General features: G+C 32.2%; 4 protein-coding genes and 1 long non-coding RNA gene across 6 annotated transcripts; 4 read left to right on the top strand and 1 right to left on the bottom strand.

Annotated features, from left to right (window-relative positions):
• The first annotated feature begins 576 nt into the window (after window positions 1-576).
• CIPK9 (CBL-interacting protein kinase 9) lies at window positions 577-6,773 on the top strand. The gene is made up of 15 exons (XM_086587595.1): window positions 577-1,045; window positions 1,114-1,176; window positions 1,302-1,373; window positions 1,515-1,622; window positions 1,741-1,821; window positions 3,302-3,355; window positions 3,453-3,578; window positions 3,667-3,756; window positions 3,921-4,043; window positions 4,891-4,998; window positions 5,462-5,578; window positions 5,692-5,748; window positions 6,181-6,255; window positions 6,361-6,428; window positions 6,506-6,773. The coding sequence occupies exons 1-15, from the start codon at window positions 854-856 to the stop codon at window positions 6,510-6,512; spliced, it is 1,341 nt and encodes a 446-aa protein (XP_086443721.1). The 5' UTR covers window positions 577-853; the 3' UTR covers window positions 6,513-6,773.
• Window positions 6,774-7,492: 719 nt separating this feature from the next.
• LOC147473304 (beta-carotene isomerase D27) lies at window positions 7,493-10,368 on the top strand. The gene is made up of 6 exons (XM_086587596.1): window positions 7,493-8,029; window positions 8,145-8,237; window positions 9,095-9,156; window positions 9,478-9,584; window positions 9,832-9,927; window positions 10,000-10,368. The coding sequence occupies exons 1-6, from the start codon at window positions 7,580-7,582 to the stop codon at window positions 10,047-10,049; spliced, it is 858 nt and encodes a 285-aa protein (XP_086443722.1). The 5' UTR covers window positions 7,493-7,579; the 3' UTR covers window positions 10,050-10,368.
• Window positions 10,369-11,348: 980 nt separating this feature from the next.
• On the top strand, window positions 11,349-13,373 carry LOC147473303 (uncharacterized). Of its 2 annotated transcripts, XR_015210493.1 has the most exons (3): window positions 11,349-12,017; window positions 12,113-12,223; window positions 12,329-13,373. It is a non-coding gene; the product is annotated as an uncharacterized LOC147473303 (long non-coding RNA). The 2 variants fall into 2 exon arrangements; XR_015210492.1 differs by having other exon boundaries at window positions 12,113-13,373.
• Window positions 13,374-17,018: 3,645 nt separating this feature from the next.
• On the top strand, window positions 17,019-18,968 carry BLT (branchless trichome). The gene has a single exon (XM_086587600.1). The coding sequence runs from the start codon at window positions 17,836-17,838 to the stop codon at window positions 18,784-18,786; it is 951 nt and encodes a 316-aa protein (XP_086443726.1). The 5' UTR covers window positions 17,019-17,835; the 3' UTR covers window positions 18,787-18,968.
• Window positions 18,969-20,488: 1,520 nt separating this feature from the next.
• Window positions 20,489-22,976, bottom strand: IQD17 (IQ-domain 17). Its single transcript, XM_086587601.1, has 5 exons — window positions 22,678-22,976; window positions 22,250-22,588; window positions 21,884-22,132; window positions 21,638-21,781; window positions 20,489-21,560 (listed from the first exon to the last, which is right to left on the bottom strand). The coding sequence occupies exons 1-5, from the start codon at window positions 22,813-22,815 to the stop codon at window positions 20,697-20,699; spliced, it is 1,734 nt and encodes a 577-aa protein (XP_086443727.1). The 5' UTR covers window positions 22,816-22,976; the 3' UTR covers window positions 20,489-20,696.
• Between the last annotated feature and the right edge of the window lie 36,406 nt (window positions 22,977-59,382).

The following is a 59,382-nucleotide window of genomic DNA, read 5'->3' as shown; positions in this document are numbered from 1 at the left end:
GATGGGCTTAAATCTCTAAACAAAATTAACAAAAAAGGAAAAATGGACTTGGTATTGAAGATCGAGTATTTGAAGAGTTTAAAGGGATAAATTAGTCATATTCTATAGCAATGTAATCCCAACATCCAAAATGAGAGACATGAGTTGGAGATGAAGACTCAAGTTTTGTATGCGATTGTTGTTTTCTATGAGTCACCTTGATTAACGAAGCTAAACTATATTTTGTATACGTAGTCCAAGTTTAATCTCTGTCGATGAAACGTGCATTTTCAATAACGTTGTTTGGTTAGGAGACAAATTTCACGTCGTGGGATCTAATTATGCTAAGTGAGGCGTAGTTCTACAGGCGTAGTTCTTGAAAATGGCAACTTTAATTATTTTAAATTTTATTATTTATTTATTAATTAGTTTATATTATTTAAAAAATAAAATTTCCTAATATTTTTATATTATTTTTTAGATTTAAAATTTAAAAAATTATTAGGTTAGACAAAATCATACTACTATCTGAGAAATATAGTTTATATACGGCCTGTTATTATAGTATAAGAGGGAAGGATAATTTGTTACGAGACTAGTCAGAGAGGGAGAGTGACGTGAAGGGTAAAAACAGGAAAAAGGAAGTTTCGTGTGTTTGGGTAAGAAGAAGTGAAGAAGAAAATTGGGGTCCCACAAGTTTATCTATATCTATCTATGATCTATCCATCCATCCATAATAATAATAATTGATGAGAATGAATGAGAAAATATTTCATTAATTAATATAAATAATAATAATAAAGAAATAGAGAAGATCCGACTCTTATTTTATCTATCTATAACTAAGGAAGACGCGCGGTGGTGGTTGTCGAGAATGAGTTCTAGTAGTGGTGCTGCTGCTGGTGGGACGACGCGGACTCGGGTAGGGAAATACGAGATGGGGAAAACGTTGGGGGAAGGCAGCTTCGCAAAGGTTAAATACGCAAAGAATTTGGAAACCAATGACTCCGTTGCCCTTAAGATTCTTGACAAGAACCAGGTCCTCCGTCACAAGATGGTCGAACAGGTTTGCTTTCTTCTAATCTCGATACTTTATCTCGTAATCCCATATTTTAATCATTTCTTTTGAGACAGATCAAAAGAGAAATTTCTACCATGAAGCTCATCAAGCATCCTAATGTTGTCCAGCTCTTTGAGGTATAACTATCATTTTATTATTATTATTATTATTATTATTCCAGAATATTTTTCTTTTGCTATTATTATATCCAAGTTTGGTTGCTGTATCAATTTACTCCGTACCTTATGTTTGGTCTGTATAGGTCCTGGCAAGCAAGACAAAGATATACATTGTGCTTGAGTTTGTTGATGGAGGCGAGCTTTTTGACAAAATAGTAAGACATCGCTTATATGGGACTTGTGTTAATGCATTTTGAGAAATTCTTCACAAGTTGATAATTTTTATATATACTGCTTATCGTGTTTTTATAAATGTGTTTTAGTGACATTGCCTCATAATATCTTTTCTTCTTAAGGTCAACAATGGGAGACTCAAAGAGGATGATGCTAGGAGATATTTCCAGCAGCTTATTAATGCTGTTGATTACTGCCACAGTAGAGGCGTGTTCCACAGAGATTTGAAGGTTGAACCAACTCAGTTTTGAGTTGTTTATTTACATATGCTATAGCAAATTTATTTTTTATGCTAATTATGATGCTGTTATTTACTATTTTTCTACTGCATTACCACCTTCTCTGCAGCCTGAAAATTTACTTTTAGACTCATATGGTGTCCTTAAAGTTTCAGATTTTGGATTGAGTGCGCTCTCCCAGCAAGTTCGGGTAGGTCTTACGTCCCTCTCTTAAATTCTGTTATTCTGTTTGTCATTGCTGCTTTTGTTGTCGTTGTTGTTGATGACGATGATGATGTAGATCATGTGACGTAGTGGTTGTTGTTAACGGAGATGAAGTTTGGGGAGAAAAGAGAAAAAGAGGATACAACCTTATTAGTTTCGGCCTTGTATCAATTCAATATATATATATATATATATATATATATATATATATATATGAAAATAAGAGTTTACAATAATTGAAACTTCCCAAAATTTTCCCTTGAACTCCCAAGTCCCAATGGACCACCCGCTCTTTGCCCCACGGAAGATGTCCCTTAGAACTCTAACAATAGTCGGAGATTTTTTTAAAGAATATGCAGTCTAGTATACTAATGATTATATATTTGTATTTAGGGCTCCAACCAATGGTTCCATTACCTAGAAAAGGTCATATAAATAATCAATCATACTACTTCTAGGGATTTTGTGTCTGGATTAGGTATATGCTAGGTTACATGGACACGACACTTTTGAAAAAAAATGTGTGTCGATACTATGTCGACACAGATACGCGTGTCGACACACCTAAAAACGGCAGACCTAGAAGAGAAGAAGAAAAAATTGAAAACAATAGAAAAATAAATAAAGAAATAAAGAAAGAAAAGAAGAAGTAGAAGAAGATTGGAAGAAGAAGAAGAAGATTGGAAGAAGACTTAGTGGGTTACCTGTTTTAACTTCGTCTCATTTCTTCCTCTTGATTCTTGTGGTGGTTTCGGCTGAGTTCTTGTTGCAGATCTAGGGTTTGTGTTTGAGGTGGGTATTGGGTAATGACAAAAAGTCTAACTAAACATTGGACCTGTTCAAAACTTGGGCTTGCATACAAAACAATTTACTGGGCTTCTCTTACTTGGGGCGTGTTTTATATGTCTAACTAAACATTGCAAATAGGCTTAATTTTTATTGGGCTTCTCTTACATGGGCTGTGTTTTATGTCTAACTAAACATTGCAAATAGGCTTAATTTTTATTGGGCTTTTCTTACATGGGCTGTGTCCCCGTGTCGATCTCCAACATCTCGCAGTATCCGACACCCCGTATCCGTGTCGGACACCGACACACGTGCCCGTGTCAATGTAATCTAGGGTATATGCTGTTAGTTGCTTCAAGATGGGAGGCTCGGAGCTTTATGGTTTTGTCATAAGGAATTGTGACTAACGTATTAAAGTTGCAATATGTTTCTTTCATTTTTTTTTTGGGGTCAAACTATCAGTTTCCCATTTTTCATTTATTTAATTTTTCTCTTATCACGAAAATTTCTAATATTCCATAGCATAACAATATCTGGGTTTGGGTTTTTTTCTGTGTTACACTTGTCTGCTCACATGATCACATCACATTCAAAGGTGCCCTGTTAGAAAAAGCCTTTCAATTTTCAATCTATTGGTAGATAATGATAAACTAAGAGCAAACCTCTTTAATTTACTGTAGGCAGACGGCCTACTTCACACTGCTTGTGGGACACCAAATTATGTTGCTCCAGAGGTATTTTTCTGGTTCTATGCGGTTTAATCATGAATTGGTTTTCACTATTGCATCTTATGACAGTTTGTATTTTTCCTGGGTATTTTTCTTATATTAGGTTCTTAATGATAAAGGTTATGATGGAACAACAGCAGATATATGGTCCTGTGGAGTGATTCTTTTTGTTCTTATGGCTGGCTACTTGCCTTTTGATGAGTCAAATCTAATATCTCTGTACAGAAAGGTGACTACTTAAATATGCTTTCCTTCCCATCTCAATATGAATATTTGATCAGAGAAGTGATGCATGATCTAGTTCACTGAAACTGCAGATCAACAAGGCTGATTTTACGTGTCCTTCATGGTTTTCGTCTAGCGCAAAGAACCTAATTAAGCGCATCCTTGACCCCAATCCTCGTACTGTAAGTTGTCCCCACTCTTGAGAAAGCTTCTTCTGTGCTAGTGGTTTTATAGTTAAATTTCTGACCCCAATCCCAATCTTTGAGCTCGTTTTGTATTGAAATCAGCATCCTAGATTTGATGTGCTTGGCTTTTCTATAATGTTATACCTTTTTATGTTCCCCAGAGAATTACAATCCTGGACATACTAGAAAATGAATGGTTTAAGAAAGGGTACAAGCCACCAGACTTTGAACAAGGAGAAGACGTAAGCCTCGATGATGTTGTTGCTGTATTTAACGACTCAAAGGTATGATCCCTAATTCATATCTTCAACATTCCAAATTTCTGATTAATTGAGCTCTTATGCTTTTTTTTTTTTTGTGGAAATTTTATTGATACTCTGATAACGAATTTTACAAATAATTAGGACAAACGTGTAACAACCTGCGCTGCAAGTCCTTTCTGAATAGCAAATCCTATTATTCTAAAAACAAACTTGTTAGAACCAGCTGTCATAATGTTACTGTCCATAACTTTCTGAAGTCTCGAGGAATTCAACAGACTATTGTTTTAAAAGCCAAAATTATCGAAACTAAACAGAATGAAACAATGCTAGTTGGCCCTGCAAGGTTCCTCATGCTTCTCCATCTTTTCCGTCGTTGCTCTCTGTTGTTTCGCCCATCTCAAAGTCACCATTCCCCAACTCTTAAAGTTTCTTAGTTGTGTTTTTTTTTAAGTGAAAATTTTATTGATACTGATAATGAATTTTACAAATAATTAGGACAAGCGTGCAACAAGCTACGCCGCAAATCCTGTCATTCTAAAAACAAACTCGTTAGAACCAGCTGTTATCACGTTACTGTCCATAACTTTCTGAAGTATCTTGAGGAGCTCAACAGACTGTTTTTTTTTATTCCCTGTGCTCAGTGGTGTTATTGTAACTGTAAGATTCTGTTCACCAGCCACTGGTCAAAACAACAAGCAACATGACCATGACTGTTCCCCTTTGCAATTTATTGAGTTTGTGCTGGTGAACAAAGAAAAACTTGTAATGTATCTCGTCCTTTCTTTTCGAAGACGGAACCTTTAAAAATGGTTGAAGAGTGAACTTGTTATTGGGATCTTTAATTTTAGTGTGACACTCCATTTTGCAGGAATATCTTGTAACAGAGAAGAAAGAAAAACCTGTATCAATGAATGCATTTGAGTTTATTTCTAGATCACAATGCTTCAATCTTGGAAGCTTATTTGAGAAACAAGAGGTATTTATCATTAGGTTACAAAAGATTCCCTGTTATGTGAATTTATTCATTTTTAGTTGCAACGTCGGAGTGTTGAACCTGATTTCTAGTTAGTATACCTTGTCTTTCGCTTACCAAACTTGTCAGTACTTGGGGTTAATCTTAGAAGCCATTGATACCCTAAATTACTTCATGTGATTTGAAATTGTTGTTCAGTTCAGCACTTCAGCATTATTTCCTTCTAGGAACTTGATGTAGCAGGTCTGTCCTGCTTACTACCTCCCCTTTATTCTAACAGAATAGAGAAACAATACTTTCCCTTTGATTTGTATATTTGTGACCTGCAACTGCAAGGTCTCTTATTTTATTATGAAACTTGCAAATTAGGGTGAGTGGGAAAGGACTTATCTCCTAAAATTTTCATTTTTCAGACTGACTAATGAATGCACCTTTGTAATCGTTTGTTTGCACCTTCGAACTATAGGGTCTTGTCAGCCGAGAAACACGTTTTACTTCTCAGCGCCCTGCAAATGAAATAATGTCTAAAATAGAGGAAGCTGCCAAGCCTCTTGGTTTTAATGTGCACAAGAATAATTACAAGGTAAAGCGCTGCATCTTAATATGGTATATTGATAAGGACGCTTCACAAGTTATATGATTAAGCATTTTTAGCAAACTCATTTGATTAACTTGGCAATGCCAACCATATTGCAGATGAAGTTGAAAGGTGACAAGACTGGAAGAAAGGGCCATCTTTCTGTCGCCACAGAGGTACAAAATGATTCCTTGAGCAATAAGAACTCTGTTCTTATCTGTGGGCTGTTTCGTTATTTATTTCGTCTGCTCAGTTGAGTACTAGATGAGTAGAGGCAAAAACAGATCAGAAGTCTACCTAATATAGAAGATTTATTGTTAGAAATGTAGAATTGAGCCTTTTTAAGTTATTGATAGGTGATGCGTTTTTTGTTCAAACTTCAAACCATCATATCGAAGATGCCTTCGTAAGTGAGTATTGCTAGTACGTGACTGCGTACATTGTCTATTTGCTAGTTTCATGAGGCTAGTAAGCTATGATGAATCAGGCTAGTATTGCTAGTAAGCTATGGTGAATTAGACTCTCAGGTTAACTAGAAGAAATTTTCTCTATTTGCTAGTTTCATCAGGCTAAGAAGAACTGTAGGATTTGATATATTTCCACTTTAGGTGTTCGAGGTAGCTCCTTCTCTGCACATGGTTGAACTACGGAAGACTGGAGGCGACACATTGGAATTCCACAAGGCATGTCAATGAAAAATCTATGTTTATACGAGAAAAAGTTCTTTGTTGGAAAATTTTGAGGATTAGGTGTGCTAATTGCTTACTTATTTGTTTGATGAATGACAGTTCTACAGAAACTTCTCATCAGGGTTAAAAGATATTGTCTGGAAAGCTGATGCAATACCCGAGGAGAGGTAAATTTTAGATGCTCATTGAACCGGCTAACAAATTTAAGACAAAAACTCTTTTTCTGATGGTGTTTCTTGTGCAGGTCATAACCAACAGTTCTTCCGAGGGAAAGCCTCTTAGCTATCCCATTTATGTGTCATTTACGTGTAATTTATTTTTGAGATACACATGATACCATGGTGGTCCATGTAAGACATGGATCCAGATAGTGAACCATTCCGAGTGTGAAGGCTCTTTTTTTTTTGATTGGCAATGTGTAAAGGCACTTGAGAGGGCAGAAACACCGTTCTGTTGTTGTTTATTCTTTTGAAAAAGGTGCCACCTAAAAACTGGTGTCTAAGATTGCCTAACAGTGAATAGCAACACGTGAATTTGTAATCTCAGGGAGCCGGCTCCTTTTTTAGGGCCAACTCCCTTTTGCTCAAAAAAAAAAAAAAACACGTGAATTTGTTGGCGTAGTTTCAACTTTTAAGGGGTATGAGAAGTAGCAGGGGAAGATGAAAACAAAAATATGTGTGCTCTCATTGGGTTACATGTCTCATTCCTCATCATTCATTGATTAATGATCCTCTACTTTAGTTTAGAAAAGGAGTGCACCACAATTTTTCGTAATTTTCTCCAAATGTTGTTCCACTTCCACACAAATAATTGCTAAGCAATGCAAGGATGACAATAACGTCCGTCTGTTTTTTGGTAAAGAAAGCCCTCCCACAAGCTTCTGTTATTGAATTTCTCTACCCAATTGTCAAATCCTAGTCTCTATATAATTGATTTGTTAAGCATATTAGTAAGGATGAATTTTTGGCGGGAGTAGTAGTATGTTATTCCTTATTTTTGGGGATATTTAATAGGCAGTGGCAAAACATTTGGAGTAAAGTTGGTTCTCTTAATAAACAAGAAATTTTGTGAGGGTTATTCGGGGAAATTGAAAACTATATATCCTCTACAGAAGTATGGACGTGTATGGTCATGGTTTGTTATGGGCTGAATGAAGTGAGCTCGTGTTATTCAGGTCCACAACAACTTGGCGCCTCTGGCCACTTGTCCTCTTCAATCTTCATTCACAACTACTGATGCCTCTAGAATCTGGATCCCTTGGACCACCAAGTTACACGGCTGGCTTAAAAAGACAGATATAATATAAGTGGTAAAGAAGATGTACATACTTCTCTTGGTTGCCATTTGGTGCTCACGTTGCGCACTTCATCCACCATTCATGGAAGTCCTTAGCTTAAGGACCGTAAGATTGCGGTCCCCCCCTCTTGAATTGACCCGGAGACAGATGGGCTACCGATGTTTCAGTGTTCGTTGTGGAATTGCGGAACCATCAGGAGAACCTGCGCCACTAGGACAGAAAACACTATACAAAGATGGTGTGTTTGAGAAGGTGTTTATGGCTTTATTCGCCCGAAAGATGGATAAATTTGCTTCATCAAGTACTGGTAAAGTTGCAGATGAGAGTAAAAACCTTGGTTTGTTAGACTACGATTACGAGAGCTTCGTAAATGTCTCTAAGAAGGTAATGCAAGGGCGGTCAAGGAAACAACAGCAGCAAGTTGTGCGAGAGGTTCTCTTGTCTATGCTCCCTCCTGGTGCTCCTGCTCAGGTACTACCTCATTTTGTTATTATTTCGTACAAAGTTTCTTATAATTTGGCACGACAGCCTTTTATCATTGTCAACGACTTCATTATCAATGTACCTGATCTAAACGACATTGCAGTTCCGTAAATTGTTTCCACCAACGAAGTGGGCGGCAGAGTTCAATGCGGCACTAACAGTACCATTCTTTCACTGGTTGGTTGGGCCTTCTGAGGTAAATGTCACAAACTTTATGCACCAATTTGTAACAGTTTCTATATTGTGCGCACAAAATGTTTGATTTACGCAGAGTCTGTGGAGTAACAGTTATTTCGTATTAATCCTGGATTACGGATTCAAATGCTTAATTATGTTGCCATCCTTTTATTCCCACTTTAACTGTTTTCCTTAATTGTTTGTGCACTAAATTGTCTACTTCTCGTAAGTAACTTCTGCGGCTCTTGAGCGATTACTCGTGCAGACAAAATAGAGAGAAACCACTCATGGATGGTATAATACTTTATTTCTACGGCACTATTTTGTTATTAGAAGAAATAATAAATTTTGGATCCTATTACTAGATAACTGCAAGTAGTGGGGGCATGAGCGGAGGTGGAGAAGAGAGAGAGAGATGGGTTTGTGGTGGGGAGAGAGAGAGTTAGGTTTGGTTGAGAATGAAAGAGGGAGAGGGAGAGGGAGAGGGAGAGGAAAGGATGGAAATTGAGGACAGACATAAACCTACCAAACTACCTTTTACCCCCCCCACCCTCTAAGCCTAGATCGTTCGATCCGTTTACTTGATTAGTAGTTTCAATCTTCTTAAAGGTTGCATCATCTTGTATGGTTTTGGTAGTGGAACATTCTGCCAAGATCCTATGAACATTTTTCCATCACCAAATTCCCTATCTCATGTTTAATAGCAAGCATGCTATTAACACTATTAGGCAAACAACCACATTTTTGTTCAAAAAACGCTTGATGGTTGAGGAAGACAAATTATACAAGTGTACATCCTAGATAACCAAGTACTACTTGATATCAATTGGTTTTCACATTACTGCATATATGTACTCATAATGAGATATCTCTCAGGTCATAGAAGTGGAGGTGGATGGGATGAAGCAGAAAAGTGGAGTCCACATAAAGAAGTGCAGGTAGGTTATTCTCTCGTGCTTGGTATCTCCACAAAAAATCAGTTCAATTGGATGTGTCTAGTCTTGTCAAAAGAGTGTTAAAATTTTGGACCGTTAGATAAATTTCAAACTTGATTGAACTCAACATTTGGCAGGGGTTAGACGTGTTCAAAGGAGCTGATTTTTTTTTGGAGATGATCTCCATATTGTAGAGATCACATCTCCAGAAAATTAGCTCTTAGTTTATTGTGTAGGTAGGTAAGATTGCATGTCATTTTTGTATGTCATATATATACATGACGTGCAAGCTGTTTTGAAGCTTTCCAAATATATCTAAATTAGGTATTTGGAGAATAGTGGATGTGTTGGACAGTGTGTCAATATGTGCAAGATTCCCACTCAAGATTTCTTCACAAATGAATTTGGACTTCCCCTAACCATGATCCCCAGTAAGTTTCTCTGTTCAGTTCGTTTCTCATACTTAAACCCGGAAATATTTAATTCGTGTGCCCTCTCAAATTGTCATCAAACTTAGAGTATATGTTAGTAGCTTGTTTAAAAATTGAAAGCATCCCAAATGCAGCTCGACAAGCACCAAGTTTAATTAACTACTTGATTTGTTTGCCACGGGCAGCAGACTCTATCCTACCTCATGGCAGAAATTTCTGTTTAGTCATTTGATTACTTTCGCTGCAGATTTTGAAGATATGAGTTGTGATATGGTGTATGGCCAAGTACCTCCCACATTTGAGGAAGATCCCGTGTCCAACCAACCCTGCTATGCAAGCATATGTAAGCCATATATGCATTAAGAAAATATGATATAAAGTTTTTATTTATCTAACTACGGCTTTTTTGTTATAGGCCCTGTCGCCAACCCTGATTCTAGTGTTTGTCCTAAATTACAAGCATGAGAAACATATATGTTTGCATCAGGGAGTGTCAGTAGAAGTGAAGGCGCTGCAAACACTCCGGTCTGTTTACTCTTAACAAGTAAACAAAGACATCTCCTGCCGCACAATAGTGAGAACACACACTTGAGGTTTCTTTCTGATTAACTTGGCAGAATCAAAGTTTTCCCTACATCTTTTTGTTGTAGATATGAGATCCCTTTTCAAATGTAAGAATCATCATGGTTATGTCTAAACTCTTTTGTAATTAAGATTAAAATCCTTTTATTGTTCCCCGTCTCTATATATATAATAAGAAAGTAAGACAAAGTTTATTTTCCCATCTCAGTTCGTTCTTTGATCAGTATAATTGTATAAGACTATGTAAAGTTGTAAACGTAACTCACCGTGCACTGTTTGAAAAACTCATCGAGTGGAACTCTCCCGGTCAACTCGACTCAGTTGGATTTCGATGAGACTCGTTGTCCAAACTCGTTTTACATGACTCACCGAGTTGCCAAGAAAACCCACACTCCACACAATAAAATAAACTTTTTCGTTCACAAAATCAAACTAGAAGAACTTAAACAGAAGACCTCTTACCTCTAAACTAACTATGTGAGCACTTCCAAGTTCCAACCATTTGGACATCAATTTATTGCTGACATTAATGGAAATCGTATTTATTAAAACTCACTAAGAGAACTTCTAATGGAAAAATAACTTGGATATACATGTACATGGGCAATTCCAACTCACCGAGTTGATTCTCAAGTTTTCGATCCAACTCGACTAAATGAAATTTCGAGTTGTACTGAATTTCGAGTTTTTGAACAATGTCACCGTGTCTTGCTTGGTAACCAAGCAAAATTACGTACTAGCATTATTGTAGAGAAAAAAGATGTTTTCTCATTCTGGTGTGAAGGGGGCGACCCGCGCTCCATTTACACCTAGACAAGACGCGACCCGCGCTCATGCATTTGGTGACTTATAGGCTCTTCAGCGCGACTTGTGCTCAATTTTGCCTGATCAAGGGTGCGACCCGCGCTCCACCGTATTTAAGCACGAATTTGCTTTTTTTCAGAAGTTTTTTGAAATAGGATAAATATAGGTTTTTTATGTAGAAACCTAATTTTTCCAAAACAAAGAAAGAGAGAGATTATAAGTGACCAATTCTTTGTGAGTTGAGTGTTCATTCTTTGTGAGTGAATTGAGAGACTTTAATGTCTATTCTCCGGACATCTAGTAAAATTTGGGTGTGGGCGTAGGCAAATTCTTAGAATAGCGATATATATCTCGTCTTGTGGTTTGTTCTTCTTTTTATATTAATTGTTTTACTTTAGATACTTGTTATTTGATATTGAGAAGTGTTGGGATTACTTTGGAGGGTGTTGAAGTCTTGTCTAGTAAGAAAGATCGATCCTTGTGTAGGATTAATCTATTGTAGTGGGTACGTTAGTGTTATATTCACAACATTTATTGAGTTTAAAATTATGCTACATTGAAGGGTTCATCTCACGTCTTTATAGATCGCTCGAGAGCATGTTCAACACGAATTTTGTTTAGCTTTTATTGAGAAACTCATTTATTTGGTCTTTTTTGTCGACTATCTTTTCTTGCACATCATACATAGACGAAGAAAATCCTTAATATTTATTTTGTTGTCTAGATCTGCCTAAGGATCAGCTTACGCCCCCTTTGTACATTGTGCTTGAGACCATGTTCAAAACAACTATTTTTTTTTAGGGTGTTTTCTCGCAAAATCATTACTACAGTATAATCTTCTTTCTTTATTTTATCTCCAATTTAAAGCATGTTTTTATGCACATCATACAGAGAAGATGAAGGTTGTTACGATTGAGAGTGTTTTCTTGCGTATCATACATAGACAAAGGAATCATTATTGAGTCCTAGGGATCATTTACAACTTTGCTACTGGGGGATTATCTTACGTCTTTGTAGATTGTATTTTGTTGGGAAAAATATTATGATGTAAAGTTACGGGAATTCATTTACCTAAGTTTGTATTTGATTTTATGTCTTGTTTCTTCCTTTTAATTGAATCTGATCTTGGACATTGTACGTAGATGCATGCTGAAATCATGAAAGTCGTCACTAATGACTATGAGGCGTCATCTAAAACCGTGCTGCCTGAGGGTCCAGCATTGCTAATATGCTCATGCTGATATTTGGCTGTGGTGACCTTTTGCACCGATAGTGTATTGTGATTTAAAACTTTTCGCACGGTTAGTTTTGTATGGGATCGTTATATTTTAATTATAGAATTTTTTTGATATTGCAAGGTTCAGGGAGACAGGGAGTTAGATTTGATCGAGAAAACATGTCAGGGGATAACAGAGTATATAGCATACGAGACCTTGCAGAACTGTCTTGTTTCCAAGCGAATGAGGTTTGCTGGCTGTCAGTTCCCAAATGCAAAGGTAACACATGCATTAGTGTATGGTGCAGGTTGACTGGAGTGAAGCTGTTCAGAGCTGCTCCACCTGTCTGAGACTCACCGGAACCTCAGTCGAGCTTCCAGTTGGATGCAAACTAGGTAGCAGGAGCTAGTTCGTTAGAGGCCTAGAGGAACTCACTAAACCTGAAGAGTTATTATTGCTATCTTACGTCACAGGGGTATTTTCGTCTTTTCATTCTTGGGGGTGGGATATGTTGGTCTTTTCACTATCGATAAGGATTATCTCGGTGATTATTCCTCCCTCCCATTCTCTTAAATCGAATGAATAAATGTTCTCTCCCCACTCTCCCATTCAAAGGTGTCAAAGGAGTATTTTGATAATGATGAGAGAATTTGGGGGAAATCTGACAATTTATTTATTTATTATTATTATTTTTCTGATAATAGGAGAAATCTGATAATAGAGGAAGGATACTGGAGAAGGAATAATAAAGTTTCAGTATGCTAATTTTTTAAGTTCTTATTATCTTTGCAAGAACGGGACTTCTTCCTATACGGCAGTACGGGTACAAAAATGGAAAGAGACCGGTTCCTCTATAACCGGGTACAGAGATTGATCCACACACACACACATTTCATATCTCGGTGCACACACACACACATTTCGGAGCACACACACAGGTATCGAGGCACACACACACATCTCGGATTCGGTTCAACGACGAGATAACACGGTTACAGAGATAATCTCTGTACCCGGTTGTAGAGATCTCGAGTCCAAATGGAAAACATAGTGTGTCAGCAATTTCTTTTAATTGTTTTTAAATGAAATACTTTTTGATTTTGAGTTGAATTATGTTTATTGATGTTTGGACTAGATATATTACAGGCTGGTAGATTTTAATATATTGAATTGGGCTTTAATGGAAGATTTTTGCTCTTCATCATGGCCAATATTTTGTGTGTTTTGATTTGGATTGTGTTGATAGATTGAGTAGCTACACTAAATTACCAGTATCTATTTGAAAATTGAGGTTCGTAATTATAAAAGTTTTCTATAATAGGCTCAAACTTGGTATATGATGGGCATTAAGACGCCTAATGATACGGACTATCACAATAAGAACAAAATTTTGGGTTTGTATTGTAATTTTATGACGGTTGCAATATATATTGATAAGTCATGAATGCTCAAACAAGAATGATGCACAAACAATAGAAATTCATTTGTGTGTTTTGGAGTTTTGAAAATATTTGTTTGGTTTATAGATTACTATGCACTGTTCGAAACGAATAGTTGGGCGTGAAACTAGGTGGAATCTACTACATAACTCAGAAGAGTAAAATAATCACTTCACCAAGTGGTGTGCTACTAAGAAATTCACTCACGATGAATTTGAGAGAGGAGAATGAGAAAGGTAGTTGGTCCACCGGAATCTGGTAATTATTTATTCGAAATCCTTGTGGCTATATTTTTATTTTTTTCTGGAGGAGCGTGACTATTTTAGGCTTTAGTTGATTGATTTTAATTTTTGTTTGTCTAGGCCTCAAGTAACAAGCAACGTCCGGTTACTACATTGGGTCATAACCCCCCAATGGTTGTTATTTGGCTTGGGTTTGGCCTTATACGCGAAATTTAAAAGACAATGTAAAAATTTAACTCAAACAATCAGGTAAGCATGCTTGTAACACTCAAGGTGTCCTCTTATAGGGGCTTCGAGGAGGTTAATAACTTACCTCTCAAGCCATGCTTACACGCTGCTTGAGGTGGAGTCGACGTTGGTTGGCGCGTGATCTGAAAATAATGCTCAACCGTTCGATCGTTTCCATTACAAAAGCCTACTTAAAAAGCCCACAGTCTGGGTTTTAAAGTTTCAAGCCTAGGTTTCTCTACTTAGACATAAGTAGAATTAATCTAGGCTAGATGATAGTTAATCCGCCATGAGAATATATTTAAACTTTCTCTCATACTAATTATTATATGACTGGAGATACGATAAGTAATCAGGAATAATTAAAAGTCTAACTTTTATATTTGAAACTTGTGTTTAAACGTAAAGATTAGGGTTTTGCAACAAACTCTATGTTAGCATATTAGGTATAAATCAAGGTGGATTCAACTCTCTCTAATTTATTTTTCATGTTCATAAGTTCATATTTAATTGCTTTAGTTTAATTTAGAATAGATTCAAATCAATTTTCATTATATTAGTTTTATTGTTTGTCATGTGTTGAATTAGTTAACATCTAAACAATTAAGAGTGGAACGAATTCTTTACTCTAGTTATATTGCATGATTAATTGAAAGTAGAACTTTGATCATAAACGTAAGAACAATTTAGTTTACTTCTTTCTAGTGTTCTTTAGCATTAACTAGGAATAAACTAATGTTTTTATTATTATCAATGGTAAACATGCAAACTTTTAATTAGGAACCAACAAGAGGAATCAGACGTAAGTTGGGAGACTCAAAGTTCCAAATTAAGATGTTCCTCTTCTAGCCTTCTAGGCATGATTTGGGTCATTATCTTGGAGAATATGAATGTTCTTCTAATTATTGTTTGGGGATCCCAGTTAGTGTTGTTGTGAGCAAATTAAATGCTTAATTTTCAAGCAACACTAATTGTAAGAGCATCTCTAGGTGGAGGTATCAACTGTATATTTGTCTCTACCATTTGAAATTTCGCCAAAAACCATTTCTAGGTGGAGGTAAATATGGAGATACGTATCAACTGTCTAGCTACATCTGTGGAGGCAAATTTGTAGTTTTAGATCAAAGCGACCTGGCGGTGACAATAATGATGGATTTTATTTTTTTATTTTTATTTTTATTTTTTACTTTTTCAATTTGGCTTGACAGTGGGAATGTTGCGTGAGTTATTTTTTTAAAAACTTTTTTCAACGTAGGGCGACATTGGGAGTGTCGCCGGTGGTAATCCCTATTCGAAATTTACAACTGTTATTTCCTCCACCTCGAGTTGGTCAAAATTTGCTGATACTTACCTCAGATTTTGGCCTCAAACTAGGGGTGGGCAATGGGCCGGGTTGGGCTAGCCCGGCCCTAAACATTAAAAAGCCCTTCAAATATTAGGTAGGGTTGGCCCTAAAGTCGGCTATACAATAGGGTCACAAGTCTAAACCTCAAGCCCTTACTCTACCCTAAGCCCTCTTTAAAGGCTTTAGGGAGGCCTATATATTTTCTTTTTTTTTCATGTTTTAAAATTCATTTATATTATAAAATGTACAATAATCTACAAACTCAAAGTCAACCAATCTAGTAATAATCCTGTATAAGTCAAAAATTTAAAATGCACATCCACAATCTAATGAATCAAGTACATGAGAGTTGAATTTGTTCTTCCTTGTACTCAAACCTCACTAAAATTACATTTTAAATTGAAATACATAGACAAATAATTATATTATCATTTGAAAGGAAGAAGTAATAGATATAAAGAAGAAACATAATAGTTTTGGTTAAGGGTCATAGAAGTTGTTAAACTATTTGTAATATCATAAATTATTTCTATAATAGATTCAAACAAATATAATATTACATTTCTTCTAATTTAAAAGTGATTCAAGCTTTGTATATGGAAATGAAAATATTGGCTTTTGAACAAGTGATGGAGAAAGGTTTGAGATTACAATCGAGAGTTCGGAATTTGTTCTTCCTTGTACTCAAACCTCACTAAAATTACATTTTAAATTGAAATACATAGACAAATAATTATATTATCATTTGAAAGGAAGAAGTAATAGATATAAAGAAGAAACATAATAGTTTTGGTTAAGGGTCATGGAAGTTGTTAAACTATTTGTAATATCATAAATTATTTCTATAATAGATTCAAACAAATATAATATTACCTTTCTTCTAATTTAAAAGTGAGCTTTGTATATGAAAATGAAAATATTGGCTTTTGAACAAGTGATGGAGAAAGGTTTGAGATTACAAATGTCATTTTTCCGACAAAAAGGTTGTTTTTGGTTTCTATGTTACAAATGTCTGCTCGTATTTTCTTTAATAGTGTGGAAGGAAATCTTTAGTTTTTAGACTTGGCTTGGATGTGAATAAAAATATAATTTATAAGAAATAAGTGAGAAAAGAAATTGAGAATAATAAGTTATGAACTTTGACTTGATGATCAAAGGAATAAAGTCTTATTTTTTTTTTAGTCTTCGTTGTTCTTTTCATTAAGTTGACAAGTTTTGTTATATAAGACAAGTTATTGGAATATTGGGTGTAAGTGATAAATTTGAAAACAATGTTATTTTAATTGAAAATATTTAACAAAGAGTTGGACAATTATGATATGTGTATTTATAGTGAAAGTGTGAAGCGGGGCGGTTAGGGCTTGGTTAATTCAGACTAATGAAATTTGAATTAGGGTCGGGCCTATGTTTTTAAATTTTAGCCACGTCTAGAAGGCATTAGGGTCAAAACTCTGTGAGGGCTTTAGTTGTGAAGAACTTTTGGGGGGCTTTTGTCGGTCGGGGACCGGGTTAGGGTCGTTAGGGCCAAATTCCCACCCCTACCTCAAACCACTCATTCCAATATTCCACGCCCTCAGAATATCATATACATTCAGAATGGTTAGGCTTCCCTCGGATACTTGTTTGTGGTCCGGTCCAGTCATTAGTAACCAGTGGTCCAACCAATTTCGTTTACGCAAATATATTTCATGCCAAATTGCCAACAAAACGTACAGCACCCTCATTATGATCACAGATTCACAGTCATGCAACAGCTATTTTTCTCATTGGTCAGCTATGTCAGCACAATCTTGTCTTGGGGCCTTGCCCAAGGCTCGGCTCGGCTGTGTGCATATGAATGGCTGATCATCATGTTCAGAGTAAGAAGTGGAGATGGTTTAATGGCTGTATATCTTGTGACAGAGCTTATTCACTGTAAAGTTATCTATTATAATAAGAGAATTAAAACATGTTCGCTGTGGTTGGTTCGTGGAATCCAGTTCCCCTGACTTCATGTGGCCTGATGAAGAATCATATGGTATATAACTTTAGAAATCGATCAAGGACGGTAAGGACCATGAATCTATAATCGTGAAGAAGTGGAAATGATGTAGAAGAAGTTTATCCGTTTCTTTTTTTACTTGATAGGTCAGTTTGAGAAGATAGTAATAGAGGCTAATAGCAATAAAAGGAGAGGTGGTATAATCAAACGTGAGTTTGGACAAGAAGGTCCACAAACATGACCACGTTCCATTTAATTTCGAGGTGAGAGGTTTGCACATGTGACCTCTCTTTCAAGTTTCACCTCCACAGTCTATCTAAGCAAATACAATCTGAAAAAATTGGAGGTAGGCCTACCCCAATTGGTTTGTTGAGAGGGAAATGAGAGATAAAGAAAAAATAACATAGCAAAAGATGGATAGAAAGGAAGGAGACATTATGGAGGAGATGATGGCGATGATAAGAGACCCACCAAAACTCACAAACCAAACCATCACACAACCCACAATCACCACCCAGTACTCTAGCTGGAAGCTTTACGAGAACCCGTTTTATTACTCTAGAAACTCTTATCCACATCACCACCATTCTATTAGTCCTCTTAATTATCTCACTCCTTCGGCGCGTAAGCTTGCAGCTTGTCTTTGGGATCTTACTTTTATCCGATCTATAATGGATTCAGAACTCGATATTGCTCGGGCCAAGATCCACGAATTGAAAGCTGAGTTGGAATTCGAACGCAAGGCTCGTAAGAAGGCGGAAACAGTAAACAAGAAACTATGCAAACAACTTTCAGAAGAGAGAAAGAGAAGACAGGCTGTCGAGGATGTTTGTGAAAAACTTGCAAAGGAGATTGCTTCTGAAAAAGTGGAGATGGATAGAATGAAGAAAGACATGGTGGAAGAGAGAAAGATGTTGAGAGTGGCTGAAGTGTTGAGGGAAGAAAGAGTACAGATGAAGCTCACGGATGCGAAAATTTTGTTTGAAGAAAAGATATCAGAGTTGGAATTCTCCACTAAAGCGACGTCCGAATCAGCGTTAGCATCTAAGAAGGAGCAGCAGCAGCGTATGGTGGGAACTGTAACTAGTAACGAACCTACAGGAATGACTTCGACTGTGAATTCTATTACTAGTAGTAACAGCAATGTTCGTTCAACTGAGAATAAGCGGAGAGCATCGCCGGAGGCTGAGAATCCGCATATAAAGAGAGGAATTAAAGGATTTGTCGAGTTCCCAAGAGTGGTTCGAGCAATCAGCTCAAGAGGCAGGCATTTGGGATCCAAGGTGGAGTGTCAAAAGGCTCAACTTCGACTTCTACTCAGACAGAAGAGCCCCTTTCGAACTGATAATCTCATTATAGGCTGAATAGCTGCTTCTCGCTCTCTCAATTTTTGCGTAACTCTTCTATCTATTTTATGAAAATATAATCTTATATTTCCTAGAAAGTTTGGAATGTTCTTTTAACTTGATTGGGATGATTTCATCTGTATTAGACACTGTATATGGATTTTCGTGTGGTAAATAAGCTTTGAAAGGGGAGTGTTTAAGAGTATTATTGTCAATATACTTCCACAGTTCCACACACATGACACAACCAATTAACGTCATCTTTGATTTGATCCTTCTGTTTCCCTGTGTCCTGGACGATGAAACCTTTGAACTTTTCCTTTATGGAAAGGCTCAAAATGTTAGGCAAGATGCATTGGAAATGCAAATTCAACTTTCCACCATAAATACTTAAAGTTGAAACTGCAGAGGATCCGTAGACATAAGAACAGGCTTGTCTGAAAGAAAATAATCTCAACACTCGAGTAATAGAGTAATATGCAATGCATGTGCTGTATTTAGTTATTTGTATTTAGAAATGAGCCCTCAGTGGACGAATCTTACTGGCCATCTTATCCATAGAGCTTCAAATTTTGGTGGTTGGACTGTGGAAACTGCTCTTCTTTTTTGTGTCTGCTGCTTTTTTATGTTGATCTCGTAATATTTATCTGAAGGTTGAAAAATTCCTATGTTGTTCCCAATCCCACCATAAATACTTAAAGTTGAAACTGCAGAGGATCCGTAGACATAAGAACAGGCTTGTCTGAAGGAAAATAATCTCAACACTCGAGTAATAGAGTAATATGCAATGCATGTGCTGTATTTAGTTATTTGTATTTAGAAATGAGCCCTCAGTGGACGAATCTTACTGGCCATCTTATCCATAGAGCTTCAAATTTTGGTGGTTGGACTGTGGAAACTGCTCTTCTTTTTTGTGTCTGCTGCTTTTTTATGTTGATCTCGTAATATTTATCTGAAGGTTGAAAAATTCCTATGTTGTTCCCAATCCGATGATCACATTGTTGTTCCAAACAGGTTTTAAGATCAAATTAGAGCATTATTTTTGGAATGGACGATCTGTTGGCAAAGGTTCAACTAGAGTGTCAACATTTATCGAAAAAAAAAAAAAAAAACAACTTTGGGGTCATTTGTTGAATGCTAGAGGCTAAATGGCCTATCCTATGAATTTTGAAAAACATATTTGTTTTATGTTAGAATAATCTGGCTCTTAAGGTTGAATATAAATCATTCGGACAGTTTTACTCATGCTATCTATTTTAAATGTTAACTTGATTTTTTGTAAAACAAAATATATATTATATTTGAGGAGGGGAAATGGATTATCGAAGAAAAGAAATGATAAATAAATTTATTTAAAATATGCTTTCACAAATATATTTTAACGGTTTATTTTCATATTTTGTTTACTTTGAGAAAATATATATGTAATTCTATTTTTAACAAAGTGGTTATCAGTCACCCCAAAAAATGAAAAAATCCGTGACGCCAACGTCAAATTTTGAAAAATCTATTTTGAAGCCATAAAGGTCAAAGTAAGAAAATAGATGGGTTCAAGATTGGGTTCTTAAGAAAGAGCAATAAAGAACTTTCTCGTTTAAAATATTAGAATTCAACATTCAGGTTGAATGATGTATTAAAAAAAACGAACAACCCCTCAGTGTCAACTTTAGAAACTTAATACATGCATTGCAGTTAGTGACAATATACACTCTTCTCCATGTTTGTTTGGGGGCAAAGAAGACACGGAATCTTGAGTTTGAATCCTACACACTAGTACATGGTTATTTTCATTCAACTAACTGCTACACCTAATCTTGTTTATGACGAAATCACAACAAAGTAAATAGTCAAAATACAACATCGGCATTCAATTACCAGCAAGTTCATTTCATCACTGAGAGCAGCAGTAAAGCCTGATCGACTTACATTTACCTCAACCACCTCCTCAGTTCACTTGTTGAAGAAGGTGATATTTCCCCACAGCCACCGCCACTCATACTGTCCCTATCCGTACAATAAGATGACACGTTAGATTGTTGCTCCATCATCCCAGTATGTAGATGAGCATTACTTCCTCTTCTTACTCCATAACCACTACACTTGAAGCTTGGACTCCTCAAACTGTGTTCAGTCCCATTACCACAGCCTCCATAGTATGCCTCGGGATGAACGGGGAATGAAAGGCGTTTCTTTGCTGAACCAACTCCTTCTCTCTCAGGTGTGGATGGCCTCACCCTAGGTGCACTTTGTGATCGAATCCTTGCCTTTGCCGATTCAGTCGCAGCCATGTAATTTGGCATTGCCATTGTATTACCTCCACTGTCACCATGATGATGATCTTCGTTGTAATAAGAAGCAACACTAGGCGTGTATGGTGGTGTTGGATAGTTGTTTCTCTCCTCTCTAAGGCACCGAGGACTTGCTGAACGCACTTGCAGAGGAGGCCTTGTTTTAGAAGGTGAAGGCGTGACAGGGGAGTGGTGAAGGGAGAGACGGTGTTGTTGTTGTTGTTGTTGAGTTCTATGGCGTGGCGAGCCAATTGTACCAGATTGTAAATTAAGTGGTTGTTGTTGTTGCTGGTATTGAGGTTGTGATCTCCTTAAGGAGGGAGTCGAGTAAGCGTAAGGTCGAGAGGTGTCAACTTCCACAGTTTTAATGGGATCTCTTTGATCTGTGGAAGCTCTTCCTCTATTCTCCCATGGTTTGGTCGGCATCCATCGATCAAGCCATTTGGGTCTCTCTCCCAGTTCTTCTTCATTTCCAACTGACTGGTTTCTTCCAGATCTCCATATCTAGATATGGCCAAGCAAGCATTATGAGCTGAAAATTTTGAATGTACAAAAGATGAAAATCTGGAGATGAAATGAACCTGGTGAGAGAAGGCATGTGCAAGAGCTTTTTCCCGTTTCAAAGCGGATTCTTTTCTTCTCTGCAACATGGCTTGGATCTCCTCAATTGTATGAGGTCGGTCATCCCAGTCATCTGCAATGCTACTCCGGCTTCCATCTCTCGACTGTTGAGATTATTGTTATGTAAACTCTACTTAGCATTTGCCGGTAGATACAGTATGAAACACCATAACATAAGCTATGAGGGCTGTGGTGTAACTACTTACAATGGATAGTCGCTCTGCAATGTCTTGATAATACCTAGATTCAAATAGACTGTTAGTCTCACTAATGGTGGCGGAGTTTCTACTTCCATCTTGGGAAAGCCTCAAACGTTGATCGCGCACTCGACTCTGAACTCGAACCAAAGCTTGCATACACTGAAGAGTCATCTTAGCTTGCTTTCTGACGTTGTGCCCTCTCACTAAAGCCTGAAGCTTTACCAGCCCTTTCAGGGCTCGAAGAGCTCTCCTGGCCTTCAACCAAACCCAGGGGAAAACCAAACCAAATTAGCATCAATTCAATCCATAAATAGAGAAATAGTTAATTAGGGAAGCTTGTTTATTGTTTTAATTGGTCTAACTAGCTATTACCAGATATCCTCTAAAAGCAGTTTGAATGACTACAGCGGCGCGTTCGTAATGGTCTGTGTGACAAGCAGTGGGAGGAGGAGGAGGAGGAGGCCTGGTAAGACGAACAACCTCCACGGCTGCTCGTGCTGTCGCCATTGCTGCTTCAGCCGTCGCGACAGCCACGGCAATGGCGTGCCTTTGGTCTGCTGCAGAGACATGAAGGTGGTTTGTTGTTTCTGGTGGCCCTGGGGTGATCACCTTAGGTGGTGGTTGTTCTTGGACAGCTGATTGTTGAGCTTGGGTCACCTCCATTTCTTGATTGGATGATTTTCGGAAGATCCATCTTCTCTTTTCCCTTTTCTGTACAGACCCATTTCACCAATGCACTATGTTACTGATATATTTTCGTAAGGAAAGCAGTTAAAAGAAGAATGTGTTATGGATGTTACCTTCTCTTCTTCTTCTTCTTGGTCCGGGTCTTCTCTTCTTCTGCTAGTAGGTCTATTCTTGTCGGTGTTGTCCTTGGTAGGAGACCTAAAAGCCCTTTTGACGGCAGTAAACCAGGAATTTCCTCCTTTCTTCCCCATGGAGTGGAAGGAAGATGGGAAAACTTATGAGCATTTACATATTACAACAGTAATTAAAAGAAGAACAAGCAGGTCATTATTAAACACAGAGAGAGAGAGACTACTATATGATGAGCATTTGCATACTGCAGGGAGCAACTGAGTAAAGGAGTTGATAGCGTAGAGTAGTAATAGCAAAAGGAGGAGTTGAGACTGGGGAAGTGAGAGGGAGGGTGTCTTTTTGTGAAAAACTAATGGAGGTGTCAGTACTGGTGTCAGTGAGGGTGGTGTCAACATCTTTGTTAAACTCCAAGGAATTTATTCTATTAATTAAACAACTTAAGACTTGTCCGTTGGAGTTGAGTTGAACAGTTGAAGAGAGAGTGAAGATGATCTCGAGAACGTTGAAAAAGATGGTGAGAGTAAAGAAAGCCAAAAGACATATAGAGAGTGAGTTGGATGTGTGTCCGTTTGTATGTTGGCGAAGTCGAGGACTAATAATAAGAGAGTCGCTTTAATGGTGGAAGGGCTTTTTTCCTTCTTTTGGGTTTTAAAAACACACGAGAACACAACAATCCATAATAATGGCTTATCACGTGTTTAGAGCAGCAAGCAGGTAAAGGACGAGTCCCAGAAAAAGAGGTGAGATGAGAAAAGTAAGAGAATGTATCATCTGCTCCGTGACCACCATTTGTAGTTTTTCCACTACCCAGCTCCTCTTTTGGTCAATAGTCAAACATCACACGAGTCCCAATAATTGGCGACAGCCACTCTTTTTGTGATATACTAGGGTTTGCCCCGGCCCTCTGGCACGCATGAACCGGCCAAGGCAAGGGTTGAACCGTGCCTTTGGCACCAGGAATCGGCGAGCTTCTGAAGAAGGCTTCTGATAGAAGGCTTATGTAATGTACCACAACGTATAAAATTTTTGTTGAAATCTTTTATTAGTTTCCTGAATTTTGGAGACACCTAGAAATTTATAAACTTTTCAGAAGATATAAATTTGAAAGAGAATTGTAAACAAAAAATTACTGATCAGCAGATTCTAAACGTAAACAAAATTCAACAACAAGGTGTGGTTGGAACTTGATGTATGCAATGAACAAAGCATGTCAAATTACATACCAAATACAATGTCTTAAAATGATAAATTTCATTTCCTCTTCATAAATAATCATCATATACAAATCCCCCCAAACAGTCCAACACACACGCACTTATCCAACTAATTCACATGTAAAGGTAATTTATCAGCTTGAGTTCTGCACTTCTGTAGCAATTTAAATTACTCAAGGTTAACCTGGATTTCAAAAAGCAATAAAGATATATTAGTGCCATACTATACCAAAAATTTATTTATGTGACAAACTACGCAAAACTAATGAACACAGATGTAGAAGAAATGCATACACCACACACAAAAAGGTAGAATTTATTCCAATTACAAATACGTATTATGGAATTAGCTGATTCAAGTACAGGTAAGTTCTAAAGTGGTCTGCAATCCACCAGATTTTTGTTATCTACTTAGGTCAATGCAACAAATTTATTCTTTTCTAATGTTCTGGCAAGTGGGTGCTAGTACAATTTAACTCAAAAGGGAAATACAAAGGTAGATACCAGTCAATGTAGACATAAAAAGAGATTTACAGTTGGTATAAATGGTAGAAAGCTATATAGGTTGAGTAAAAAATTTGCAGATAGCCATTAAAGGACAATGATCCAGTTGAAATCAATAAGTTTAATTGAAGCACATACCGGACGTGAATGATAATGGTATGGCCAGATAAAATATGTCTTTGATGGTAAATCTCAACAAAACAATTAGGGTTGTAACGTAATACTTCACCTGCTACACGCCCCATCCCTCCGAGTAGAATCCCCTTTGTAATAGTAAGGGTTTGCAGCTTTCTCGAGTGAATGAGATCAATAAATGTTTTCAATAAAGAACTAAAAAACTTATTACCAGCAAAAAATATTGTGAGATGGTTTTTTTAGTACACTTTCAAAAAGCAAGCTTCAAATAAAATATTGCTCTAGATTTTCTTCAAACCATTCAGTTGAATGTCATTACTTAAATTATTTAGGTTGGCCTTATTGATATTGATAAAGCTAAACCTTTTATGAACTCAGAGATTTAACAAAGAAAGGATAGTTCTAATTTTACTGTGAGATCGAATTTGAACAAGCGTGGTCGTGTGACAATCACCGGACGAAATTTGGACCAGTGTTCATGAAAAACTTTTTCCAATTTCCTCTAGTATTTACTCGTGTAGTTTTTTTTTTTCAAGTGACCAAGTCTAAGCTGCATCAAATAATTTCTTGATCTAATAATTAACCTCCAGGGAGGTAAGAGTACTATCTTACGAAAAATGATGATTATTATGGAAGTCTAGGAGCTTTTAGGAAATCATTGTCTTTTGTGAGGTTGCGGATTAACATGTATGACCTTGGGTAAGTTTATGGAAACTTGCTCATTTGGATTAATTCTTGTTATATGTTACAATTCAGCCACCAGTATATTCAAAGTCGAGAAAACTAAAACTTATCTCCTTATAACCATTAAACAGAACCAAGGACTCCCACCCTTAATATAGAGAAGATACATTCTGCAATCAATATCAATTAATATAGAATCCCCCCCATTTGCATTCTGTAACAGTTAGCTAACAACATTTGGTAACAATAGTGTTCCTAGCAAAACAATGTGACAATGTCAAATGTTAAAACATATGGTATTTTGTTTCACCTTGTCTATTCCTATATTCATGATTAGGCATCCCACCAACTATTTACTTACATGCATAACAAAATTCAAAGAATTACATCAAGACATGTTTCATGCATGTAGTACCTCAATTGCATATCCAATCTCTTGCAAAGAAACTGCCACACTGACCATCAACAAACGCCTGCTCAACCGTGATAAATTACCAAAACACCGCGGACAAATCAACCATCATAATTAAATAGAATCAACAAACCAAACACAAGAATGCAAAATAAGATGAACCAGAAAAAACATTACTAACTAAAGCCAGCCGAGGTTTCCTAACTCCTGACCTCACAAGAGGTCTACTCAAGATCCAACAATTTTGAAGGCTCGAATCGAATACCATCTCCAAAATCCAATCCACCAATCTCCTTAAAACTCACCAACTACCCTCTATCCCTTACAACACCAAACTCAGAACCAACTCCTGATTTCTCCATGTAAAAACATTTGAACTAAAACAACAACAAAGAAAAAAAACAGCCACAATACATATAGACTGAAGATAGTCCACCTTCTCAAACATAAAAAAACGTGAAAATCAAGATCCAAGCTTTGGTAAAAGAGAAATAAAGGAAGAGGAAGATAAGAAGAGGAGAGAGTAGCATACCTGACATGGGTTCGAGAGTGGTGGCTGCAGATCTGTGAAGAGAAGAAAGAGAATCGAACCTAAAAGTTTTTACCCTATATTATAGAAGAAAATGATATTATGGAACTGCACCAAAAGTTAGAGAATAGCACACCACTTACGATATCTTGAAACAGCCATGTCACAATTTGGTAAAAGACAATAACAACCATTGGATGGAGGCCATGCGGGCCCCACACCATTGCTTTTTATTAGATAGATATTCTTTTTTTTTTTTTTTTTTTGGTTAAGACGAAATAGATATTTATCTTCGAAGATTTTTTTTTTTTTTTTTTGGTAAAAACGAAATATATATTTCGTTTTGATTTTCTAATCTAACAAGTTACAAATTTCAACTCGCATATGGTGGACTGAAGAAAAAAAATATCTGCAAATAGCAATGTTACAAGATATTTATTAACCTGAAACACAAAGTCATCCTCTATTGTTTTTTTTTTTTTTGGGTAAAGCCCTCTTCTACTTATAAATTTGAAAAGAGACAATTTTTGGTATGACAATCTCGATTCTCGAATGAGCCAAGATCATCCATGAGCAAAGCGAGTCTTGGGGTTAGTTTGGGGGGATAAAAAAAATTGATTTTCTCTAATTTCTTTTGTTTGCTCTACCGATTTCTCTTCGCTCTCCCTCCTCCCTCCTCTCACCACCAATTCAGCAATTCTCATCTTTTCATTTTTTGTCTTGGTCTTTCTAGAATAGTCATTCAAGGTTTCACCACTCTTTTCTTTAATTTAATTTTGGTCAGAACTCAATTAATGATTTCATTTGTTTGATTATCTTGTTTTGTTTTTTTTGATAATTTGTTTTATTGTGGAGACATTAGGTGAACTGTAATATACGAGTGCTACATTTTTTACTAGGTATTACCCGATTTGTTATGAGGTGTTTATCTATTTATTCCTCTTTTGTTTTTGAGATTTTGCAATAAATAAAGGTTGGGGAACCATAAACCCAAGTTATTAAAAAAAAAAAAAATCATCTTGGTACACCCAAATATTTTCAAGTGTGTAGACTATGTGGGAATTTGTGGATATTTTATTTTGAAGCGGTACTATACGTTGTTGTATGTGTGGCCTATGTTCAAAACTTGCATGCTCAATATTTACACTCTAGGTATTACCGAAGGCACGAAGTGCTATTGAAGTTATTTCTGAAACAATATTTAAATTGATCGAAGAAAATAAAAAATAAAAAATAGTAGTAAAATTAGGATAAGTCAAATCTTTTTATTCTAGTTATTGGTTTTAAGTCTTGTGTCTCTCAACTTCTCAAATCAATAGCTAGCAATACTAATCTATATCTACGGAGACCCTACTTAAATAAAACTTATAGTAAAGCTTATTTCCAAATTTCCAAATCAACGGAGATCAAATGAAAGTCCTCATCTATTCTTCGAACTCTGTTTAACTTAGTACTACAATATCAATTACTTCGGATTTCCATTCTTCACACACCGCAGACTGCAATATCCTCGTTCAAACATTGTCATCAGCCCTCTCAAGATAACAACCAAGCTATACACGTGACCCTTTTGAGAGAATTCCCTTGAGTTATAGTTACTTCGGGAGTCTTTTTGTTGTCTTCAATGGTGATATTATCAGAAAAGATGATGTACAACAACTTCAGCGACGTTTAAATAAATAAGTCCAATTTTTTTTTAAAATAAATATATAGATCTTATTAGCGACGTTTTTATTGTCACTAGAGGTATAAGTAATTTTAAACTTGGGTTATATAAGCGACGTTGTTATCGTCGCTATAGATCTAAAATATTTGTATTTTATATGTTTTTAGTGATGTTTCTATCGTCGAGAAAGGTAAAACGAATTTAAAAATTAGAGTTATAAATGACGTTTTGATCGTTGGATGTATAAAACAAATCGGTTAGTTGTGATCATGTTCCCACACTACATGAGTCGCAAAAGACTATTTTTATCACTAATATCGTTGCCGATTGTGCACTATTTGAAAAATTATTGCCCCCCTCGAGTTAGTTTATGGAACTTCACTTTTTTTATTTTTTTATTTTTTGGTAGATTATATTCTACGAAACAAAGTGTTTTTTTATTTATTTATTTATTATTTGTTATTTCCAGAGCATATAAAAGAAATATGAATTCTACATTTAAAGATAATCCTATGTGAACAACTTAGCCTAATAAATAAGAAAAAGTACATAAATAAAACTTATAGTAAAGTTTGTTTCCAAATTTCCAATTCAACGGGGATCGAATGAAAGTCCTCATCTCTTCTTCGATCTCTGTTTAACTCAGTACTATCATATCAATTACTTCGGATGTCCATTATTCACACAACACAGACTGCAATATCCTAGTTCAAACATTGTCATCAGTCCTCTCAAGATAACAACAAAACTATACACGTGGCACCTTTAAGAGAATTCCTTTGAGTTATAGTTACTTCGAGAGTCTTTTTGTTGTCTTCAGTGGTGATATTATAAAATACCTGATGTACAACAACTTCAGAGATGCTAGTATTGTCGTCTTGATTAATTATGTCACTTCAAAAAATAAGGTTATCTGAGAGAGCTTAGGCAATGTAGTAATGTCGGAAAAGATGAACTTTTGGCGAAGTTTCTAAAATTGTCGGTAATAAAGCATTACTAAAACATTTTTAACGTCGATAAAGGTGTGAAAATTTTGAAAATTTTAGTGTTATTAGCAACGTTTTAATCATCGTAATAAGTCCAAAATATTTTTAAAAAATATATAGATCTTATTAGCGACGTTTTTATTGTCACTAGATGTATTAGTAATTTTAAACTTTGGTTATATAAGCGAAGTTGTTATTGTCGCTACAGATCTAAAATATTTGAATTTTATATGTTTTTAGTAATGTTTCTATGGTCAAGAAAGGTAAAACGAATTTAAAAAATTAGAGTTATAAATGAAGTTTTGATCGTTGCATGAATAAAAAAAATCGGTTAGTTATGATCATGTTCCCACACAACATGAGTCGCAAAAGACTATTTTTATCACTAATATTGTTGCCGATTGTGCAATATTTGTGTAATTATTGCCTCTTCCCCCCCCCAATAGTTAATTCATGGAACTTCACTTATTTATTTATTTTATTTTATTTTGGTAGATTTATACTTTACGAAACAAAGTGTTTTTTTTATTTTTTTTTTTTTTTTTGTACTCTTCGAATAAAAGATTTTTTTTTTTTTTAAAATTTATTTCCAAAGCATATAAAAGAAATATGAATTCTACATTTAAAGATAATCCTATGTGAACAACTTAGCTTAATAAATAAGAAAAAGTACTTAAATAAAACTTATAGTAAAGTTTGCTTCCAAATTTCCAATTCAACGGGGTTCGAATGAAAGTCCTCATCTCTTCTTCGATCTCTATTTAACTCTGTACTATCTTATCAATTACTTCGGATATCCATTCTTCACACACCGCAGACTGCAATATTCTAGTTCAAACATTGTCATTAGTCCTCTCAAAATAACAACAAACAATACACGTGGCACCTCTGAGAGAATTCCTTTGAGTTATAGTTACTTCGAAAGTCTTTTTGTTGTCTTCAGTGGTGATATTATAAAATACCTGATGTACGACAACTTAAGAGATGCTAGTATTGCCGTCATGATTAATTATGTCACTTCAAGAAATAAGGTTATTTGAGAGAGGTTAGGCAATGTAGTAATGTCAAAATTTTGAACTTTTGGTGAAGTTTTAAAAATCGTCCGTAATAAAGCAATACTAGAACGTTTTTAACGTCGATAAAGGTCTGATTTTTTTTTTAAAATTTTAGTGTTATTAGCGACGTTTTAATCATCACAATAAGTCCAAATTTTTTTTAAAAAAATATAGATCTTATTAACGATGTTTTTATTGTCACTAGAGATATTAGTAATTTTGAACTTTGGTTATATAAGCGACGTTGTTATCGTCGCTACAGATCTAAAATATTTGAATTTTATAAGTTTTTAGTGATGTTTCTATCGTTGAGAAAGGTAAAACGAATTTAGAAAATTAGTGTTATAAAATGACGTTTTGATCGTAGCATGAATAAAAAAAATCGATTAGTTGTGATCATGTTCACACACTAAATGAGTCGCAAAAGACTATATTTATCACTAATATCGTTTCCGATTGTGTACTATTTGTATAATTATTGCCCCCCCTACCGAGTTAGTTCGTGGAACTTCATTTTTTTTTTGGTAGATTATATTCTTCTAAACAATTTTTTTTTTTTTATTTCCAGATCATATAAAAGAAATATGATTTCTACATTGAAAGATAATCCTATGTGAACAATTTAGCCAAATAAATAAGACAAAGTACTTAAATAAAACTTATAGTAAAGTTTGTTTCCAAATTTCCAATTCAACGGGGATCGAATGAAAGTCCTCATCTCTTCTTCGATTTCTGTTTAACTCAATACTATCATATCAATTACTTCGGATGTCCATTCATTCACACAACGCAGACTGCAATATCCTAGTTCAAACATTGTCATCAGTCCTCTCAAGATAACAACAAAACTATACACGTGGCACCTTTAAGAAAATTTCTTTGAGTTATAGTTACTTCGAGAGTCTTTTTGTTGTCTTCAGTGGTGATATTATAAAATACCTGATGTACAACAACTTCAGAGATGCTAGCATTGTCGTCTTGATTAACTATGTCACTTCAAAAAATAAGGTTATCTGAGAGAGGTTAGGCAATGTAGTAATGTCGGAAAATATGAACTTTTGGCGAAGTTTTTAAAATCATCGGTAATAAAGCATTACTAAAACGTTTTTAACGTCGATAAAGGTGTGAAAATTTTGAAAATTTTAGTGTTATTAGCAACGTTTTAATAATCGCAATAAGTCCAAAATATTTTAAAAAAAATATATAGATCTTATTAGCGACGTTTTTATTGTCACTAGAGGTATTAGTAATTTTAAACTTTGGTTATATAAGCGAAGTTGTTATCGTCGCTACAGATCTAAAATATTTGAATTTTATATGTTTTTAGTGATGTTTCTATGGTCAAGAAAGGTAAAACGAATTTAAAAAATTAGAGTTATAAATGAAGTTTTGATGTTGCATGAATAAAAAAAATCGGTTAGTTATGATCATGTTCCCACACTACATGAGTCGCAAAAGACTATTTTTATCACTAATATCATTGCCGATTGTGCAATATTTGTGTAATTATTGCCTCTCCCCCCCCCCGCCAGAGATAGTTCATGGAACTTCACTTTTTTATTTATTTTATTTTATTTTTGGTAGATTATACTCTACGAAACAAAGTGTTTTTTTTTTGTACTCTTGAATAAAAGATTTTTTTTTTTAAAAAAAAAATTTCCAGAGCATATAAAAGAAATATGAATTCTACATTTAAAGATAATCCTATGTGAACAACTTAGCTTAATAAATAAGAAAAAGTACTTATATAAAACTTATAGTAAAGTTTGTTTCCAAATTTCCAATTCAATGGGGATCGAATGAAAGTCCTCATCTCTTCTTCGATCTCTATTTAACTCGGTACTATCTTATCAATTACTTCGGATGTCCATTCTTCACACACTGCAGACTGCAATATCCTAGTTCAAACATTGTCATCAGTCCTCTCAAAATAACAACAAAACTATACACGTGGCACTTTTGAGAGAATTCCTTTGAGTTATAGTTACTTTGAGAGTTTTTTTGTTGTCTTCAGTGCTGATATTATAAAATACCTGATGTACGACAACTTCAGAGATGCTAGTATTGCCGTCTTGATTAATTATGTCACTTCAAGAAATAAGGTTATCTGAGAGAGGTTAGGCAATGTAGTAATGTCGAAAATTTTGAACTTTTGGTGAAGTTTTAAATATCGTCCGTAATAAAGCATTACAAGAACGTTTTTAATGTCGATAAAGGTCTGAAAATTTTGAAAATTTTAGTGTTATTAACGACGTTTTAATCATTACAATAAGTCCAGACTTTTTTAAAAAAAAATATAGATCTTATTAACGACATTTTTATTGTCACTAGAGATATTAGTAATTTTAAACTTTGGTTATATAAGCGACGTTGTTATCGTCGCTACAGATCTAAAATATTTGAATTTTATATGTTTTTAGTGATGTTTCTATCGTCGAGAAAGGTAAAACGAATCTAGAAAATTAGTATTATAAAGGACATTTTGATCGTAGCATGAAGAAAAAAAAAATCGATTAGTTGTGATTAGGTTTCCAAACTACATGAGTCGCAAAAGATTATTTTTATCACTAATATCATAGGCAATTGTGCACTATTTTTATCACTATTTTCATGGAACTTCACATTTTTTTTAATTATTATTTTTTTTGTAGATTAAACTCTTTGAATCAATTTTTTTTTGTTTTTTGTTTTTTTTTTGTACTCTTCGAAAAAAAGATTTTTTTAAAAATTTCCGGAGCATATAAAAGAAATATGATTTCTACATTAAAAGATAATCCGATGTGAACAACTTAGCCAAATAAATAAGACAAAGTACTTAAATAAAACTTATAGTAAAGCTTGTTTCCAAATTTCCAATTCAACGGGGATCGAATGAAAGTCCTCATCTCTTCATCGATCTCTGTTTAACTTAGTACTACAATATCAATTACTTCGAATGTGCATTCTTCACACACCGCAGACTGCAATATCCTCGTTCAAACATTGTCATCTCCCCTCTCAAGATAACAACAAAGCTATACACGTGACAACTTTGAGAGAATTCCCTTGAGTTATAGTTACTTCATGAGTCTTTTTGTTGTCTTCAGTGGTGATATTATCAGAAAAGATGATGTACAACAACTTACGAGATGGTGACATTTTCGTCTTGATTAATTATTTCACTTTAGAAAATAAGGTTATCTGAGAGAGGTTAGGCAATGTAGTAATGTCGGAAAAGATGAACTTTTGGTGAAGTTTTTAAAATCGCCGGTAATAAAGCATTACTAAAACGTTTTTATAATGTCGATAAAGGTGTGGAAATTTTAGTGTTATTAGTGAGTTTTAATCATCGCAATAAGTCCAAATTTTTTAAAATAAATAAATAGATCTTATTAGCGACGTTTTTATTGTCACTAGAGGTATTAGTAATTTTAAACTTTGGTTATATAAGCGACGTGGTTATCGTCGCTACAGATCTAAAATATTTGTATTTTATATGTTTTTAGTGATGTTTCTATCGTCAAAAACGGTAAAACGAATTTAAAAAATTAGAGTTATAAATGACGTTTTGATCATCGACGTTTTGATCGTTGCATGAATAAAACAAATTGGTTAGTTGTGATCATGTTCCCACACTACATGAGTTGCAAAAGACTATTTTTATCACTAATATCGTTGCCGATTGTGCAATATTTGTATAATTATTTTTGCCCCCCCCCCCCAGAGTTAGTTATTGGAACTTAACTTTCTTATTTATTTTATTTTTTTTGGTAGATTATAATCTACGAAAAAAAGTGTTTTTTTTTTCTCTCTTCGAATAAAAGATTTTTTTATTATTTCCAGAGCCTATAAAAGAAATATGAATTCTACATTTAAAGATAATCCTATGTGAACAACGTAGCCTAATAAATAAGAAAAAGTATTTAAATAAAACTTATAGTAAAGTTTGTTTCCAAATTTCCAATTCAATGGGGATCGAATTAAAGTCCTCATCTCTTTTCGATCTCTGTTTAACTCAGGAATATCATATCAATTACTCGGATGTCCATTCTTCACACACCGCAGACTGCAATATCCTAGTTCAAACATTGTCATCAGTCCTCTCAAGATAAAAACAAAACTACACGTGGCATCTTTGAGAGAATTTCTTTGAGTTATAGTTACTTCGAGAGTCTTTTTGTTGTCTTCAGTGGTGATATTATAAAATACCTGATGTACAACAACTTCAGAGATGCTAGCATTGCCGTCTTGATTAATTATGTCACTTCAAGATATAAGCGATGTTGTTATCGTCGGTACAGATCTAAAATATTTTAATTTTTTATCTTTTTAATGATGTTTCTATCGTCGAGAAAGGTAAAACAAATTTAAAAAATTAGTTTTATAAATGACGTTTTGATCGTAGCATGAATAAAAAAAATTGGTTAGTTGTGATAATGTTCCCACACTACATGAGTCGGAAAAGACTATTTTTATAACTAATATCGTTATCGATTGTGCAATATTTGAATAATTATTGCCCCCCCCCGAGTAAGTTCAAAAAAATTCAATTTTTTTTTTTTTTTGGTAGATTATACTTTACGAAACAATTTTTTTTTTTTTTTTTTTTTTTTTTTTTTTTTTTTTTTGTTTAATTTCCAGAGCATATAAAAGAAATATGATTTCTACATTGAAAGATAATCCTATGTGAACAAGTTAGCCAAATAAATAAGACAAAGTACTTAAATAAAACTTAAATTAAAGCTTGTTTCCAAATTTCCAATTCAACGGGGATCGAATGAAAGTCCTCATCTCTTCTTCGATCTCTGTTTAACTTAGTACTACAATATCAATTACTACGGATGTCCATTCTTAACACACCGCAGAGTGCAATATCCTCGTTCAAACAATGTCATCAGTCTTCTCAAGATAACAACAAAGCGATACACGTGGCCCTTTTGAGAGAATTCTCTTGAGTTATAGTTACTTCGGGAGTCTTTTTGTTGTCTTCAGTGGTGATATTATAAGAAAAGTTGATGTACAACAACTTCAGGGATGCTGACATTGCCGTCTTGATTAATTATGTCACTTAAAGAAATAAGGTTATCTGAGAGAGGTTAGGCAATGTAATAATGTCGTAAAAGAAAAACTTTTGAAAAAGTTTTTAAAATCGTTTGTAATAAAGCATTACTAAAATATTTTTATAGTCAATAAAGGTCTGAAAATTTAAATTTTTTTTGTGTTATTAGCAACATTTTAATCATCCCAATAAGTCCAAATTTTTTTAAGTCCTCTCAAGATTTAACGTGGCACCTTTGAGAGAATTTCTTTGAGTTATAGTTACTTCGAGAGTCTTTTTGTTGTCTTCAGTGTTGATATTATAAAATACCTGATGTACAACAACTTCAGAGATGCTAGCATTGCCGTCTTGATTAATTATGTCACTTCAAGATATAAGCGACGTTGTTATCGTCGGTACAGATCTAAAATATTTTAATTTTTTATGTTTTTAATGATGTTTCTATCGTTGAGGAAGGTAAAACAAATTTAAAAAATTAGTGTTATAAATGACGTTTTGATCGTAGCATGAATAAAAAAAATCGGTTAGTTATGATAATGTTCCCACACTACATGAGTCGCAAAAGACTATTTTTATAACTAATATCGTTGCCGATTGTGCAATATTTGAATAATTATTGCCCCCCCCGAGTAAGTTCAAAAAAATTCAATTTTTTTTTTAGTAGATTATACTCTACGAAACAAATTTTTTTTTTGTTTAATTTCCAGAGCATATAAAAGAAATATGATTTCTACTTTGAAAGATAATCTTATCTGAACAAGTTAGCCAAATAAATAAGACAAAGTACTTAAAGAAAACTTATATTAAAGCTTGTTTCCAAATTTCCACTTCAACGGGGATCGAATGAAAGTCCTCATCTCTTCTTCGATCTCGGTTTAACTTAGTACAACAATATCAATTACTTCAGATGTCCATTCTTAACACACCGCAGAGTGCAATATCCTCGTTCAAACAATATTATCAGCCTTCTCAAGATAACAACAAAGCGATACACGTGGCACCTTTGAGAGAATTCTCTTGAGTTATAGTTACTTCGGGAGTCTTTTTGCTGTCTTCAGTGGTGATTTTATAAGAAAAGTTGATGTACAACAACTTCAGAGATGCTGACATTGCCATCTTGATTAATTATGTCACTTAAAGAAATAAGGTTATTTGAGAGAGGTTAGGCAATGTAGTAATGTCGTAAAAGATGAACTTTTGGAAAAGTTTTTAAAATCGTCTGTAATAAAGCATTACTAAAATATTTTTATAGTCGATAAAGGTCTGAAAATTTTAAATTTTTTTTTGTTATTAGCAACATTTTAATCATCCCAATAAGTCCAATTTTTTTTAAAAAAATATATAGATCTTATTAGCGACATTTTTATTGTCACTAGAGATATTAGTAATTTTAAACTTTGGTTATATAAGCGACGTTGTTATCGTCGCTACAGATCTAAAATATTTGAATTTTATATGTTTTTAGTGATGTTTCTATCGTCGAGAAAGGTAAAACAAATTTAAAAAATAAGTGTTATAAATGACGTTTTGATCGTCGACGTTTTGATCATAGCATGAATAAAAAAAATCAGTTAGTTGTGATCATGTTCCCACACTACATGAGTCGCAAAAGGATATTTTTATCACTAATATCATTGCCGATTGTGCACTATTTTTTTTTTGGTAGATTATACCCTTCGTAACAAAGTTTATTTATTTTTTTTTGTAATCTTTGAATAAAAGATTTTTTTATTTATTTCCAGAGCATATATAAGAAATATGATTTCTAAATTGAAAGATAATCCTATGTGAACAACTTAGCCAAATAACTAAGACAAAGTACTTAAATAAAACTTATTGTAAAGCTTGTTTCCAAATTTTCAATTCAACGGGGATCGAATGAAAGTCCTCATCTCTTCTTCGATCTCTGTTTAACTTCGATACTATCATATCAATTACCGGATGTTCATTCTTCACACAACGCAGACAAATATCCTAGTTCAAACATTGTCATCAGTCCTCTCAAGATAACAACAAAACTACAGGTGGCACCTTTGAGAGAATTTCTTTGAGTTATAGTTACTTTGAGAGTCTTTTTGTTGTCTTCAGTGGTGATATTATAAAATACCTGATGTACAACAACTTCAGAGATGCTAGCATTGCCGTCTTGATTAATTATGTCACTACAAGATATAAGCGACGTTGTTATCGTCGGTACAGATCTAAAATATTTTAATTTTTTATGTTTTTAATGATGTTTCTATCGTCGAGAAAGGTAAAACAAATTTAAAAAATTAGTGTTATAAATGACGTTTTGATCGTAGTATGAATAAAAAAAATCGGTTAGTTGTGATAATGTTCCCACACTACATGAGTCACAAAAGACTATTTTTATAACTTATATCGTTGCTGATTGTGCAATATTTGAATAATTATTGCCCCCCCGAAAGTAAGTTCAAAAAAATTCAAAATTTTTTTTTTTTTTTTGGTAGATTATACTTTTTTTTTTTTTTTTTTTTTTTTTTTTTTTTTTTTTTTTTTTTTAGAGCATATAGAAAAAAAAAATATGATTTCTACTTTGAAAGATAATCCTATGTGAACAAGTTAGCCAAATAAATAAGACAAAGTACTTAAATAAAACTTATATTAAAGCTTGTTTCCAAATTTCCAATTCAACGGGGATCGAATGAAAGTCCTCATCTCTTCTTCGATCTCTGTTTAACTTAGTACTACAATATCAATTACTTGGATGTCCATTCTAAACACCGAGAGTGCAATATCCTCGTTCAAACAATGTCATCAGCCTTCTCAAGATAACAACAAAGCAATACACGTGGCACTTTTGAGAGAATTCTCTTGAGTTATAGTTACCGGAGTCTTTTTGTTGTCTTGATGGTGGTGATATTATAAGAAAAGTTGATGTACAACAACTTGGAGATCTTTGACATTGCCGTATTGATTAATTATGTCACTTCAAGAAATAAGGTTATCGAGAGAGGTTAGGCAATGTAGTAATGTCGTAAAAGATGAACTTTTTGGAAGTTTTTTTAAAATCGTCTGTAATAAAGCATTACTAAAATATTTTTAACGTCGATAAAGGTCTGAAAATTTTAAATTTTTTTGTGTTATTAGCAACGTTTTAATCATCCCAATAAGTCCAAAAAATATTTAACAAAATATATAGATCTTATTAGCGACATTTTTATTGTCACTAGAGATATTAGTAATTTTAAACTTTGGTTATATAAGCGACGTTGTTATCGTCGCTACAGATCTAAAATATATGAATTTTATAGGTTTTTAGTGATGTTTCTATCGTCGAGAAAGGTTAAAACAAATTTAAAAAATTAGTGTTATAAATGACGTTTTGAACCTCGACGTTTTGATCGTAGTATGAATAAAAATCAGTTAGTTGTGATAATGTTCCCACACTACATGAGTCAAAAAGACTATTTTATAACTAATATCATTGCTGATTGTGCAATATTTGAATAATTATGCCCCCCCGTAAGTTCAAAGTTCAAAAAATTTTTTTTTTTTTTTTGGTAGATTATACTCTACGGATTTTTTTTTTTTTTTTTTTTTTTTTTTTCTGGAGCATATAAAAGAAATATGATTTCTAGTTTGAAAGATAATCCTATGTGAACAAGTTAGCCAAATAAATAAGACAAAGTACTTAAATAAAACTTATATTAAAGCTTGTTTCCAAATTTCCAATTCAACGGGGATCGAATGAAAGTCCTCATCTCTTCTTCGATCTCTGTTTAACTTAGTACTACAATATCAATTACTTCGGATGTCCATTCTTAACACACCGCAGAGTGCAATATCCTCGTTCAAACAATGTCATCAGCCTTCTCAAGATAACAACAAAGCGATACACGTGGCACTTTTGAGAGAATTCTCTTGAGTTATAGTTACTTCGGTAGTCTTTTTGTTGTCTTCAGTGGTGATATTATAAGAAAAGTTGATGTACAACAACTTCAGAGATGCTGACATTGCCGTATTGATTAATTATGTCGCTTCAAGAAATAAGGTTATCTGAGAGAGGTTAGACAATGTAGTAATATCGTAAAAGATGAACTTTTGGAAAAGTTTTTAAAATCGTCTGCAATAAAGCATTACTAAAATATTTTTAACGTCGATAAAGGTCTGAAAATTTAAAAAATTTTTTGTGTTATTAGCAACGTTTTAATCATCATAATAAGTCCAAAAATTGAAAAAAAAAAATATATAAATCTTATTAGCGACATTTTTTTATTGTCACTAGAGATATTAGTAATTTTAAACTTTGGTTATATAAGCGACGTTGTTATAGTCGCTACAGATCTAAAATATATGAATTTTATATGTTTTTAGTGATGTTTCTATCGTCGAGAAAGGTAAAACAAATTTAAAAAATAAGTGTTATAAATGACGTTTTGATCGTCGATGTTTTGATCGTAGCATGAATAAAAAAAATCAGTTAGTTGTGATCATGTTCCCACACTACATGAGTCGCAAAAGGCTATTTTTATCACTGATATCATTGCCGATTGTGCACTTTTTTTTTTTTTTGGTAGATTATACCCTTCGTAACAAAGTTTATTTTTTTTTTGTAATCTTTGAATAAAAGATTTTTTTATTTATTTCCAGAGCATATATAAGAAATATGATTTCTAAATTGAAAGATAATCCTATGTGAACAACTTAGCCAAATAACTAAGACAAAGTACTTAAATAAAACTTATTGTAAAGCTTGTTTCCAAATTTCCAATTCAACGGGGATCGAATGAAAGTCCTCATCTCTTCTTCGATCTCGGTTTAACTTCAGTACTATCATATCAATTGCCGGATGTTCATTCTTCACACAACGCAGACCGCAATATCCTAGTTCAAACATTGTCATCAGTCCTCTCAAGATAACAACAAAACTACAAGTGGCACCTTTGAGAGAATTTCTTTGAGTTATAGTTACTTCGAGAGTCTTTTTGTTGTCTTCAGTGGTGATATTATAAAATACCGGATGTACAACAACTTCAGAGATGCTAGCATTGCCGTCTTGATTAATTTTGTCACTTCAAGATATAAGCGACGTTGTTATCATCGGTACAGATCTAAAATATTTTAATTTTTTATGTTTTTAATGATGTTTCTATTGTTGAGAAAGGTAAAACAAATTTAAAAAATTAGTGTTATAAATGACGTTTTGATCGTCGGAGTATGAATGAAAAAAAAATCGGTTAGTTGTGATAATGTTCCCACACTACATGAGTCGCGAAAAAGACTATTTTTTATAACTAATATCGTTGCCGATTGTGCAATATTTGAATAATTATTGCCCCCCCCGAGTAAGTCAAAAAAAAATTCAAAATTTTTTTTTTTTTTGGTAGATTATACTCTACTTTTTTTTTTTTTTTTTTTTTTTTTTTTTTTTTGTTTAAGAGCATATAAAAGAAATATGATTTCTACTTTGAAAGATAATTCTATATATGAACAAGTTACCCAAATAAATAAGACAAAGTATTTAAATAAAACTTATATGAAAGCTTGTTTCCAAATTTCCAATTCAACTGGGATCGAATGAAAGTCCTCATCTCTTCTTCGATCTCTATTTAACTTAGTACTACAATATCAATTACTTTGGATGTCCATTTTTAACACACCACAGAGTGCAATATCCTCGTTCAAACAATGTCATCAGCCTTCTCAAGATAACAACAAAGCGATACACATGGTACTTTTGAGAGAATTCTCTTGAGTTATAGTTACTTCGGTAGTCTTTTTGTTGTCTTGGTGGTGATATTATAAGAAAAGTTGATGTACAACAACGAGAGAGATCTGACGACATTGCCGTCTTGATTAATTATGTCACTTCAAGAAATAAGGTTATCCGAGAGAGGTTAGGCAATGTAGTAATGTCGTAAAAGATGAACTTTTGGAAAAGTTTTTTTAAAATAAAATATTTTTAATCGTAATAAAGCATTACTAAAAATTTTTAACGTCGATAAAGGTCTGAAAATTTTAAATTTTTTTGTGTTATTAGCAACGTTTTAATCATCCCAATAAGTCCAAAAATATTTAAAAAAATATATAGATCTTATTAGCGACAGTTTTTTTATTGTCACTAGAGATATTAGTAATTTTAAACTTTGGTTATATAAGCTTGCGTTGTTATCAAGATATAGCGGCGTTGTTATCACAGATAAAAAATATTTGAATTTTATATGTTTTTAGTGATGTTTCTATCGATCGAGAAAGGTAAAACAAATTTAAAAATAAGTGTTATAAATGGCGTTTTGATCGACGATTTGTATGAATATGAATAAAAAAATCGGTTAGTTGTGATAATGTTCCCACACTACATGAGTAAGCAAAAAGACTATTTTTATAACTAATATCATTGCCGATTGTGCAATATTTGAATAATTATTGCCCCCCGAGTAAGTTCAAAAAAATTTTTTTTTTTTTTTGGTTGATTATACTGAATGAAAAAATTTTTTTTTTTTTTTTTTTGTTATTTCCAGAGCATATAAAAGAAATATGATTTCTACTTTGAAAGATAATCCTATGTGAACAAGTTAGCCAAATAAATAAGACAAAGTATTTAAATAAAACTTATATTAAAGCTTGTTTCCAAATTTCCAATTCACGGGGATCGAATGAAAGTCCTCATCTCTTCTTCGATCTCTGTTTTAACTTAGTACTACAATATCAATTCGCCGGATGTCCATTCTTAACACACCGCAGAGTGCAATATCCTCGTTCAAACAATGTCATCACCTTCTCAAGATAACAACAAAGCGATACGTGGCACTTTTGAGAGAATTCTCTTGAGTTATAGTTACCGGGAGTCTTTTTTGTTGTCTTCGGTGGTGATATTATAAGAAAAGTTGATGTACAACAACCCGGAGATCTTGACATTGCCGTCTTGATTAATTATGTCACTTCAAGAAATAAGGTTTATCGAGAGAGGTTAGGCAATGTAGTAATGTCGTAAAAGATGAACTTTTGGAAAAAGTTTTAAAATCGATTTGTAATAAAGCATTACTAAAATATTTTTAACGTCGATAAAGGTCTGAAAATTTTAAAATTTTTTGTGTTATTAGCAACGTTTTAATCATCACAATAAGTCAAAAAATTTTGAAAAAAAATATATAGATCTTATTAGCGACATTTTTTTTATTGTCACTAGAGATATTAGTAATTTTAAACTTTGGTTATATAAGCGGCGTTGTTATCATCGCTATAGATCTAAAAAATATATGAATTTTATATGTTTTTAGTGATGTTTCTATCGTCGAGAAAGGTAAAACAAATTTAAAAAATTAGTGTTATAAATGACGTTTTGATCGTCGACGTTTTGATCGTAGTATGAATAAAAAAAATCGGTTAGTTGTGATAATGTTCCCACACTACATGAGTTCAAAAAGACTATTTTTATAACTAATATCATTGCTTGATTGTGCAATATTTGAATAATTATTGGTAGATTAAGTAAAAAAAAAATTTTTTTTTTTTTTTTTTGGTAGATTATACTATACTCACTTAAAATTTTTTTTTTTTTTTTTTTTTGTTTAATTTCCAGAGCATATAAAAGAAATATGATTTCTACTTTGAAAGATAATCCTATGTGAACAAGTTAGCCAAATAAATAAGACAAAGTACTTAAATAAAACTTATATTAAAGCTTGTTTCCAAATTTCCAATTCAACGGGGATCGAATGAAAGTCCTCATCTCTTCTTTCGATCTCGTTTAACTTAGTACTACAATATCAATTACTTCGGATGTCCATTCTTAACACAACGCAGAGTGCAATATCCTCGTTCAAACAATGTCATCAGCCTTCTCAAGATAACAACAAAAGCGATACAAGTGGCACTTTTGAGAGAATTCTCTTGAGTTATAGTTACCGGAGGAGTCTTTTTGTTGTCTTGATTGGTGATATTATAAGAAAAGTTGATGTACAACAACTTGAGGAGATCTTGACATTGCCGTCTTTGATTAATTATGTCACTTCAAGAAATAAGGTTATCCGAGAGAGGTTAGGCAATGTAGTAATGTTGTAAAAGATGAACTTTTGGAAAAGTTTTTAAAATCGTTTGTAATAAAGCATTACTAAAATATTTTTAATGTCGATAAAGGTCTGAAAATTTTAAATTTTTTGTGTTATTAGCAACGTTTTAATCATCGCAATAAGTCCAAAAAATTTTGAAAAAAATATATAGATCTTATTAGCGACATTTTTATTGTCACTAGAGATATTAGTAATTTTAAACTTTGGTTATATAAGCGACGTTGTTATCGTTGCTATAGATCTAAAATATATGAATTTTATATGTTTTTAGTGATGTTTCTATCGTCGAGAAAGGTAAAACAAATTTAAAAAATTAGTGTTATAAATGACGTTTTGATCGTCGACGTTTTGATCGTAGTATGAATAAAAAAAATCGGTTAGTTGTGATAATGTTCCCACACTACATGAGTCGCAAAAGACTATTTTTATAACTAATATCGTTGCTGATTGTGCAATATTTGAATAATTATTGCCCCCCCGAGTAAGTTCAAAAAATTCAATTTTTTTTTTTTTTTTGGTAGATTATACTCTACGAAAAATTTTTTTTTTTTTTTTTTTTTTTTTTTTTTTTTTTTTAAGAGCATATAAAAGAAATATGATTTCTACTTTGAAAGATAATCCTATGTGAACAAGTTAGCCAAATAAATAAGACAAAGTACTTAAATAAAACTTATATTAAATCTTGTTTCCAAATTTCCAATTCAACGGGGATCGAATGAAAGTCCTCATCTCTTCTTCGATCTCTGTTTAACTTAGTACTACAATATCAATTACTTCGGATGTCCATTCTTAACACACCGCAGAGTGCAATATCCTCGTTCAAACAATGTCATCAGCCTTCTCAAGATAACAACAAAGCGATACACGTGGCACTTTTGAGAGAATTCTCTTGAGTTATAGTTACTTCGGTAGTCTTTTTGTTGTCTTCAGTGGTGATATTATAAGAAAAGTTGATGTACAACAACTTCAGAGATGCTGACATTGCCGTCTTGATTAATTATGTCACTTCAAGAAATAAGGTTATCTGAGAGAGGTTAGGCAATGTAGTAATGTCGTAAAAGATGAACTTTTGGAAAAGTTTTTAAAATCGTCTGTAATAAAGCATTACTAAAATATTTTTAACGTCGATAAAGGTCTGAAAATTTTAAAATTTTTTGTGTTATTAGCAACGTTTTAATCATCGCAATAAGTCCAAAATTTTTTGAAAAAAATATATAGATCTTATTAGCGACATTTTTATTGTCACTAGAGATATTAGTAATTTTAAACTTTGGTTATATAAGCGACGTTGTTATAGTCGCTACAGATCTAAAATATATGAATTTTATATGTTTTTAGTGATGTTTCTATCGTCGGGAAAGGTGAAACAAATTTAAAAAATAAGTGTTATAAATGACGTTTTGATAGTCGATGTTTTGATCATAGCATTAATAAAAAAAATCAGTTAGTTGTGATCTTGTTCCCACCCTACATGAGTATAAAAGGCTATTTTTATCACTAATATCATTGCGATAATTGTGCAACTTTTTTTTGGTAGATTATACCCTTCAAACAAAGTTTATTTTTTTTTTTGTAATCTTTGAATAAAAATTTTTTTTTTTTATCGAGAGCATATATAAGAAATATGATTTCTAAATTGAAAGATAATCCTATGTGAACAACTTAGCCAAATAACTAAGACAAAGTACTTAAATAAAACTTATTGTAAAGCTTGTTTCCAAATTTCCAATTCAACGGGGATCGAATGAAAGTCCTCATCTCTTCTTCGATCTTTGTTTAACTCAGTACTATCATATCAATTACTACGGATGTTCATTCTTCACACAACGCAGACTGCAATATCCTAGTTCAAACATTGTCATCAGTCCTCTCAAGATAACAACAAAACTACACGTGGCACCTTTGAGAGAATTTCTTTGAGTTATAGTTACTTCGAGAGTCTTTTTGTTGTCTTCAGTGGTGATATTATAAAATACCTGATGTACAACAACTTCAGAGATGCTAGCATTGCCGTCTTGATTAATTATGTCACTACAAGATATAAGCGACGTTGTTATCGTCGGTACAGATCTAAAATATTTTAATTTTTTATGTTTTTAATGATGTTTCTATCGTCGAGAAAGGTAAAACAAATTTAAAAAATTAGTGTTATAAATGACGTTTTGATCGTAGTATGAATAAAAAAAATCGGTTAGTTGTGATAATGTTCCCACACTACATGAGTCGCAAAAGACTATTTTTATAACTAATATCATTCTTTGATTGTGCAATATTTGAATAATTATTGCCCCCGAGTAGTAAGTTCAAAAAATTTTTTTTTTTTTTTGGTAGATTATATTCTCTCTAATTTTTTTTTTTTTTTTTTTAGATTTTTTTTTTTTTTTTTTTAATTTCCAGAGAGCATATAAAAGAAATATGATTTCTACTTTGAAAGATAATCCTATTGTGAACAAGTTAGCCAAATAAATAAGACAAAGTATTTAAATAAAACTTATATTAAATCTTGTTTCCAAATTTCCAATTCAACGGGGATCGAATGAAAGTCCTCATCTCTTCTTCGATCTCTGTTTAACTTAGTACTACAATATCAATTACTTCGGATGTCCATTCTTAACACACCGCAGAGTGCAATATCCTCGTTCAAACAATGTCATCAGCCTTCTCAAGATAACAACAAAGCGATACACGTGGCACTTTTGAGAGAATTCTCTTGAGTTATAGTTACTTCGGGAGTCTTTTTGTTGTCTTCGGTGGTGATATTATAAGAAAAGTTGATGTACAACAACTTCAGAGATGCTGACATTGCCGTATTGATTAATTATGTCACTTCAAGAAATAAGGTTATGTGAGAGAGGTTAGGCAATGTAGTAATGTTGTAAAAGATGAACTTTTGGAAAAGTTTTTAAAATCGTTTGTAATAAAGCATTACAAAAATATTTTTAACGTCGATAAAGGTCTGAAAAATTTAAAAAATTTTTTGTGTTATTAGCAACGTTTTTTTAATCATCGCAATAAGTCCAAAAAAATTTTGAAAAAATATATAGATCTTATTAGCGACATTTTTATTGTCACTAGAGATATTAGTAATTTTAAACTTTGGTTATATAAGGCGACGTTGTTATCGTCGCTACAGATCTAAAATATATGAATTTTATATGTTTTTAGTGATGCTTCTATCCTCGAGAAAGGTAAAACAAATTTAAAAAATAAGTGTTATAAATGACGTTTTGATCGTAGTATGAACAAAAAAAATCAGTTAGTTGTGATAATGTTCCCACACTACATTAGCCAAATAAAAAGACTATTTTTATAACTAATATCATTGATTTGATTGTGCAATATTTGAATAATTATTGCCCCCATAACAAGTAAGTTCAAGTAAGTTCAAAAAAATTCAAATTTTTTTTTTGGTAGATTATACTCTACGGATTTTTTTTTTTTTTTTTTTTTTTAATTTAGCATATAAAAAGAAATATGATTTCTACTTTGAAAGATAATCCTATGTGAACAAGTTAGCCAAATAAATAAGACAAAGTACTTAAATAAAACTTATATTAAAATTGTTTCCAAATTTCCAATTAGCGGGGATCGAATGAAATCATCTCAATAAGTCCAAAATTTTTTTTAAAAAAAATATATAGATCTTATTAGCGACATTTTTATTGTCACAGAGATATTAGTTCAAAATTTTAAACTCAAGATTATATAAGCGATACACTTTTTGGCACTTTTGTTAGAATTTTCTTGAGATCTAAAATATATGAATTTTATGTTGTTTTGAGTGATGTTTCTATCGTACAACAAAGAGTAAAACAAATTTAAAAATTAGTGTTATAAATAAACGTTTTGAGATGTTTTAGAATGAATAAAAAAATGTTAGTTGTGAAAATGTTCCCAAACTACATTGCAAAAGGCTATTTTAATAACTAATATCATTGCCGATTTTAAACTATTTTTTTTGGTAGATTAAAATAAGTCAAAAAAACAAAGTTTTTTTTTTTTTTTTTGTAATCTTTGAATAAAATTTTTTTTATTTATTTTTTTTTAAAGCATATAAAAGAAATATGATTTCTAAATTGAAAGATAATCCTATGTGAACAATTTAGCAAAATAAATTAAGACAAAGTACTTAAATAAAACTTATTGTAAAGCTTGTTTCCAAATTTCCAATTCAACGGGGATCGAATGAAAGTCCTCATCTCTTTCTTCGATCAAATTGTTTTTAACTTATATACTATCATATCAATTACTTGATGTTCATTGTTCATTCTTCACACTACATGATCTGCAATATCCTAGTTCAAACAATGTCATTAATATGTTTCTCAAGATAACAACAAAAGATACACGTGGCACCTTTGAGAGAATTTTTTTTGAGTTATAGTTTTCGGTCTTTTTTTTTTGTTGTCTTGTTTTTTGATTTGAAATTATAAAAATATTATGTACAAAAACCGGATATTAGATGTACTTTGATTAATTACAACTACAAGATAAATAAGACGGCGTTTTTATGCTTACAGATATTAAAATATTTTAATTTTTTTTTTTTTTAATTATGTTTCTTCAAGAAAGTTTAAAACAAATTTAAAAAATTAGTTTATAAATGATAAATTTTTGAGAGAATTTCGAGCATATATAAGAAATATGATCTAAATTAGTATAAAAAAAAAACAAGTTAGTCAAGTTGTGATAATGTTCCCACACTAATGACTTTGCAAAAACTATTTTATAACTAATATCATTGTAAATCCCCGACAATATTCAAAGAAATAATTCCCCCGGTAAGTTCAAAAAAATTAAAAAAAATTTTTTTTTTTTTGGTAGATTATATTCTTACATTAAACAATTTTTTTTTTTTTTTTATGCAAAAAAGAAATATGATTTCTACTTTGAAAGATAATCCAATGTGAACAAGTTAGCCAAATAAATGTTCATACTTTTAAATAAAACTTTTAAAATTTTTTGTGTTCATTGAAAGCGTTTTAATCATCACAAAAGTCCAAAAATTTTAAAAAAAAATATGTTATTTAGCGTTTTAATCATCAAATAAGTCCAACAATTTTTTTAGATCTTTGTCACATTTTAGAGATAGATATATAGTAATTTTAAACTTTGGTTATATAAGCTTGATTAATTATGTTGTTATCGAGAGGTTAGGCAATATAGATCTAAAATATATAAAATTTTATATGTTTTTAGTGATGTTTCTATCGTCGAGAAAGGTAAAACAAATTTAAAAAAAAAATTAGTGTTAAAAATGACGTTTTGATGATCGGCGTTTTGATATGTAGTATGAATAAAAAAATCGCTTTGGTTAGTTGTGATAATGTTCCCACACTACATGAGTCGCTTAAAAAGACTATTTTTATAACTAATATCGTTTGCTGATTGTGCAATATTTGAATAATTATTGCCCTCCCCGAGAAAGTAAGTTCAAAAAAATTCAATTTTTTTTTTTTTTTTTTGGTAGATTATACTCTACGAAACAATTTTTTTTTTTTTTTTTTTTTTTTTTTTGTTTAATTTCCAGAGCATATAAAAGAAATATGATTTCTACTTTGAAAGATAATCCTATGTGAACAAGTTAGCCAAATAAATAAGACAAAGTATTTAAATAAAACTTATATTAAATCTTGTTTCCAAATTTCCAATTCAACGGGGATCGAATGAAAGTCCTCATCTCTTCTTCGATCTCTGTTAACTTAGTACTACAATATCAATTGCCGGATGTCCATTCTTAACACATGAGTGCAATATCCTCGTTCAAACAATGTCATCGACCTTCTCAAGATAACAACAAAGCGATACACGTGGCACTTTTGAGAGAATTCTCTTGAGTTATAGTTACTTCGGGAGTCTTTTTGTTGTCTTGGTGGTGATATTATAAAAAAAAAGTTGATGTACAACAACTTCGAGAGATCTTGACATTGCCGTTTGATTATTAATTATGTCACTTCAAGAAATAAGGTTATCGAGAGAGGTTAGGCAATGTAGTAATGTCGTAAAAGATGAACTTTTGGAAAAGTTTTTTAAAATGGAAATGCGTAATAAAGCATTACTAAAATATTTTTTAACGTCGATAAAGGTCTGAAAATTTTAAAATTTTTGTGTTATTAGCAACGTTTTAATCATCACAATAAGTCCAAAAAATTTTGAAAAAAATATATAGATCTTATTAGCGACATTTTTATTGTCACTAGAGATATTAGTAATTTTAAACTTTGGTTATATAAGCGACGTTGTTATCATCGCTACAGATCTAAAATATATGAATTTTATATGTTTTTAGTGATGTTTCTATCGTCGAGAAAGGTAAAACAAATTTAAAAAATAAGTGTTATAAATGACGTTTTGATCGTCGATGTTTTGATCATAGCATTAATAAAAAAAATCAGTTAGTTGTGATCTTGTTCCCACACTACATGAGTCGCAAAAGGCTATTTTTATCACTAATATCATTGCCGATTGTGCACTATTTTTTTTTTTTTTTGGTAGATTATACCCTTCGAAACAAAGTTTATTTATTTTTTTTGTAATCTTTGAATAAAAGATTTTTTTATTTATTTCCAGAGCATATATAAGAAATATGATTTCTAAATTGAAAGATAATCTCATGTGAACAACTTAGCCAAATAACTAAGACAAAGTACTTAAATAAAACTTATTGTAAAGCTTGTTTCCAAATTTCCAATTCAACGGGGATCGAATGAAAGTCCTCATCTTTTCTTCGATCTCTGTTTAACTCAGTACTATCATATCAATTACTTCGGATGTTCATTCTTCACACAACGCAGACTGCAATATCCTAGTTCAAACATTGTCAACAGTCCTCTCAAGATAACAGCAAAACTACAAGTGGCACCTTTGAGAGAATTTCTTTGAGTTATAGTTACTTCGAGAGAGTCTTTTTTGTTGTCTTGGTGGTGATATTTAAAAAACCGATGTACAACAACTTTAGAGATGCTAGCATTGCCGTCCAAAATTTTGAAAAAAATGTATAGATTTTATTAGCGACATTTTTATTGGGACTACGATATTGATTAATTATGTCACTACAAGATATAAGCGGCGTTGTTATCGTCGGTACAGATCTAAAATATTTTAATTTTTATGTTTTTAATTATGTTTCTATCGTCGAGAAAGGTATAAAACAAATTTAAAAATTAGTGTTATAAATGACGCGTTTTGACGTTTTGATCGTAGTATGAATAAAAAAATCGGTTAGTTGTGATAATGTTCCCACACTACATGAGTCGCAAAAAAGACTATTTTTTATAACTAATATCATTCTTTGATTGTGCAATATTTGAATAATTATTGCCCCCCGAGTAAGTTCAAAAAATTCAATTTTTTTTTTTTTTTTTAGATTAGATTATACTCTGAGAAACAATTTTTTTTTTTTTTTTTTAATTTAAGAGCATATAAAAGAAATATGATTTCTACTTTGAAAGATAATCCTATTTGAACAAGTTAGCCAAATAAATAAGACAAAGTACTTAAATAAAACTTATATTAAATCTTGTTTCCAAATTTCCAATTCAACGGGGATCGAATGAAAGTCCTCATCTCTTCTTCGATCACTGTTTAACTTAGTACTACAATATCAATTACTTCGGATGTCCATTTTTAACACACCGCAGAGTGCAATATCCTCGTTCAAACAATGTCATCAGCCTTCTCAAGATAACAACAAAGCGATACACGTGGCACTTTTGAGAGAATTCTCTTGAGTTATAGTTACTTCGGTAGTCTTTTTGTTGTCTTCAGTGGTGATATTATAAGAAAAGTTGATGTACAACAACTTCAGAGATGCTGACATTGCCGTATTGATTAATTATGTCACTTCAAGAAATAAGGTTATCTGAGAGAGGTTAGGCAATGTAGTAATGTCGTAAAAGATGAACTTTTGGAAAAGTTTTTAAAATCGTCTGTAATAAAGCATTACTAAAATATTTTTAACGTCGATAAAGGTCTGAAAATTTTAAAAATTTTTTTGTGTTATTAGCAACGTTTTAATCATCGCAATAAGTCCAAAAAATTTTGAAAAAAATATATAGATCTTATTAGCGACATTTTTATTGTCACTAGAGATATTAGTAATTTTAAACTTTGGTTATATAAGCGACGTTGTTATCGTCGCTACAGATCTAAAATATATGAATTTTATATGTTTTTAGTGATGCTTCTATCGTCGAGAAAGGTAAAACAAATTTAAAAAATAAGTGTTATAAATGACGTTTTGATCGTAGCATGAATAAAAAAAATCAGTTAGTTGTGATCATGTTCCCACACTACATGAGTCGCAAAAGGCTATTTTTATCACTGATATCATTGCCGATTGTGCACTATTTTTTTTGGTAGATTATACCCTTCATAACAAAGTTTATTTTTTTTTTTTTGTAATCTTTGAATAAAAGATTTTTTTATTTATTTCCAGAGCATATATAAGAAATATGATTTCTAAATTGAAAGATAATCCTATGTCAACAATTTAGCCAAATAACTAAGACAAAGTACTTAAATAAAACTTATTGTAAAGCTTGTTTCCAAATTTCCAATTCAACGGGGATCGAATGAAAGTCCTCATCTCTTCTTCGATCTTTGTTTAACTCAGTACTATCATATCAATTACTTCGGATGTTCATTCTTCACACAACGCAGACTGCAATATCCTAGTTCAAACATTGTCATCAATCCTCTCAAGATAACAACAAAAGTACACGTGGCACCTTTGAGAGAATTTCTTTGAGTTATAGTTACTCGAGAGTCTTTTTGTTGTCTTCAGTGGTGATATTATAAAATATCTGATGTACAACAACTTCAGAGATGCTAGCATTGCCGTCTTGATTAATTATGTCACTACAAGATATAAGCGACGTTGTTATCGTCGGTACAGATCTAAAATATTTTAATTTTTTATGTTTTTAATGATGTTTCTATCGTCGAGAAAGGTAAAACAAATTTAAAAAATTAGTGTTATAAATGACGTTTTGATCGTAGTATGAATAAAAAAAATCGGTTAGTTGTGATAATGTTCCCACACTACATGAGTCGCAAAAGACTATTTTTATAACTAATATCATTGCTGATTGTGCAATATTTGAATAATTATTGCCCCCCCCGAGTAAGTTCAAAAAATTCAAAATTTTTTTTTGGTAGATTATAATCTTTTTTTTTTTTTTTTTTTTTTTTTTTTTTTTAATAAATTTCCAGACCATATTAAAGAAATATTATTTCTACTTTGAAAGATAATCCTATGTGAACAAGTTAGCCAAATAAATAAGACAAAGTACTTAAATAAAACTTATATTAAACTTGTTTCCAAATTTCCAATTCAAGCGGGGATCGAATGAAAGTCCTCATCTCTTCTTCGATCTCTGTTTAACTTAGTACTACAATATCAATTACTTCGGATGTCCATTCTAACACACAGCAGAGAGTGCAATATCCTCGTTCAAACAATGTCATCAGCCTTTCTCAAGATAACAACAAAGCGATACACGTGGCACTTTTGAGAGAATTCTCTTGAGTTATAGTTACTTCGGGAGTCTTTTTGTTGTCTTCAGTGGTGATATTATAAGAAAAGTTGATGTACAACAACTTCGAGAGATCTTTGACATTGCCGTCTTGATTAATTATGTCACTACAAGAAATAAGGTTATGTGAGAGAGGTTAGGCAATGTAGTAATGTTGTAAAAGATGAACTTTTGGAAAAGTTTTTAAAATCGTTTGTAATAAAGCATTACTAAAATATTTTTAATGTCGATAAAGGTCTGAAAATTTTAAAATTTTTGTGTTATAGTTAACGTTTTAATCATCATAATAAGTCCAAAAAATTTTGAAAAAAAATATATAGATCTTATTAGCGACATTTTTATTGTCACTAGAGATATTAGTAATTTTAAACTTTGGTTATATAAGCGACGTTGTTATCGTCGCTATAGATCTAAAATATATGAATTTTATATGTTTTTAGTGATGTTTCTATATCGTCGAGAAAGGTAAAACAAATTTAAAAATAAGTGTTATAAATGACGCGTTTTGATCGTCGACGTTTTGATCGTAGTATGAATAAAAAAAATCGGTTAGTTGTGATAATGTTCCCACACTACATGAGTCGCAAAAAACTATTTTTATAACTAATATCGTTGCTGATTGTGCAATATTTGAATAATTATTGTAGATTAGTAAGTTCAAAAAAAATTTATTTTTTTTTTTTGGTAGATTATGAATAAATTTTTTTTTTTTTTTTTTTTTTTAAGCAGAGCATATAAAAGAAATATGATTTCTACTTTGAAAGATAATCCTATGTGAACAAGTTAGCCAAATAAATAAGACAAAGTACTTAAATAAAACTTATATTAAATCTTGTTTCCAAATTTCCAATTCAACGGGAATCGAATGAAAGTCCTCATCTCTTCTTCGATCTCTGTTTAACTTAGTACTACAATATCAATTACTTCGGATGTCCATTCTTAACACACGCAGAGAGTGCAATATCCTCGTTCAAACAATGTCATCAGCCTTTTCAAGATAACAACAAAATACGTGGCACTTTTGAGAGAATTTCTTTGAGTTATAGTTACTTGAGAGTCTTTTTGTTGTCTTGGTGGTGATATTATAAAGAAAAGTTGATGTACAACAACTTCGAGAGATGTTGACATTGCCGTCTTGATTAATTATGTCACTTCAAGAAATAAGGTTATCCGAGAGAGAGGTTAGGCAATGTAGTAATGTCTAAAAGATGAACTTTTGGAAAAGTTTTTAAAAAATGTTTCTAATAAAGCATTACTAAAATATTTTTATTTCGATAAAATTCTGAAAATTTTAAATTTTTTTTTGTGTTATTAGCAACGTTTTAATCATCACAATAAAAAATGGGTTTTTTGAAAAAAAATATATAGATCTTATTAGCTTACATTTTTATTGTCACTAGAGATATTAGTAATTTTAAACTTTGGTTATATATAGCGGCGTTGTTATAATAATTATACAGATCTAAAATATATGAATTTTATATGTTTTTAGTGATTTTCTATCGTCGAGAAAGGTAAAACAAATTTAAAAATTAGTGTTAAAAATGGCGTTTTTTTTTTGAATGTTTTGATTTTAGCATGATATAAAAAAAAATAACTAAGTTAGTTGTGATAATGTTCCCACTTGAACATATTTCAAAAGTTCAAAAAACAAAATTAGCCAAATAAATAAAGACTTTTTTTTTTATAACTAACATATATAAAATAATTATGATTGTGCAAATTTTTTTGAACAATTTAGCCAAATAAATAAGATTAAAGTTTTCAATTTTTTTTTTTTCGAATAAAAGTCCCTCATCTCTTCTTGAATAAACAATATCAATTTTTTCGATTCCATTCTTAATTTAATTCGAGAGTGCAATATCCTCGTTCAAACAATATGATTTTCTCAAGAAGATAACAATGTGAACAAGTTAGCCAAATAGAGAAGACTCTTAGTTAAATAAAACTTATAGTCTTTTTGTTGTTTCCAATATTTAAGAAAAGTTGATGTACAACAATGAAAGGATCTCGACATTGCCGTATTGATTAATTATGTCACTTCAAGAAATAAGGTTATCCGAGAGAGGTTAGGCAATGTAGTAATATCGTAAAAGATGAACTTTTGGAAAAGTTTTTAAAAATCGTCTGCAATAATAAAGCATTACTAAAAATATTTTTAACGTCGATAAAGGTCTGAAAATTTTAAAATTTTTGTGTTATTAGCAAGCGTTTTAATCATGTCAATAAGTCCAAAATTTTGAAAAAAATATATAGATCTTATTAGCGACATTTTTATTGTCACTAGAGATATTAGTAATTTTAAACTTTGGTTATATAAGCGGCGTTGTTATCATCGCTACGGATCTAAAATATATGAATTTTATATGTTTTAGTGATGTTTCTATCGTCGAGAAAGGTAAAACAAATTTAAAAAATAAGTGTTATAAATGACGTTTTGATGTCGATGTTTTGATCATATGAATAAAAAAAAAATCAGTTAGTTGTGATATTGTTCCCACACTACATGAGTCGCAAAAGGCTATTTTTATCACTAATATCATTGCCGATTGTGCACTTTTTTTTTTTTGGTAGATTATACCCTTCGAAACAAAGTTTATTTATTTTTTTTGTAATCTTTGAATAAAAGATTTTTTATTTATTTCCAGAGCATATATAAGAAATATGATTTCTAAATTGAAAGATAATCCTATGTGAACAACTTAGCCAAATAACTAAGACAAAGTACTTAAATAAAACTTATTGTAAAGCTTGTTTCCAAATTTCCAATTCAACGGGGATCGAATGAAAGTCCTCATCTTTTCTTCGATCTCTGTTTAACTCAGTACTATCATATCAATTACTTCGGATGTTCATTCTTCACACAACGCAGACTGCAATATCCTAGTTCAAACATTGTCATCAGTCCTCTCAAGATAACAACAAAACTACAAGTGGCACCTTTGAGAGAATTTCTTTGAGTTATAGTTACTTCGAGAGTCTTTTTGTTGTCTTCAGTGGTGATATTATAAAATACCTGATGTACAACAACTTCAGAGATGCTAGCATTGCCGTCTTGATTAATTATGTCACTACGAGATATAAGGTTTAACGTTTGTTATTGTTTGAGGATCTAAAATATTTTAATTTTAATGTTTTTTTTAATGATTTTTAAAAAAAATTTAAAAAAAAATTTTAATAAAGCATTATAAAAAAATATTTTTAAAATTTAAAAAAATTTAAAAATTTTTTTGTGTTATTAAACGTTTTTAATCATCACAATAAGTCCGTTTTTTGAAAAAATATGAATTAAAAAAGCTTACATTTTTATTGTTGTGATAATGTAGTAATTTTAAACTTTGAGTTATATAAAAAGACTATTTTTTTTCTAACTAATGAATTTTATATGTTTTAGTGATGCAATATTTGAATAATTATTAAGTGTTAAAAATAAAATGTTCAAAAAAATGAAAAAAATTTTTTGATAATGTTCCCACACTACATGAGTGTTTCCAGAAAAGACTATTTTTATAACTAATATTTTTGTGCAATATTTGAATAATTATTGCCCCCCCGAGTATTTCAAAAGTTTCAAAAAATTTTTTTTTTTTGGTAGATTATTTTTTTTTTTTTTTTTTTTTTTGTTTAATTTCCAGAGCATATAAAAGAAATATGATTTCTACTTTGAAAGATAATCCTATGTGAACAAGTTAGCCAAATAAATAAGACAAAGTACTTAAATAAAACTTATATTAAATCTTGTTTCCAAATTTCCAATTCAACGGGGATCGAATGAAAGTCCTCATCTCTTCTTGATCTCTCGTTTTAACTTAGTACTACAATATCAATTCGCCGGATGTCCATTCTTAACACACCGCAGAGTGCAATATCCTCGTTCAAACAATGTCATCAGCCTTCTCAAGATAACAACAAAGCGATACACGTGGCACTTTTGAGAGAATTCTCTTGAGTTATAGTTACTTCGGGAGTCTTTTTGTTGTCTTCAGTGGTGATATTATAAGAAAAGTTGATGTACAACAACTTCAGAGATGCTGACATTGCCGTATTGATTAATTATGTCACTTCAAGAAATAAGGTTATCTGAGAGAGGTTAGGCAATGTAGTAATGTCGTAAAAGATGAACTTTTGGAAAAGTTTTTAAAATCGTCTGTAATAAAGCATTACTAAAATATTTTTAACGTCGATAAAGGTCTGAAAATTTTAAAATTTTTTGTGTTATTAGCAACGTTTTAATCATCGCAATAAGTCCAAAAAATTTTGAAAAAAATATATAGATCTTATTAGCGACATTTTTATTGTCACTAGAGATATTAGTAATTTTAAACTTTGGTTATATAAGCGACGTTGTTATCATCGCTACAGATCTAAAATATATGAATTTTATATGTTTTTAGTGATGTTTCTATCGTCGAGAAAGGTAAAACAAATTTAAAAAATAAGTGTTATAAATGACGTTTTGATCGTCGACGTTTTGAGCATGAATAAAAAAAATCAGTTAGTTGTGATCATGCTCCCACACTACATGAGTTGCAAAAGGCTATTTTTATCACTGATATCATTGCCGATTGTGCACTATTTTTTTTTTTTGGTAGATTATACCCTTCATAACAAAGTTTATTTTTTTTTTTTGTAATCTTTGAATAAAAGATTTTTTTATTTATTTCCAGAGCATATATAAGAAATATGATTTCTAAATTGAAAGATAATCCTATGTCAACAATTTAGCCAAATAACTAAGACAAAGTACTTAAATAAAACTTATTGTAAAGCTTGTTTCCAAATTTCCAATTCAACGGGGATCGAATGAAAGTCCTCATCTCTTCTTCGATCTTTGTTTAACTCAGTACTATCATATCAATTACTACGGATGTTCATTCTTCACACAACGCAGACCGCAATATCCTAGTTCAAACATTGTCATCAGTCCTCTCAAGATAACAACAAAAGTACATGTGGCACCTTTGAGAGAATTTCTTTGAGTTATAGTTTCGAGAGAGTCTTTTGTTGTCTTGGTGGTGATATTATAAAATATCCGATGTACAACAACTTCAGAAAGATGCTAGCATTGCCGCCTTGATTAATTATGTCACTACAAGATATATAACGTTGTTATTTCGGTACAGATCTAAAATATTTTAATTTTTTATGTTTTTAATGATGTTTCTATCGTCGAGAAAGGTAAAACAAATTTAAAAATTAGTGTTATAAATGACGCGTTTTGATCGTAGTAGTATGAAAAAAATCGGTTAGTTGTGATAATGTTCCCACACTACATGAGTCGCAAAAGACTATTTTTATAACTAATATCATTGCTGATTGTGCAATATTTGAATAATTATTGCCCCCAAATTCGAGTAAGTTCAAAAAATTTTTTTTTTTTTTTTTGGTAGATTATACTCTACTTTTTTTTTTTTTTTTTTTTTTTTTTTTTTAATTTCCAGAGCATATAAAAGAAATATGATTTCTACTTTGAAAGATAATCCTATGTGAACAAGTTAGCCAAATAAATAAGACAAAGTACTTAAATAAAACTTATATTAACAAATTTCCAATTCAACGGGGATCGAATGAAAGTCCTCATCTCTTCTTCGATCTCTGTTTAACTTAGTACTACAATATCAATTACTTCGGATGTCCATTCTTAACACACCGCAGAGTGCAATATCCTCGTTCAAACAATGTCATCAACCTTCTCAAGATAACAACAAAGCGATACACGTGGCACTTTTGAGAGAATTCTCTTGAGTTATAGTTACTTCGGGAGTCTTTTTGTTGTCTTCAGTGGTGATATTATAAGAAAAGTTGATGTACAACAACTTTAGAGATGCTGACATTGCCGTATTGATTAATTATGTCACTTCAAGAAATAAGGTTATGTGAGAGAGGTTAGGCAATGTAGTAATGTTGTAAAAGATGAACTTTTGGAAAAGTTTTTAAAATCGTTTGTAATAAAGCATTACTAAAATATTTTTAATGTCGATAAAGGTCTGAAAATTTTAAAATTTTTTGTGTTATTAGCAACGTTTTAATCATCATAATAAATCCAAAAAATTTTGAAAAAAATATATAGATCTTATTAGCGACATTTTTATTGTCACTAGAGATATTAGTAATTTTAAACTTTGGTTATATAAGCGACGTTGTTATCGTTGCTATAGATCTAAAATATATGAATTTTATATGTTTTTAGTGATGTTTCTATCGTCGAGAAAGGTAAAACAAATTTAAAAAATTAGTGTTATAAATGACGTTTTTGATCGTAGTATGAATAAAAAAATCGGTTAGTTGTGATAATGTTCCCACACTACATGAGTCGCGAAAAAGACTATTTTTATAACTAATATCATTGCTGATTGTGCAATATTTGAATAATTATTGGTAGATTAAGTAAGTTCAAAAAAAAATTTTTTTTTTTTTTTTTTGGTAGATTTATACTCTTTTAAACAATTTTTTTTTTTTTTTTTTTTTTTTTTAAAATTTCGAGCATATAAAAGAAATATGATTTCTACTTTGAAAGATAATCCTATTTGAACAAGTTAGCCAAATAAATAAGACAAAGTACTTAAATAAAACTTATATTAAATCTTGTTTCCAAATTTCCAAACGGGATCGAATGAAAGTCCTCATCTCTTCTTCGATCTCTTTTTAACTTAGTACTACAATATCAATTGCCGGATGTCCATTCTTAACACCGCATGAGTGCAATATCCTCGTTCAAACAATGTCATCCCTTCTCAAGATAACAACAAAGTTTATACACGTACGGCACTTTTTGAGAGAATTCTCTTGGGTTATAGTTGCCGGTGAGTCTTTTGTTGTCTTCGGTGATATTATAAGAAAAGTTGATGTACAACAACTTGAGGAGATGTTGACATTGCGTATTGATTAATT

Source organism: Coptis chinensis, unplaced genomic scaffold, assembly GCF_015680905.1.
Source record: "Coptis chinensis isolate HL-2020 unplaced genomic scaffold, ASM1568090v1 utg279_pilon_pilon, whole genome shotgun sequence".
Lineage (NCBI taxonomy): Eukaryota > Viridiplantae > Streptophyta > Magnoliopsida > Ranunculales > Ranunculaceae > Coptis > Coptis chinensis.
This window is presented reverse-complemented; position numbering and strand designations above follow the sequence as displayed.

Coding starts and splice junctions, on each gene's coding strand:
- LOC147473304 (XM_086587596.1), top strand. CDS start 7,580: ATGTACATACTTCTCTTGGTTGCCATTTGGTGCTCACGTTGCGCACTT. Junction 9,585..9,831: donor TCCCCTAACCATGATCCCCA/GTAAGTTTCTCT, acceptor CTTTCGCTGCAG/ATTTTGAAGATATGAGTTGT. Junction 9,928..9,999: donor ACCCTGCTATGCAAGCATAT/GTAAGCCATATA, acceptor TTTTTGTTATAG/GCCCTGTCGCCAACCCTGAT.
- IQD17 (XM_086587601.1), bottom strand. CDS start 22,815: ATGGGGAAGAAAGGAGGAAATTCCTGGTTTACTGCCGTCAAAAGGGCT. Junction 22,589..22,677: donor AAGAAGAAGAAGAAGAGAAG/GTAACATCCATA, acceptor GGGTCTGTACAG/AAAAGGGAAAAGAGAAGATG. Junction 21,782..21,883: donor TTGCAGAGCGACTATCCATT/GTAAGTAGTTAC, acceptor TAATCTCAACAG/TCGAGAGATGGAAGCCGGAG.
- CIPK9 (XM_086587595.1), top strand. CDS start 854: ATGAGTTCTAGTAGTGGTGCTGCTGCTGGTGGGACGACGCGGACTCGG. Junction 1,046..1,113: donor GTCACAAGATGGTCGAACAG/GTTTGCTTTCTT, acceptor CTTTTGAGACAG/ATCAAAAGAGAAATTTCTAC. Junction 3,579..3,666: donor TAATATCTCTGTACAGAAAG/GTGACTACTTAA, acceptor CTGAAACTGCAG/ATCAACAAGGCTGATTTTAC.
- BLT (XM_086587600.1), top strand. CDS start 17,836: ATGGATAGAAAGGAAGGAGACATTATGGAGGAGATGATGGCGATGATA.